The sequence below is a fragment of the Brassica rapa genome, chromosome A06, assembly GCF_000309985.2.
Source record: "Brassica rapa cultivar Chiifu-401-42 chromosome A06, CAAS_Brap_v3.01, whole genome shotgun sequence".
Lineage (NCBI taxonomy): Eukaryota > Viridiplantae > Streptophyta > Magnoliopsida > Brassicales > Brassicaceae > Brassica > Brassica rapa.
Window position 1 is genome coordinate 10,193,513 of NC_024800.2, and position 66,984 is coordinate 10,260,496.

The 66,984-nt window shown below is 35.8% G+C and overlaps 5 protein-coding genes across 5 annotated transcripts in view; 3 read left to right on the plus strand and 2 right to left on the minus strand.

Moving 5' to 3' along the window:
- Positions 1-1,019: 1,019 nt before the first annotated feature.
- Positions 1,020-14,287, plus strand: LOC103873349. Its single transcript, XM_009151763.2, has 3 exons — positions 1,020-5,538; positions 5,616-6,226; positions 13,996-14,287. The coding sequence occupies exons 1-3, from the start codon at positions 4,348-4,350 to the stop codon at positions 14,285-14,287; spliced, it is 2,094 nt and encodes a 697-aa protein (XP_009150011.2). The 5' UTR covers positions 1,020-4,347.
- Positions 14,288-22,278: 7,991 nt separating this feature from the next.
- Positions 22,279-25,283, plus strand: LOC103873117 (cyclin-dependent kinase A-1). Its single transcript, XM_009151549.3, has 9 exons — positions 22,279-22,495; positions 22,760-22,803; positions 22,879-23,063; positions 23,153-23,273; positions 23,438-23,611; positions 23,885-24,048; positions 24,249-24,336; positions 24,442-24,495; positions 24,920-25,283. Exons 2-9 carry the CDS (start codon positions 22,795-22,797, stop codon positions 25,007-25,009), a joined length of 885 nt encoding a protein of 294 aa, XP_009149797.1. The 5' UTR covers positions 22,279-22,495; positions 22,760-22,794; the 3' UTR covers positions 25,010-25,283.
- Positions 25,284-25,894: 611 nt separating this feature from the next.
- Positions 25,895-29,989, minus strand: LOC103873118 (protein SUPPRESSOR OF npr1-1, CONSTITUTIVE 1). The gene is made up of 3 exons (XM_009151550.3): positions 29,454-29,989; positions 27,863-29,282; positions 25,895-26,980 (listed from the first exon to the last, which is right to left on the minus strand). The coding sequence occupies exons 1-3, from the start codon at positions 29,936-29,938 to the stop codon at positions 26,132-26,134; spliced, it is 2,754 nt and encodes a 917-aa protein (XP_009149798.1). The 5' UTR covers positions 29,939-29,989; the 3' UTR covers positions 25,895-26,131.
- Positions 29,990-61,307: 31,318 nt separating this feature from the next.
- LOC103873119 (bidirectional sugar transporter SWEET11) lies at positions 61,308-63,896 on the plus strand. Its single transcript, XM_009151552.3, has 6 exons — positions 61,308-61,551; positions 61,679-61,715; positions 61,858-62,068; positions 62,151-62,312; positions 62,412-62,531; positions 63,283-63,896. The coding sequence occupies exons 1-6, from the start codon at positions 61,500-61,502 to the stop codon at positions 63,568-63,570; spliced, it is 870 nt and encodes a 289-aa protein (XP_009149800.1). The 5' UTR covers positions 61,308-61,499; the 3' UTR covers positions 63,571-63,896.
- A 1,459-nt stretch (positions 63,897-65,355) lies between these two features.
- Positions 65,356-66,984, minus strand: part of LOC103873120 (fatty alcohol:caffeoyl-CoA acyltransferase) — a 2,530-nt gene continuing 901 nt past the window's right edge. The window contains exon 2 of the mRNA XM_009151553.3: positions 65,356-66,473. Within this exon, the coding sequence (XP_009149801.1) occupies positions 65,607-66,473 (867 nt within the window). The 3' untranslated portion in view covers positions 65,356-65,606. The remainder of the gene's footprint in view (positions 66,474-66,984) is intronic.

Consider the following 66,984-nt stretch of genomic DNA (forward strand, 5'->3'; position numbering starts at 1 on the left):
CTTTTATATCTACAACTATATATTATCTTTTATTTATTTTGAAACTCTTGACAATATTTTTTTAAAATGTTTATATACAATGATATAATATTATATAATAACTTTTAATTCATATACTATTTAAAAAAGAAAACTATGAAATTTTAATAGTTCAAATCAAATTTTAATTATAATTTTTTCTTAATTATAACAAAATCTGTTGAGAAAATTTAGAAAATATCACCAAAATTTAAATATTTTTTATTATAAAATAATGTATTAATATAGTAACAAAAACAAATTCAAAATGTATTCTTCCAAACTCAAATATAGTACTGTAATTTTTCAAAGTTTACTTGACAAAATATAAATTTTGAAAATAAATATTCAAACTCGACATGATAATATTTCAAATTTTACAAAATATTAAATCACAGATAATAAATAATAACTTTTTGAAATGCACCACGGAAAAAAACAAATTATATATGTTGTAAAAATTAAAGCAACCGAATATTTTGAAAATATAATTTAAAAATAAAACTTAATATCATAGCATCCAAAAAATATCTTATATCAATAAAATTTAGTAAAATAATATCATAGATGCTACTATGTATAAAATTTATTAAAATAACAGGCTATAATATTTAAACAATTTTTTTTACTTAAATTCTGTAATATACTAAAACAATATACATTAAAGTATATTTTTTAAACGGAGCAGGCAAATATAAATTATCTTGAACATATTTATTTTCTATAATATAAATTTTAAAATTTTAAAATGTATTTTAACAAAATGTATAAATTAAAAAAAAAGAAATATTTTGAAGAAGGTTTTCTATTTGATTATTTTATATTGTTATTTTATTGTATCTAACTCAAAAAATATATTAGTAAGAAATAAACATTAATAACAAAGTAAAATGTATTAAAAATCACTATATATGAATAATTCTGAATAAAAAATATAAACAATAATATTATTGAGTTACATAATATATAATACTAAAATGAAAATTTTATATTTAAAACATTTGTAATAATATCTAATGCATTTATAAAATAAAAAAATATCCGCACGAACGTGCGGGTTAAAATCTAGTTTCAGTTTTAATAATATAGATTAACCATCAAATGACACATTCACTCACTCTTTCTTTTCAGCCAAAATTTGAAGGTCTCTATCCCATTGCATATGGTTACGCCGGTAAAGGCGGAAGCGGCAGTAGAGGAGGTGGAGGATTGGTTACGGTGGTTGAGGTCAAGCTAGTGGTAGGGGCGGGCAGTCATGGAGGTAGTGAAGGATCAGGAGGTGGAGGGTTTTATAGTGGTGGTTCTTACGGAAGTAGTGAAGGAGGAGGAGCTGGAGCTGGATGAGGAGATGATAAATCACGAGGAGAGGAGTAGACTCTTACAAGTCATGGATGGTTGCAGTTATAAGGCGGCAGCTCAAAGGCCATTTTTTTAACACTTGTTGCTTTGGTTGGGCGTGAAAAAAGGTCTTTTGACTTGGATTGGGAGCTTAAGAACATGATGGTAAAAAACCGTCGACAACCTAATGTGGTTAATTTTATTACTTTCATCCATGAGATTTGTAAAGGTGTGAAGTTACAAGAGGCTAATAATTTTTTTGACGAGATCAAAGCAAGAGACATGGCTCCCAATAATGTCACTTATAAGACTTTGATTAATGGGTAGCCAACTATTCTAAACTCAGCACACCCTCTGCAGTTCATCTCTTCTATCATCAATTGATAGTTTACGAATAACTAATTTTAAAAAACAATAATCCATAATCTCCAACACAGATTTTATATCGTTTTTAATATGTAGCATTACGTACAGACTAATATTTTCGCAAATGACTTACTCTCTATTATTATGTGTTTTGTGAATATTAAGAAAGTATATTATAATTTAATTATGAACGTTATTTATATTAATTATTTTGAATAAATTTAAAATAATATTAATCAATAAATTTGAATAACTTTTCGTTTAAATCTATTAATAATAAATAATAAAAATATTTAACCTATTTTTTAAAAATATTTATCTTTTTAAATAGGAGATAGTCCAGAGCAGATGAATTCATTTTCTTGTAATTATCAAGAGCATTAAGTTTAATACTTTAAGGAATTTTTCTTTCTCAATGGTTGGTGCTCGAAAAGTTTGATAGTGCTGTGAAGTTTGATAGTCAAGCTTGGCATCAGGTCTTCCCTTTTGAAACAAATTATAGGTGACTAGTTTTGTTTATGTCGTAATTTGTGGTTTTTGGTGTGTTCTTTTGGTTTGCTTTGTGGATTTGAGACTTTGACGGTTTGAGATTTTTGGAGTTTCTGTTTTCTAGTGTGCGGTGCAGGATAGCTCTGATGTGGGTACCTACTTCTTCTGTCAGATTTGGTGAAGCGGGTTCAGGTGGGTTTGCGATTATTCTGTATTTTTGGCTCTTTTTTCTTTGTTCAATGGTCGTCTTTGTCGAAGGTCATATAAACTATGGCTAGTGGTTAAGCTCTAGTTTGTAAATATTTTTTTGTTAATTTATGGAGTTTGATGGTCTTGAGGCAGTATTGTATGGTGGCTTCTTAGTGTGTTGGGTTTGGGTCTCCAAACTTTACTCTAAGGACCGACAAACGTCTAATCTTTTCCATGTTTGTCTTTAGTAAGGTTTTGGTATTCAAACCTTGGGTTTACTGATGAATGATTGAGTGTGAAGCTTTGATTTTGTGATGTCGTGCCGTTCATTGAGTTTAAATCGATAGGTTTCTTTGGATCTCTGATAAGGAAATGTGGAGCTTTATTTACCTCAATTTTATTTGATCTATGAATAGTTCAATTGTCAACCGTGTTCTCCGTCAGCTGCTCGAGAGGAAATTTGTTTTCTCATTTTTTTTTTTGTTCTTAAGTGGCATTTACTTGTGGTTCTCTGTCGAATCATATCTTGGACCTTTTTACACTACAAGAAAAATGGGTTTTAATAGCATACCAGAATAGCGTTTTTTCGATTGTGCTATGGTAGGTATACTCGTGTTTTAAAGATAGCGGTTGTATATTTCCAAACGTTATGTTATAGTTTCGAGTTGAAAAATCATAATTTAAGCGTATGTTTGAAAGAAGACGCTTAATTAATATAGCAGATTAAAAAAAAAAAAGTGTTATGCTTGATTACGCGGTAATGACCGCGACACTTAGAAATAATTTGGCTCCTAAAACCCAATTAGAATCCAAAATTAATCCCAAATTAGTAGGGTTTTGTTCTTCCCTCTCTCTCTTTGTTCTTCACTCTCCATCGAACACTTTGCCTCCATTTGCTCGATAGACTCGACCTCAATCTCTTTCACTCGAATTTTCATTCTCAATTCCTCAGCTCCAATGATTACTCAATGTGGATTAACTCTTATTGAAATCCCCTTTGATTGAAATCCTTTCTGATTCCATCGAAGGTGAACTCGGGTTTCATCTCTTTTCTATCCTAATCGATTGAAAATCGATTTATCTCTTCTCTATAACTGATTTAGGGTTATTGCATGTTTAATTGAATCGGTTTTGCATGCTCGTTTGCAGGAACCTTTATTTTCCGACAGCTTTGGCTTAAGGTATTTGTTCTTTTCAATTTCTGGGTTTCTCTTTTACTTGTTCATTTCTGTAAAATCTTGTATCTTACTTAACGACATTGTCTTTTTTTGTAGGAGACTCTAATTTAAATCCGAAGAGATTATTTTAAGGTGAGAAATCTCGTTCTGTTTTGCTGTTAAATCCCTTATTTTTTTGTTGTTCTGGCTTGATAAAGTGAGACTCTTGTATGTTCATTTCGTCGGAGCTGTATCATGGATAAATCTTGGGTCTGGTTACCAAGGTATTAACTTCACTTGTTCTTTTAAAAATTTTTAAGTCTCAGTGTTTAGTTCTCACTTGTTTTAACCATACAGGAATAGCCTTGAGTATGAGAAAGGAGCTAGTGAGTTCGTGTCTTCTTCATCAAAACGTTTAGGTGATCCAGATGAAATGTTCTGCCCTTGTGTTGATTGTCGCAATGTCTGCCACCAATCTAGTGAGAAAGTTTTCGAGCACCTGGTGATTAGAGGAATGGATGAGAAGTACAAGAGCTGTAAGTTTTGGTCTAAACACGGGGAAACAAGACCTGATAAGTCAGCTAATGTGATCTGGTCTGAAAATGAGGCTTACGACTTGTTCAGAACAACCTTCATGCGAAGTCAAGGCAGCTAAGGATACGCAGAGGAGAATGCTGGAGTGTTTGAGGGCACTGATACGCCAGAAGAAGTTGAGTTTAGAAAGAAGTTAAAGGATGCAGAAACTCCGTTGTACCCAAACTGTCTGAAATTTACAAAGGTTGCTGCAATCATGGGACTTTACAGGATAAAGGTGAAGAGTGGGATGTCTGAGAACTATTTCGATCAGCTTCTGTCCCTAGTTCATGATCTGCTTCCCAGTGAAAATGTTCTACCTAAGTCTACAGATGAGATGAAGAAGTTTCTGAAACAGTTTGGTTTTGGGTATGATGTCATCCACGTCTGCAAGAATGACTGTATTTTGTATAGAAAAGAGTTTGAGGATGCAGTCAGCTATCCAAGATGTAGTGAATCAAGATGGGAGAAGGATAATCAGACTGGTGAGGAGAAGAAAGGGATTCCTGTTAAGGTGCTTAGGTATTTTCCGATTAAAGACAGGTTCAGGAGAATGTTTAGATCAAAGCGGTTGGCAGAGGACTTGTGTTGGCACTCAACTAATGCTTCTGAAGATGGAATTATGCGTCATCCAGTAGATTCATTGACTTGGGCTCAGATAAACAACAAATGGCAAGAGTTCGCTGCTGAAGCAAGAAACCTAAGACTAGGAATTTCAACAGATGGCATGAATCCGTTCTCTATCCAGAACACGAAGCATAGCACATGGCCTGTTCTATTAGTCAAATACAATATGGCTCCGACAAAGTATATGAGGTTCGAGAACATCATGTTGACAATGTTGATACCTGGTCCAACCGCACCTAGCAACAACATTGATGTATATCTACAGCCATTGATAGAGGACTTGCATGATTTGTGGACAGAAGGTATGGAAGTTTATGATTCGTTTAAGAAGGAGAGTTTTACACTTAGAGCTATGTTGATGTGGAGTATCACCGACTATCCTGGTTTAGGCACATTAGCTGGGTGTAAAGTGAAAGGGAAGCAAGCGTGTAATGTCTGCGGGAAGGGTACACCTCATAGGTGGCTAAAGTTTAGTCGCAAACATGTTTACATGGAGAACAGGAAGCGGCTCAGGCCTAGTCATCCTTATAGAAGAAGGAAAGGATGGTTTGACAATACAGTGGAGGTTGGTACTGCAAAGAGGCTTCAGAGTGGCTGCGATATATTTGACAGTCTTAAGGACTTTAAAAACGATTTTGGGAAACCTTTACCTAAGAAGAGTAAGCAGAAGAGGATAGAAGGAGGTGAAGATGATGTTCTTGCAGCTGACGACCGTGAGGAAGATGATGATCTGTGGCGGTGGAAGAAAAAATCTATTTTCTTTGACTTACCTTATTGGAAGGTATGTTTTATTTTACAAGTTACAAATACTGTATTAGATTTCTGCAGATGCTAATGTTATATTCTGAAAAATTGCAGGATATGCCTGTGAGGCATAACATCGACGTCATGCACGTCGAGAAGAACGTGTCTGATGCGTTGTTGTCTATACTGATGCATAGTGCGAAATCTAAGGATGGACTGAAAGCAAGAAAGGATTTAGAAGAGATGGGTATTAGAAGCAACTTACATACACAAGCTAGGGGGAAGAAAACTTACTTGCCTCCAGCTGCGTATTGGCTTTCAAAGGAAGAGAAAAGAAAGTTCTGCCGAAGGTTATCCAACTTCAGAGGCCCTGATGGATACTGTGCCAATATAGCTAACTGTGTCTCACTGGATCCTCCTTCTATTGGCGGCATGAAGTCACATGATCATCATGTTCTTATGCAGAATCTCTTACCAGTAGCGTTGAGAGGTTTACTTCCAAAAGGACCTCGGATAGCAGTGACTCGCATATGCAATTTCTTCAACAGACTCTGCCAACGCATTTTTGATCCAGAGATGCTACTTGCACTAGAAACAGAGATCGTGGAGACAATGTGCCAGCTAGAGAGATTCTTCCCACCTGCATTATTTGATATCATGTTTCACCTTCCACTGCATCTGGCAAGAGAAGCACGCTTGGGTGGCCCTGTTCTCTTCAGGTGGATGTACCTGTGGGAACCAAAATTCGCACTGTCGATTTCCGTTTAAATAAGGAAACTAGGAAAACCCTAATTTCCCAGAGGTCCCGGATCTCTGCGAGAGCCAACGACAAGTGATCGAATATATGCGGAAATCATGAAAAGATAACAAACGAGTTTAGAGAAAACAGTAGATCTTATTTCGAGTCCGCGTAAGAGCGTTGCGATCATTACAAGAGAATACAAAGGCTTTGGCCGCATGGGCCGTCAGCGAGTTACCTAGTTCTAGCAACATAAAACCCTAATCCTAGTTGAGTCGCAGCTCGATAACAAAGGACGAAAAAGATATCTAAAAGGCTTAGATTGATTTCGGACTGAACCTTGTTAAAGGCTGCCTACGTACCCCTTTCGAGGATCAAGCCGAACGTAGTTCAATTGATAGAGCTGGACAAGAGATCGAACTGCCTGGGCGAGTTCGTCTAGTAATTGAGTGCCAGTCATAGAAACCGAACTTGTCGAGAATAAGCCTAAAGTTTCTAAGTGCAGAGAATTCCGAATATAAAAAGTTCTCCCCCTTGCTCCTCGCCTAGGACTCCTTATATACTAGCTCCAAGGTCGGTTTACGCTTTTACTCTTCTGCCCTTAAGCCGTCATAGCATAAAAATGGAGATATTCCATTTTTCCCGATCTTCACAATTATCTTCAAAACTTCCGTATTTATCCGCGGAAACTTGACATTTATCCTTCCTTGTGGACCAAGCGTAAACCAGGCTGTGGTTTACGGGCTTTTGATTAGGAAAATCGTAGGATGGGCCTCGAGTCGTGTTTTAGGTCCCTTTGGGCCGTCTTCCGACTCGACACGTTTACTACGAGTTTTCCGCGGTTTCTAATCCGCGAAGTTTGATCGATGAATTAGAATGGCGGGAAACATAGACTGAGCTTGCTACGGTCTTCGGGAGATAGCATTCGAAGGTTTTGACGAGAATGCAAGAACTGGTGTCGTATTGACGTTCGGAAAGGTTCAATCGCTACACAGCGACCGAACTTTGGCTCGAGCCCGGTCGCTACGTAGCGACCGAGCTTTGGCTCGAGCTCGGTCGCTACGTAGCGACCGAGCGGGACGATCGCTCGGTCGCTACGTAGCGACCGAGCTTTGGCTCGAGCTCGGTCGCTACGTAGCGACCGAGCAGGACGTTCGCTCGGTCGCTACGTAGCGACCGAGCTTGGCTGAGCTCGGTCGCTACGTAGCGACCGAGCGGGACGATCGCTCGGTCGCTACGTAGCGACCGAGCTTTGGCTCGAGCTCGGTCGCTACGTAGCGACCGAGCGGGACGATCGCTCGGTCGCTACGTAGCGACCGAGCTTTGGCTCGAGCTCGGTCGCTACGTAGCGACCGAGCTGTGTGCATGCTTGGTCGCCGCGTATCGATCGAGCTTGGCTTGTCCGCGGTCTGATTTCCATACTCGAGCTTGTCCGTGGCCGATTTGGATACATGTCCGTTGCCTTCGGACAATCGGTATTTAGTGGTTCGATTGAGATTTGGACGATATTTTACTGCAAGGCTGTTCGTAAAGATATCTTTACGAAGATTACTTTTCGTAAAAACGGTTATGCTGATTTTTACGGACTTTCAGACATTGATTCCGTCGTGACCGATTTTGACCCCAACAGTTAGCCCCCCAGCTCGTTAGAATCATGAGCTTCTAGCGTGAGGTTCTAGCGAGTGGCTTGGCAAGTTAGGCAAGTTAGGTGAGTTAGGCGGAATTAATGGTTGAAAAGGTCTGTGGTAAGTGATCTTCTCGCTCTCCTAAAAGTAGAAAACGCGATAAGATTGGGGCTGCGCCTTATGACGGCTGCCTACGTACCCTTGTTGAAGGGATCAAGCCTTTCGTAGTTCATCTTGGAGTTAAGGTTCTTATGACTAGTTTTCCAGTAGGACCTTTATGGTCTAGTTTTTATGTAGCGGTTATAAGGCGTGTTGCTGCCGATGGCATTTTGTATGGGTGTAGAGGGAAGACTACGAGTTGTCGTCTCGTAATCTAACTCTGTGTGAATTGCCATATCCATAATCTGTTTCGAGAGTTTTCCGCAGTGTGTAAACTTGCGGGATTTTCTGAAGACGTTCGAATATTGGCAAAGAGACAAATTTTGGGATCTCGTATCAGGGTGTTTGATACTATGCCTAGAGATGTTAGAGACCAGTGCGCTGGGTTTAGGGCAAGACCTAGGTTTACTCCTGGTTTTAGAGGGTGCGATGACTAATTCGACTTACGTATCCCGTTTCAGTTTCATCCTGATTCCATACCGATTTAAAGTCCGCGATAGGTTCTCGGCTTATACGACTTGTATGGTTGGAATCGAGCATCTCTCCGGAGACCGGAAGTGCTGGACCAAAATTTCGGATTTCTTTTATAGCGCTATTATCCTTGTGTCGGATGTAAGAGAGTCATCTTCTACGAGATGGCTAAGTCTGTTTAGGACGTTAAGAGTTTGTTGTGATCAGCAACAAACTTAATGGTAAAAATTATTATTTTGAATCTTCGCGAAGAATATGTTTTGAGAAGATGTTAGTGCGTATGACTGTCTGGTCTTCCATGAAGGTGTTTTTATCGAGGAAGGAAATTTCGTCGAAGAACTAATCTTCAGGCGTCCGCGACGTCTCGCGATGCTGAAGATTTGTTATTCTTTCGTATGCCACGTTTCGTGCTTGAAATGTTCGCGGGCTTTGAAGATATTTCGCGATGTTGCGAGGGTTTAGTATTAGCCCTGTGTTTGAGAAACATTCTGGTTTGACTAAGAATGTTCGCAGCCAAAAATTGTTGTTCCTGTTCGGATGCTAATAGTTTTGTTTGCGATCGAGGAATTATGACTGAGGTGTCGTGTAAATTTGTCCATGGGAACAAGTGTTTTCCTTCATGGTGCTTTGTGAAGAGTTGGCCTTCTGAGATATATTTCGTGCATTTTTTAGGATGTTTCGTATAGCTCTAGAAGCTTTGTTATGAATTTTTCCTTACATGCCGCGTATTGTGGTTAAAACGTTGCGGGCTTAAAGTGAATTGTGGAGCGTATTGAACTTGGTCAATTTTCGAAAAGTTTAGATTTTCCGTTAACCGTTTGGTTGTTAGGACTTAGTTTCGTTATGAAGAATTTATCATATGATTTCCGATTGTGGGCTATACGATAATTTATCATATCATATAACCGAATTTACGAAGGTCGTAAATCAGTGATATGTATACATATGTCAAAGTAGAATTGTTTCTGCGGGTTCTACGAGAAACGTTCCCGCTGTGATTTTGATCTTAGGTGAAGGTTGCTTGGCGTTACCCATGGAGTATTACAGAAGTTTATTTCAATACGATCTAGTCGCGGAACGTTTTTCATAGGTTTTTCGAGAGGATTCTCATGACACATTTGTTTCTTGAAAGAATTGGTCAACCAGAAGTGGATCTAGCTAGCCATCGGGAGGAAAGTGCTTCTTTTAATGTGCACGATGCTGCATATATTCTCGAGTTTTCTTCGTCGCAAATGTTTTCGATACTTTTCCGTGACTTACTTGGTACAACGGAAACTGAAAGAAATGCTTTGGTGATTGAAGATTTCTCGCCGCTAAGTTTAAAACGAAACTGGCTTTCTGAAGCCGGAAAAGGCTTCAATACTTTGGCTAATCGTCGAGTTTCAGTTTGATATTGGTACAAGTTTTCTGTACGCATGATTGCGACAAGAAATGATGTATAGTTTTTGAGATTATGTTCATGATCGTCTGGATATGTTGCTAGCGTTTAGACGAATATTAAGATTGTCGTTTGCCTATTCTTGACGATTTGCAGAAGTTTTTTGAAGTTTGGGAGTATATGAGTATAGTATACGTACCTACTCCCCCTTTTTTTTTTACGAAAGAAAAACGGTTGAACCGATACTTTGAAGGGTTGTGTACGTTTCCTCTCCTGATGTTTGGAATGATCGATAATTCGGGACGATTTATAGACGACGCTTGGACTGTGATTTGGTTGTTTCCACGTTGACGACTTGGGATATGTCGGTTCCAAGAAAATTGCCAGAAACGAATCGGTTTTAAGACGACGTTCATGTCTCTAACTTTTTCTCTCTTTAGGAAGCGAGCTTGATATGCGTGGCGATCATTTCTCGACTTTCGGAGAGTTTAGATCGGTTTGCAAGATTTGGATGAACAATTATGGGACAATATATCGAGACAGGAAAAATCGCTTAAAACTTAGTTCGCTAGACTATCCGCCTAGGTTTTACGTTCCCTAAAGTTCTATGGCAGCCTCAAAGTAATTTCCTACGAAAATTCCAAGTCTGATTTCAAAAATTTCAAGTCGGAAATACCTTAGTTCTCTCGAAGATGCAGTTTTGTCCCTTCTCAGTTTTGCGTGCTCATTTCCGTTTCCTATTCTCGTGTATGTTCGCCATTTCCGATATTGGTGTTTACCCTTTGAAACTTGACATTTATCTTCCGAACTTGACTGTTATCTTCTCCTTAGATAAGACGTCGATTTTTGTAAAAAGGTCCAACGTAATCGTATAGTTAAGGCGGCTAAGGTGTTAAGCTAACCATTTGCCGTTTTATACGATTAATCTGAATCCATGCGAGAAAATAGGTCTTTGCGGTTTTTTTTTTTTTTTTTTTTTTTTTTTTTTTTTTTTATATCGTAAAGTCTCAATGGTAACTTCAATCGAGGCGAAACAAGAGACGTTTCGATCGAGATTCGAAAGTGAACGCAAAGATGGAGGTAGGGTGAGCAGAAACAAGCCAAGGAGTTTTGGATGAGGTTTACTTGTTTTTGTCGTAAAATCTCAACGGAAACTCCGATTGAGACGAAACCAAAAGCGTTTCGATGAGAATTCAAAGGAGAACGCAAAGGAGGAGCCCTTTGAGGCCTGACAGGTTGCTATAGCGAGTGAGGATGTCATCTCGGTCGCTATAGCGAGTGGAAGGGAGCCGAGACGAGTCCCACTTGTTTTCGTCGTAAAATCTCAACGGAAACTCCGATTGAAACGAAACGAAAAGCATTTTGAACAGGATTCAAAGGAGAACGCAAAGGAAGAACCCTTTGAGGACTTACAGGTCGCTACGTAGCGACTGACAGTCTGACAGGTCGCTACGTAGCGAATGGAAGCAAGCCAAGAAGCGTCCTACTTGTTTTCATCGTAAAATCTCAACGGAAATTCCGATTGAGACGAAACGAAAAGCGTTTCGACGAGGATTCAAAAGAGAACCCAAAGAAGGACCTTTCTGAGGCCTTACAGGTCGCTACGTAGCGACTGACAGTCTGACAGGTCGCTACGTAGCGAGTGGAAGCAAGCCGAGACGAGTCCCACTTGTTTTCGTCGTAAAATCTCAACGGAAACTCCGATTGAGACGAAACGAAAAGCGTTTCGACGAGGATTCAAAAGAGAACCCAAAGAAGGACCTTTCTGAGGCCTTACAGGTCGCTACGTAGCGACTGACAGTCTGACAGGTCGCTACGTAGCGAGTGGAAGCAAGCCGAGACGAGTCCCACTTGTTTTCGTCGTAAAATCTCAACGGAAACTCCGATTGAGACGAAACGAAAAGCGTTTCGACGAGGATTCAAAAGAGAACCCAAAGAAGGACCTTTCTGAGGCCTTACAGGTCGCTACGTAGCGACTGACAGTCTGACAGGTCGCTACGTAGCGAGTGGAAGCAAGCCGAGACGAGTCCCACTTGTTTTCGTCGTAAAATCTCAACGGAAACTCCGATTGAGACGAAACGAAAAGCGTTTCGACGAGGATTCAAAAGAGAACCCAAAGAAGGACCTTTCTGAGGCCTTACAGGTCGCTACGTAGCGACTGACAGTCTGACAGGTCGCTACGTAGCGAGTGGAAGCAAGCCGAGACGAGTCCCACTTGTTTTCGTCGTAAAATCTCAACGGAAACTCCGATTGAGACGAAACGAAAAGCGTTTCGACGAGGATTCAAAAGAGAACCCAAAGAAGGACCTTTCTGAGGCCTTACAGGTCGCTACATAGCGACTGACAGTCTGACAGGTCGCTACGTAGCGAGTGGAAGCAAGCCGAGAAGATTCCCACTTGTGTTCGTCGTAAAATCTCAACGGAAACTCCGATTGAGACGAAACAAAAAGCGTTTCGACGAGGATTCAAAAGAGAACCCAAAGGAGGACCTTTCTGAGGCCTTACAGGTCGCTATGTAGCGAGTGGAGAGTTGGCTTGAGCTCGGTCACTACGTAGCGACCGAGCAGTGTGTGTGCTCGATCGCTACGTAGCGACCGAGCAGCGTGTGCGTGCTCGGTCGCTACGTAGTGACCTGTAAGAGTGTTGCGATCATTACAAGAGAATACAAAGGCTTTGGCCGCATGGGCCGTCAGTGAGTTACCTAGTTCTAGCAACATAAAACCCTAATCCTAGTTGAGTCGCAGCTCGATAACAAAGGACGAAAAAGATATCTAAAAGGCTTAGATTGATTTCGGACTGAACCTTGTTAAAGGCTGCCTACGTACCCCTTTCGAGGATCAAGCCGAACGTAGTTCAATTGATAGAGCTGGACAAGAGATCGAACTGCCTGGGCGAGTTCGTCTAGTAATTGAGTGCCAGTCATAGAAACCGAACTTGTCGAGAATAAGCCTAAAGTTTCTAAGTGCAGAGAATTCCGAATCTAAAAAGTTCTCCCCCTTGCTCCTCGCCTAGGACTCCTTATATACTAGCTCCAAGGTCGGTTTACGCTTTTACTCTTCTGCCCTTAAGCCGTCATAGCATAAAAATGGAGATATTCCATTTTTCCCGATCTTCACAATTATCTTCAAAACTTCCGTATTTATCCGCGGAAACTTGACATTTATCCTTCCTTGTGGACCAAGCGTAAACCAGGCTGTGGTTTACGGGCTTTTGATTAGGAAAATCGTAGGATGGGCCTCGAGTCGTGTTTTAGATCCCTTTGGGCCGTCTTCCGACTCGACACGTTTACTACAAGTTTTCCGCGGTTTCTAATCCGCGAAGTTTGATCGATGAATTAGAATGGCGGGAAACATAGACTGAGCTTGCTACGGTCTTCGGGAGATAGCATTCGAAGGTTTTGACGAGAATGCAAGAACTGGTGTCGTATTGACGTTCGGAAAGGTTCAATCGCTACACAGCGACCGAACTTTGGCTCGAGCCCGGTCGCTACGTAGCGACCGAGCTTTGGCTCGAGCTCGGTCGCTACGTAGCGACCGAGCGGGACGATCGCTCGGTCGCTACGTAGCGACCGAGCTTTGGCTCGAGCTCGGTCGCTACGTAGCGACCGAGCGGGACGATCGCTCGGTCGCTACGTAGCGACCGAGCTTTGGTCGAGCTCGGTCGCTACGTAGCGACCGAGCGGGACGATCGCTCGGTCGCTACGTAGCGACCGAGCTTTGGCTCGAGCTCGGTCGCTACGCAGCGACCGAGCTGTGTGCATGCTTGGTCGCCGCGTATCGATCGAGCTTGGCTTGTCCGCGGTCTGATTTCCATACTCGAGCTTGTCCGCGGCCGATTTGGATACATGTCCGTTGCCTTCGGACAATCGGTATTTAGTGGTTCGATTGAGATTTGGACGATATTTTACTGCAAGGCTGTTCGTAAAGATATCTTTACGAAGATTACTTTTCGTAAAAACGGTTATGCTGATTTTTACGGACTTTTTCAGACATTGATTCCGTCGTGACCGATTTTGACCCCAACAGTACCCATTCGAGAGGTAATATTCTTATTGTTTCACTAACGGCTTACAAGTAAAAAATAATAACTATGTCAATAATATTTTTTTATATTGTTTTGTAGGTATATGAAGACACTTAAGGCATATGTGAAGAATTTCGCAAGACCTGAAGCTTGTATGGCTGAGGGATATCTTGCTGGTGAATGCCTTGCATTTTGTATGGAGTTCTTGCAAAAATCAGTTCCAGTAGAAGAAGCAACTACAAGAAATGATGATGTAGAGGCGACTCAAAATGTACTAGAAGGCCGTCCACTGCAAAAAGCTACAGAAGTCACACTTACTGATAAGGAGAGAGATATAGCTCATCGGTACATCCTCATGAATACTGCAGTCTTGGATCCTTATGTTCAGTAAGTTACGATTCACTTTAATTTTGTAAGATTGATTGTTCAATAATTTACTAAAGTAATGGATGTTTACATGATGCACTTAGAAGAACTACAAGCTACTGATGCAAAATGCGCAAGAAATGGAACTTTCTTATGGAAATGCCATACAGATAGGTTTTCAAACTGGATAAAAGAGAAGGTATGATTTACTTATTTAAGTCTCATAACTTACCTACATAATCAACAATATTGATATGTGATTATTTACTGTTAGATCCCTAATAACTCAAAGGAGCATTCACAAAGGCTCAGATGGCTTGCTTTTGGACCTAGAAATGTTGCACACACGTACAAGGGATTTATAATTAATGGACATCGTTACCAGACGGAAGATGTTAAGCGGAAGACTCAGAACAGTGGGGTTACAAATGAAGCATTCTCCATGTGCAGAGCTAGTGCCAAAGATGCGAACCAACATGCAGATATGGTAGCATACTTTGGAGTCATTCAGGAGATCATATTGCTTGACTACCACATGTTTGAGGTACCTCTGTTTAAGTGTAGTTGGGCTCATAAAGGGAGAGGAGTGAAAGAGGAAGACGGTTTCACACTGGTCAATCTCCATATGAACCAGTCGTCATTTGTTAATGATCCTTACATTCTGCCTTCTCAAGCTAAACAAGTCTTCTACTCTAGAGAAGATGACAACTCACCCTGGTATGTTGTTATGAGAGCACCACCTAGAGGATACCATGAGTTAGAGACTGAAGAGGAAGTTAGTTCTGCACCCGTAACAGTTGAGCATGAAGAAGATACTGGAGATCAAGCATCTGATGATGAGAGTTTTTGTGTCAGGAATGATTGTGAGGGTGTTTTTATATATGAGTAATGATAGTTTGTTGTTGTTTCAGGTAAGCTGGACAATGACTTCCAAAGCTGTTACTGAGAAGGCGCGTCGCAGTAAGCGCCAAGCCGGCCTTGATGTTAGTCCACAGCTGTCTTTAACTGCGAAGAAACCTAAGAAGAATGCTCCAAAGGTTAATGCCGAATTACAGTCACCAGCTGCAGAAATGGAAGATGTCGAGCTTACCGGTTCTGAAGAAGTCGAACAAGATGCAGAACCAGAAGAAGAAGAAGAAGAAGAAGAAGAAGATAAAGACGATGAGACTGAACCACCAGAAGAAGAAGAAGATAAAGACGATGACACTGAACCACCAGAAGAAGAAGAAGATAAAGACGATGAGACTGAACCACCAGAAGAAGAAGATAAAGACGATGAGACTGAACCACCAATAAACGGAGTCAGCACTCCATCGGAGACACAGAATCAACAGTCAGATAACCAAGTGAAGAAGACAAGAGGTCCAACAAAAATGCGGAAAGTCGCAAAACATATAGAGGACAAGGTAGAGGTCGAGTTTAATGCTCTAGGAGAGCATGTTGGTCGTGGATCAGTGACATTGTCCTCCTTCCTTGGTCCTCTTGTCAGAGAGCATGTGTCTGTACTGCTAGATGACTGGAGACATCTAGAAGAGAAAACAAAAGATGCTTTGTGGGAGGAAATACATGTGATTTTGTCAACTCTAGCTTACAGTTTTATAAATGAATACGCATTGAATTTTGATATTTGTTGCAGGGAAGATTCAACTTGACTGAAGAATGGCAAAAGGATGTAGTGTTCAAGCAGATGGGTTGTTTGTGGAGGGCCTCTAAATCTAGACTTTCTTTCATGGTTAGAGCTACAAAAAACAAGGCTCAACTACAGAAGATGAAACCCAACAACATACAATCTGCTACATCTTGGAACAATTGGGTGAAAGGAAGATGTACTTCAGCTTTTCAGGTAATATCATTTGTGTCTTACGTAGAATAAATTTGGATATGTAAGTAGGATTAATTTGTAATTGTTCTTGGTTATCGGTAGGAACAAAGTGATAAGTACAGGGAACTCATGAAGGGTCAAATTCCTCATACCACTAGCCGTAAAGGCATGATTCGGCTTGCAGATGATATGGTATGTTTTTCGTATTCAAACGCAAGATATGTGTTAATTAGAAACAAATCTCTTGACATGATTTTTATTTAACTTGTAGAAAAAAAACACTTCAGATCCTAAGCAAGTAACTAGAACTAAGGTTTGGGTTGCTGGTCATACACATTCTGATTGAAGACCAGTGCGTGAAGAATTCGCAGATACCATAGTAAGATTAAATGTCAACAGTCATATTATGATGCCTTCTAAAGTTAATTTTACATATATTGTTGAATTTATGATTGTAGGAGAAGATAAAGAGAATTGACAGTGAAATGGACTCAAGTTCAGCAGATAATATTGGTGAAGATGCTGTCTCCCAGGTTCTAGGAAAAGATAAACCATGAAGAGTTAGGGGGATGGGACGAGGAGTTACTGCCACCAAGTTGGCATTCTTACATGCTAGAGATTCACATGTCCATAAACTTGAAGCTACTCAAGCAGAACTAATCAACAAGGTTGAAGATTTGCAAAATGTGGTTAAGGACTTAGTTGGTAAAAAGGTAACTCCTTATTGCTGTTGATAATTATTATAGATTTTGTGGTCTTTAAGATTTTAAAAGTTTTGTTTCTTTATTGGGTTAGCAAAAAAGCGGATATGATTCTACTTCTGAGTTAAGCGATGTGAGCAAGGGAGGAATAAGGTGCCAGATACTTGATTGGATCTCGAATGATGATTTGGTTGTTGCTGAAGGAGAATTCTACTCTGATGAACCCACATATAAGATTGGTCGAATTCCACTGGGTCCCAATGCGGCTGCTGTTGTAGTGAAGTCTGTTTCAGTCGTAACAGCACCTATATGGAGACCAACTACAACTTGTGTATCGCTTAGTCAGGCTGTTGGAGTCAAAATTGCATGGCCATCAGAGAAGCTCATCTTGGACGATGCTATTGACTTATCAAAAAAGAGTAACACCGACGGACCAGAGGTAAACATTATCAGTTTTCTGTTCTTTGATAATAACTTTATATACTGATGAAATTTGTATATATACTATGCATGATTCAGGCTATAGCTGCATCTTTAGAGAAAGTTCAAATATTTGATTACTGGAAAATAGAAGAAGAGTTGATTGCTGAGGGTGTATTGTTGACTACTGAACCTAGTGAACTGGTCAACAAAATTCCCCTGGGCCCGAATGCTGGAGTTCTTAGAGTGGAAATGGTTTTTAAGCCTGATGCATTTTTATGGAGACCAACGCCTGAAATGATAAAGATGGGTGATGCAGTACATGGGACAATTGCTTGGCCTCTAGATAAGCTAAAACTTCCTCAACCACAATCACCTGCTGAATCAAACAGGAAATCCAATCAGGTTAGTTTGTGAAATCTGAGAATTTAGATATTGTAATGTCGTCAAATTGGTAGGTTGCCGGTGATGATAATGTGATTAAATTGTTTGTCATTTTTGGTTTTAGAGTGGTAGTCAAAGCACTGGTAGCAGCAACAAAGGTGGTAAACAGAAGTGCGCTCTCTTGGACTGTCATGGCTTAGGACAAAGGATTGCTTTAGGTCGGGTGTTCTCAACTGCTCCAGCAGAGAAGGTGCATTTCGTCCCATTAGGTCCCAATGCTACGAAGGTCTGGGTAGAGGTTTCCGAGTTCGATGCGGCACGAGTGTGGAGGCCAAACTCTGAAATCGAATATATAGGTGATGCAGTAGGAAGCACTGTGGCTTGGCCAAATGATAAGATAGTTTATATCTAAGACCTTTCTTTAGCTTTTGTGTAAAGTATGTAGTATGAAACTTATGTAGAGTTTGGATGTTTGTGGAATCTTTGAAGGTTAAATGAAATTTATTTTCTGTTTTAAAGTTCAGTAAATTTGAGCATATAAAAATAAATATATATATATATATATATATATATATATATATATGAAAATGTAAAATAATAATATTTAAAAATATAAATAATATATATAGCAAATTTGTAACTGCTATAGTAATTTTAACAATAATAAACGGAAAATGCTATTAATATAAACAGATATATAAAATATATAACACCTATCTAACTGCTATAATAGGTTTAACCATAACAATAGGAAAACGCTGTTAATAAAAGAAGTAATAGCATTAATGACTCGCTATTAAAACATATTTAATTGCAGAATAAAAAGCGCTATCTTAATGGACAAAAAGATAGCACCGCTAAATTCCGCTATGTAAAGTCCTTTACCTACTATGACGGGCGATGATACAGCGCTTCAAAAACCGCTATACTATCGTTATATAGCGTTTTTTGTCCGCTAATAAAACCCATTTTTCTTGTAGTGTTATCTTTATATATAAAGAAGAGTTTTATTCTCTCTTGGTGAAGCCATTAGCTGCCAGCACATAAATTCATTGCATGATGTGCTGACACGTGTAAAAACACCATAGAATGCGGCACTTCTCCGTTTGTGTATCGCATGGGCTTTTGTTATTATGTGTCTGTACAATAATATTGGGCTAATGTTCAGACCGTGATTTTGGCCCAGCCAACCCTTTTCCGCGCTAACCCTAATTAGTTTACGTGAAAAAAAATATTGTTCTTCGCAGCTCTTCCTTACGCGGCAACAGTGACCATCGAGCTTCTTTCTCGAAGATGATGTTCTTAAATGTTCTCTGAAACCAACAATGGAGTCATCCTGTTCGTTGACATCTGAGTAATCTCCAACAATGGAGTTTTTGGGAGAGCTATTTGAGACGGATCGTCATGACGTTCGATCTGTCTTCGTGCCATCGTTTCGTCTCCGTTGCTTTACCCGAAACCGTTACTTGATGAATTGATTCACTGCCATTAACAATCTCTTAACTCCATCAAGCTAATGCAACCACGTTTTCTCATTCAATGCACCTCTCTGCAAAGGCGGTGCATTTTAAGCTATAAAAAGGTGAGTTTTCATCCCATGAATCTCACAAATCCTAATAACTCTTGCAAGTTATCTGCTTTTAAAAATTCGATATTGATGTTTGTTGTTTGTGCTTGAACCAGCAATGCGCTAGGATAAAAACTAGAAAGACTCTTGCTTTTGGGATCAGTCTCTGCAAGTGGCGAATATGCTCGCTGAGGTTTAGGAGCAGAAAAGCTTGACTAGAACTTGCGAAATCACAAAAAGTAGCATAGAAGCCATCGAGAATTGATTCGTGGACGATGAATCTCGAGAAGAACTCGGCGTCCGACAACTCTCTGGAGAACAAACTCACTGTGAGTGGATCAGTATCTATGTTCGATAACATCCTGTTTTGAACTTGCATTTAAGCCACTTTATTCAGATTATAGGTTTTACTTCAAGATCCGTACGGACCTTAGTCAACCATGGTGAAGACATGAAATGAGCGATCTGGAAACCCCATGCCGCCTCTTCGTAATCGTTCACATCCACTGAACAGTGTCTTTTTCTGCAGTGGTAATGTGTCTGAAAACGTGCGGCTTAATGAACGAATCTTTCTGATTGTCAGGTATGCTTTTTTTTTTGTACTAGAGAGCTTTTGTCTGGATCCAATGGATCCAAAAGTTGTTGTGTCCATGTCGTGAACATATTTCTGTCTCTGAAGAGCATGATCAATATGCTAAAGCAAGACACGATATGCTAAAGTTGTTGTGGTTTTCATAACTGACAAACCAGCCAGGGAATCAATAAGAAAGCGTGGGATGCATCCGGTGAGCATTGTTTGTTTCAGTCAAAGGAGGTGATGATAATTACAAAGGATTACTTGCAACTACGACACTCTTCCAAGTACATTTATTGTATCATATCTGTGCTATGTCTTAACCTGAAGAATAGTCTATGCTTTTATGTTTATAGTGGGTTCACCCAAATTTTTTGTTCTATCCACTAGACTGGTCACTCTTTGTAATGGTTTTATGACAACTATTTTCATGTGAATATCAATTTTATATAGATTGAACAACATTTTTATTGTATAGTAACAAGACCATCTTAAATTATTGAGTAACGGAAACATACCCTGTTGCTTAAAATCATCTATTTAACCGATTTTTTTAAACCTGAAGGATTATATAAACTTGACAAAGTAGCTAACTGGATGCTGGAATGGCACCTCAATCTCGATCTTTAATCCATTAAAATTAAAATAATAGAGGGTTTTTTTAAAAATGGACGTGAGGTCCATGCTTATGCAATAATTTTAATTCAATAAATCAACAGAAAAAGATTATCATGAAAAAAAATTAGTAAAGATCGAATAATTTTTATATGTAAAGAAGAATAATCTTTTACCTCATAGCTAGCTAAGCAAAATCTATGTAAAGAAGAATAATCTTTTCCTCATAACTGTTTCGTGGTGTAACAAAAATTTACATCTTATTATAACTTTAAAAATGTTTAAACTGTTTTTACATTTCATGAAAAGAAATTAGCAAAGATAAAAAAAAATATAAATTTGAAATAATCTTTAAAAGTAATGTATTTAGAAAAACTGAATAATTGATTTATCTAACCTAATAATTAATGATATAAACACCTAAGATTTTTAATTATATATGAAAATATATAAATTGAGCTAAAACTTATTATTTATAAATTTACATCCCGCCCGTAGGGCGGGCTGATCCTAGTATCCTAATAAGTTTGACAGTCAATTCATTACAGCTGCTTCTTTATCAATTTGCTTCTTTTTTTTTCTTTTTCTGATATCTGTGGGGATCCCAGACGGTAAGCCCAGACTAATCCACATGAGACCTTTCATCTGAACACGCACGGTTATAAACGGGAAGGTGGCCAAACGACTTGAACCCATGAATGACACTCAACTGGATTTTCATTACTACTGGACCAAGAGCTCTTGGTTTTTATCAATTTGCTTTGCACTATTGATTATTGTTTAATTTCCATAAATTCTCTCTGATCTTATTCCTTCCTAGTTTTACGTATTTACTTTCTAGAATTTCATCTTTGGCTTCGAGTAGTAATATTTACTATTATGTTAAGATCCGCGCAAGACGCGGAATAAACATTATATATTATTTTATATATTATATATATTTTTAACATATTATGAAATTACAAATATATATTTAATAATAAAAAGTCAGTAACTATTATTTATATAATTAAATTAGTGCGAACATATAAATAAATTTTATAATCTAAAAAAATAATTTTTCTTATTTGATATGGTATATAATTAAATTTAAATGATAGTAACATATATATATAGTATATTTTAATATTAACATCTATTAAATGATGCTTTTTATTCATATGTTTTTTGATCATTTGTATCCGTTATAGCAAAAACGTTAAATTACTGATAATAAAATTTCATTGTGGGATTAATAGTTTACATAATTTATAATATTAAAAATAAATTGTTATATTTTTCAAAAAAATATGTTCAAAGTAAATTTCAAAATTAAAATATTTATGTATTTTATATGACATATAGTTTAATTTAAAATGATATATATATATATATCTTTTAGTTTTAATACTTATTAAATGAGACTTTCGACTTATATGATTTTGTAATCATTTGTATCATGTAATAAACAAAATTTTAAATCATGGATCACAAAATTTGAATGTGAGACTTTTAACAGTTTTAGTAATTTATACTCGTTTTTAAAAATTCAAAATATAACATATACAATTTTTTTTGTATTATATGGTTAATATGGTTGTTTAATTTATTTTAATAGTTTAAAACTAAACAAATATATTATAAGATACCCTTATTTTTATCAAATCTTTATTATTCAAAATCATTAATTGTCATATATATTTTAGCCATATTAGGCAATTCCGTAATTTTATTTAAGGAAAAAATAATGAAAGCCATTAATAATGTATTTATGGTTAATTTAATAAAAAACTTATTATATATTTAGATGAACCAACATATTTCTCTAAAGATTCTAAAAATCATTTTAGTGATGACACATGGTTACAAAAAAATGTTATAATGCTTTTTAATTAATAATATAAGAGATATACTGGCTATATTGACTCCGGAAATAAAATTTAACTAAACCGTAATGGACGATTAAATTTGAATATTAATCCAACCGATAACAAAAAAGAAAAAAAAAAGAAAAAAAAAAGGGGCAACCCTTATTCTATTAGTCAAATCGCCTTCCCTAGTCCTCACTTGAAGCTGCACAGTAACCACCCGTCTCTCTCTCTCGCTCTATAAACTGCCTTTTCATCCAGAGAGTGAGGATCCGTCGGTGTCACTACATCCGATCGTCGCCGGTAAGTTGATTTACTTATCGTCGGATGAATTTCTGACTATAACTTGTTTACAATCCCAAACAATTTCTCTTCTCTCTCTATCTCGCATCATCTCTATGCTTCGGTGCTGATCTATATAGTTTGTTTTCCGATTCGTTCATATCATCTCCATCTTAACGATTTAAGCCGTCTTGTTTTGAGATATGTGTGTTCTTAGATTATCTGTGGAAATAGCTTGGATTGGATCTAATATATAGCTGCGTTTGCTTCATCGTCGATCTGCAGGTGACGTGTTTCAGCCTAGTTTAATCTTGGAAGTGATGGATCAGGTTGGTGGAATCATCTTTTCTTTACTTGTTAGGTAGTCATTGATTGGTTGACGAATTCTAAGCTAATAATTGCAGTACGAGAAAGTTGAGAAGATCGGCGAAGGAACTTACGGTGTTGTGTACAAGGCACGAGACAAGGTCACCAATGAGACTATTGCTTTGAAGAAGATCCGCCTCGAGCAGGAGGATGAAGGTGTTCCTAGCACTGCCATTAGAGAAATCTCTCTTTTGAAGGAAATGCAGCACAGCAACATTGTCAAGTATAATGATGATGATGTTAACTATATACCATTTTCGAATAATATTGGTGAACTCACACTACTTTTTGATGTTTCTTTCTTTTTATCAGGCTGCAGGATGTAGTGCACAGCGAGAAGCGTTTGTATCTTGTTTTCGAGTATCTTGACTTGGATCTCAAAAAGCACATGGACTCTTCTCCTGATTTCTCCAAGGATCTTCATATGATCAAAGTGAGTTTTTTAGCCATATTGCTTTATTTGTGTGCTTATTGAGGTTTTTGCCTGGTCACAAACTTCCCTTTGACATGTCTATCTGTTTAGTTTCGCTGAATATTGTTGAATTCTAAGTTATGTAATGTCTTCTTCTCGTTGTGTCTTTCATCTACTGTTTGCAGAGGTATGTTTACCAGATTCTCCGTGGAATCGCGTATTGCCACTCTCACAGGGTTCTCCATCGTGACCTCAAGCCGCAGAATTTGTTGATTGATCGCCGCACCAACTCACTAAAGCTTGCTGATTTTGGACTGGCCAGAGCATTCGGTATCCCTGTCAGGACTTTTACTCATGAGGTGCCAAAAGCGCTTAATTCTTGTTTATATATGCTTCGTTATGAAATGTTTTGGTATGGCTTCACATTCGCTTCATTCCTTATTCGTATTAGAGGAAAAGAGTAAATCACCACCAAGTAAACATTTCAGTTAGATTTCAATTTTTTTGTTTGTTTGCTTAAAGGACATTTCTCTTGACTGTTAAACTATGTTAGATTTAAACTTAGTGCTACATTCATATTTCATATCTCGCCATTGTATTCACACATGTTTTTTTCAAATTGTTTCTTCTAGGTGGTTACTCTCTGGTACCGAGCACCAGAGATACTTCTAGGGTCTCATCACTACTCTACACCGGTTGATATTTGGTCTGTGGGATGCATATTTGCCGAGATGATCAGCCAAAAGCCCTTGTTTCCTGGAGACTCCGAGATTGATCAACTCTTCAAGATATTCAGGTAACTAACTTCTTAATCTACTTTACGTCTTTTATATATTTAAAGTGGAAAGAACTTGTCTGCAATGATATTACAAATGTTTCTGAACACATTCTTAACTTGCAATCTTATTTTCAGAGAGAAGTACTAAAGAACGCAGATGTTGAAATGTTAACTGATTATAAACTCTTACTGCCATGTTTTTCTGTGTCTTCTTTCAGAATCATGGGAACTCCAACGGAGGATACATGGCCTGGGGTAACTTCGCTGCCGGATTATAAATCTGCTTTCCCAAAATGGAAACCAACGGTACTTCAAATTTCTCCATTAACTTTTACATCTTGTTCTCTGTAGACAAGAGGTCGCACAGCACAAGATGAATCTTGCCCATGATTTGTTTTTCTTATACCTCAGGACTTGGAATCTTTTGTCCCAAACCTGGATCCTAATGGCATAGATCTCCTTTCTGTAAGTTCACTGGCCATGCATATATATTATACAAACACACATCTATACATTCTACTTCTGATACATTAAATACCTGGAAGCTTGATTTGGATGGATCTGGTTTTATATATGATACCTCTCCTGAACTTATAACCATCCTGTCTTAGCATCTTAGGACTAGAAACCCTTGACACAGTTGAGCTGTTTGACTAAACTAAAAATCAGAGACATTGATGTTGGGGCCTTGTGTAGTGGTCAACTTTAACTTCCTGGCGCCCAAAACCAATGAAACCTGATCAAAGTTCAATAACCCGCGGTATTCATGTTAATGTCCTAAACCGAAAACGGGAAAGAGCATACGGAACTTTTGGATATATCTTACGGTTTATGAGTTTGTCATGCGCAAGTAAAGATGGATAAGACGTCTCTATTTTATTTGTATCAGAAAATGCTGTTGATGGATCCAACCAAAAGAATCAACGCAAGAGCCGCCCTGGAGCATGATTACTTCAAGGATATTGGCGTCATGCCGTAGAGAATGCTTCAAAACCAGTAGTCTCCTACATTCTCTCTATATATATAAGTAATTCGATATCTTCCATCCTAAGAAAACGAGGTTAAATACATCAATGGTTTTTGTTTATTCTTTTGATTTCTTTTAAGTTTGTTATTCTCTGATACGAAAAATGGAAAAGATTTAGAGTGTGCTTTGTTTATTTCTTCTAAGCTTTTGAGATCATTTTCTTGTGTATCTTTTTACCAAGTTCAGTAATGTATGGTATTTATTTTGCAGAACATCGTATTTATGCCAAATTTTTCATGTAAATAATCATATATGGGTAAATCTATAATCGATCTTATTTATGTTAATGCACCATATAAGGAGAGATTTCCTCTTTCATGCCAATTCCCTGTTAAGAATTACAACCATTTTGAACTTAGTATCTTCAAATTTCTGCTCATCTTAACGGGGTAGCAAACGAGCTGAATGATGCGTACATGGGTGGGGGAGACGCTTAAGGTTTCTTACACGACCGTGTGGTCATCGTAAGAAGCATAGCGCACCTCTTGGCAACGATGGATGACCATTGACCAGACATTCATGCAATATACTTAGGTTAATAAGCTACAATAGGTCGTCTTGGGCTAACCAATGTAGAGCTCCGTTAAAGTTCAAGGCTTGGTATTGTGCCGGAAACCATCGAAATTGTGACCAAGGCGGTCTCTCCATTGACTGCTTGACAAGATAGTACATATCCTTTTAGCCATTCAATGATAATGCAATAGGAGATATTGAGATCTTACAGTTGTATAAAATTTGAAGTAACCAAATATTATAATTGATGAGATCGAGACCCCAATTTTAGATACTAGTCATACTTTCCTCGAAGAGAGTCTCTCTTTTCTTTTTTACTCCAAGTATCCAATCTGCCTATTCGCTTGCCATTAAGATCTTTAAATACAAAAGGAATTAAAGGCCTCCTTTGCCAATCCTACATACTATGAAACAGGGAGAAACGAGAATGTGGCAATCTCCATCCCCTATAACTTAGGAAATGATGAAACGTGATTCTTCTTTTCTCACGTCTTCTTTAAGCTGTCACAGCAACCAACTTAGTCTTCTTGAAACCTTAAGAGTACATGAGAAGTCAATCAACTATCTAGAGTTGCGTTTTCTCTTGTACATGCGGACATAGCGAGTGAGAAACCCTTTCAAGAAGTCCATATCACGATTGTGCAACACAAGTGCTTCCTCTTCAGAGAGAATTCCATATTTCTCTATTGACGTCCCATATAAATCCAATCTTCTCATTTCCCCTGCAACCTGTGGGATCTCAGTGATATTAATGCATCCTCGGAGATAGAGCAGCTTCAGGTTTCTCAGGTTTCTCAGCGAGTGAGGCAGATTATGGAGCTTCTTGCACTCTGACATGTCAAGACACGTCAGATTCACCTTATCCCCTATCCATGAGGGAACTTCCTCGATCGGTGTTCCGTTCAAGGACAAAGTTTCTACTGCATTACCAAGCATTGGAAACACTGTGATGTTGGGGCAGCAAGTCAGCGTGAGATGCTTGAGTGAAGTCAAATTCCCAAAGGTGTCAGGGAGATTCTTCAGTCTCTTGCAATGTGATAGCCGAAGCTCTGTGAGCTTCGAGAGACGGCTGATCGAATCTGGCACTAGTTCAATTGATGTGCAGCGCAGTCCCAACTCTTCAATAACGTCGGAAACAAATGGAAAGTCTTCTATGTTGATGCATCCGTCTAGAGAAAGAGTTTTGAGAGACTTCAATTTGATGTTACACGGGAGACTCTTGAGTTTCTTGCAGTTTAGCATGGACAGCTTAACTAACTTATCAAGATGACCAAGAGAAGAAGGGAGTTCAACCAAGCTTTCGCAATCACAAAGGCATAAACACTCGAGGCTCCTTGCCTTTGAAAGGTCTGGAATTTCAATCAGATTCCTGCATCTGTTAAGGTTCATGTGTCTTAGACTTCCAAGGTCCTGCCATCGAAAAGAAGCAAAACATTTATTACCAGAGGGCTGAGGATAACATAAACCAACAGGCCACAAGAAACATTTAAATGCTAGTTCATGTAAGAGATAACACCTATGTTACATGGAAATGGAAGCGGGTACGTGGAAGCGGAAGCGTAAAGAAGCGCAGAAGCGAGATTTTTTAAAATATTAGGAAGCGGATACGTGTTGGAAGCGTATATCCATATATAAATAAATTAATATATATATATATATATATATATATATATATATATATATATATATATATATATATATATTTTAAAAAAAAAAAATTAGGACTAAAAATTATATGATTTAAATTTGAAATAATGCATTTATTCATTTATAATAATATTAAAATGATTTTATATTAAAACTGTAAAAATACACATAAATGAAGTTTACAAAAAATATTATATTAATTATTTTTAATACTTCATAAATAATTGACACAATATATTTCAATATGTGCTATATCTTTAATAAAAAATCTCAATGCATAAAGATAATTATAGTTTTATTTTTAATATTTGTATATTTATAACTCAATATTCATTACTACTAATTTTTTTTATTTTATATAGATTAGAACTATGGTTTTATATTTTATTGATATACATTGCATTTTTTTTAAAAACGGAAGCATGATTCCAGTAAGCTTCCAACAAGTTTTTAAAGAGAATATTTTAGAAACGTTTTGGAAGCGAGATTCCGCAAGCTTCCACAAGGTTCCGATTCCGATTCCGGTTCCGAAGCGGGAAGCGGACGTCCGATGAAGCTTCCGTGCAATGTAGGATAACACCACCATGTTATATAATATTTTCTTTTTAAAAAAAAACATCAACGACAAACACATAAAAGTAGTACCTGACTTCCGCTCCATAGTGTTTCAATTGAGCTATCAGGGAGGTTGAGCTCAACTAGAACGTTAGTCGCAAACTTTGCAGGCAGTGACTTTAAATTGTAAGCCTCCCAGAGAAGATATCTTAGTGGAGGGAGGTAGTCAAAATCTTCGACGTTGACGATACACACTTTGCTCCCCGCAGCAGTTGAATTATTATGAATTTTAAGAAATTTGAGTTCGCGCATCCTCTTAAACGTTTCAGGGTTAATGGAAAGCCCTGTTTCTTCAGCCATGTTGAGCATTATACTTTCAACCTCGATGTCTTTACTCCCCCCAGCCATAGTTTCAGTCAACAAGCCTTTGATATCCAAAAAGTTCCACATCATCTTACGCTTCTTCATTTTTCCTTCGCAAGTGATATCCTTAGCCATGTCTTGAAGTAAATCATGAACCCATAGCCTCGTATTGTTTGACATACTAATCAGAGACTTCTCCATCAGAGTTACCAACCTCGGTTTGGATCTGATCACAAAGGGATCTAGTACCATAATCGCTCGATCCATATATTCCCCGTTGAAGCAACCAGCGACATAAAGAAACACAGTCTTTTCATGCTCGTCCAATGCATCATAACTTACTTTTAACGGCGTTGATATAGATTTATCAAGACTGTTTCTCAGTATACACAGCTTATCTTCCCAAAATGCTATATTCCGACCATACAGAGACGCACCAATGACCCGAAGCGCTAAAGGAAGACCACAAAGCTGCTCCACAATATCTAAACAGAGTTGTCTGAACTCTGCTTGTGGACGATTCGTTTTGAAGGCATGCTTGCTGAGAAGCTGAAGCGCTTGTGTGGTCCTAAGAGGCTTCACTTCATAAATGTGTTTGACAGAGTGCTCATCTAACACGCGCTTGTCACGCGTCGTTATAATGACCCTGCTTCCTGGTCCGAACCACTTGCAGTCTCCAGCCAATTCTTGGAGTTGCTGAATGTCGTCAACATCATCGAGGATGAGAAGAACCTTCTTGCCGCGTAGCCTCCGCTTCATTGCCTCGGGGCTGACGCAGCGTGCATTCAGGGGGCTCTTGGGGAAAATTTCAGACATGATTTGCTTCCGCAGATGGGATGATGATGATTCACCATGTTTATGGAAATCATCTTTCACGTTTCCGAGAAAGCAACGACTGGGAAAATGAGTGGAGAGGGATTCGTAGACACATTTAGCGATGGTTGTTTTCCCTCTTCCCCCCATACCCCAGACTCCTACCATTTTGACATCATCATCATCATCAGAGTCGTCCTTTGATAAAAGAGATTCTATTCGTTTCTTATGCAGACTCATCCCTACAAATTCACTTGTTTCGTCTGATGGCTCTGAGTATAACCTCTCACAAAGATCTCCAACAACTTCTTGTATAAGCTTTGAGTCATCGCTCCTGCATCAAATACCGTTTTTACGGTTTTGTATATTGATTATGTGAATAAATAAATTTACAATTCCTTAAACAATATTTATAGTAGTCTCAAAACCGATTTTGTTTTCCTAACTGAACTATGTCCTACCTAACCAATGCTAGTCTTTTTACAGGGTGCTAATAAAAAGGAACCTGGTTTTGGAATCCCAGCCTGATATGTTTGCAACTATATCCACAGCCCTTCTCCACTTTCTCACTGTCTCAGCATCAAATCTCTTCTCATGATCCTCAAAAGCTTTGTTAAAACAACCGGTTCGGCTCTTCAAGGCTGAAGGATCGATTTCATAGAATATAGGGATCAAGTCGAAGCGTTTCTTCTCAGCTAACTCGACCATAAACGCAAGCTCTCTCAAGCACCATTGAGATGTAGCATAGTCCTCGGAGACAACGACGATAGCGAATCTTGACTGATTCATCGCTTCCTCGAGTCCTTTCAAGATTGGATTGCCTCTCTCAAGGTCTCTGTCGTCGTGGAAGGTTATGATTCCTTCCTCAGTGAGCGCATCGTTGAGATGGCTGATGAATTTTTTCCGAACATCTGTCCCTCTGAAACTCAGAAAGGCATCGTACTTCCACACAGATCGAGACTGCGAATCCTCCGATGAAGAATTTGCCATCGCACAATAAAGGGGAGTTTGATGTACACTATGAAGCTTTAACGCATGGTCAACGCTCGTCCTGGGTATTCGGTTCGGTTCCGGGTAAGAACCGATCGGTTCCGGATATTTCGGTTCTAAAATTTAGGATCCAATAGGTCTTTTAATTTTTTTGGTTTGGTTCCGGTTCGGTTCTTGTCGGTTCCGGTTCGGTTTGGATACATAATTAAAAAACCATTAATTATCCGAAATGCAAAAGTTTCAAAAAAAAGTTACCCGAAATAAAAAAAACAACACAATCTTAACGCTTAAAGTCTAATCCGATTACATAACACAATCAAAGACACTAAAACAAGTTCTTGATGACTTGTGATCCGATGAAATACTTCAAAAACTATAGAAACTAATTCAAAAACTTATCATGCGTATATCACAATTTCACAAGTCACAGCTCAGAAATGGAAAATTGAAATAGAACTTAAACAAGGTAAGTATCAACTTACATGTTACCAAATACCAATAATGCAGAGTTGCAGACTCATTCTTCTTCCAAATTGATTTCTCCAAATTCTGCAGTTAAATGATTAGAAGTTTTAAATTATAAACATGAACTCAAACATATTAACAGACGTAAACAAAAACTCAAAGATAGTTAGAAGTTAGAGTTACCTCTTTCGAGTTCATCTTGGTCTTCAATGTCTTCGAGAAGTTGTTCAATGGTAATTGATCCTCGGTTATTCATTCGTATCTCACACTTCAACCATTGCTCTGTACACATTAACACTTCAATAGTGTAATGTGTTAAACAACTCCGAGTTGAATCCAAAATGCGACCACTTGTGCTGAATGCAGACTCGGACGCAACACTTGAAATTTGCATTGCTAGCACATCCTTCGCTACTTGTGAAAGAACAGGATATTTCTGAGCATTAACCTTCCACCATGACAGAACATCATACTCTGTGCCTGAAAAAACTTTCGGACTCTCCACATTTTCTGCCAAGTATAGCTCTAGCTCTGTTGCTGATTCTTGAAATCCTGTTTCTTGTACCATCTCTTTGTAGACTGCATCCATTTTTTGAAAGCATAAACGAGCAGAGAAGTCCATTCTACATGAGTGTCGAGGTTGTGGCTGAGACTGAGAGGAAGAGGATGATCCAACTTCATGTGACTGAGAAGTACTCGACGATGCAGTAGCTGATCTGTTTAGAGAACTTGTAAGCCTAGTGTTGTATTGATCAAACAACTTCTTCAGAATGCTCATGATTGAATCATGCATCTGCTTAGCCTTGAAACTATCTTTTCCATATAACTGATCAAAACAAAGCTGAGCAAACTTCATCTTGTTCCTCGGATCGAACACACTAGCCACTATCACCATCCTATTCATCTCAGTTCCTTCACCAAAAGGATCCCAATACTTTCCTAACTTGGTCATCATCGCTGTGGCTTTCTTCTTCAACTCTTCATCATGTCCTTGGCACGTCATTGCAATGAGGGCTGACTGAATGCTGACTATCTCATTGTAACACTTGTATGAGCAACATGAATTGGTAGCTGATAGAACAAGAGTTGACTGGTAGAATATGACAAGGAAGTTAATAAACCTGAAACAAGTATAGTAAATAAATTTAGCAAGAGAGTATTAAGAATGTGACAATGAAGTTAATAAACACAACTGACGAGTCTGTTACCTGTCTATTACTTCCCAGTCATCTTTGGCAGGTGGTCCGTGCCTTTTCTTTCCATCAACTCTCTCTTGGAAGTAGTCATTATACGGCTTGTCCTCAGCCATCATCTTATCAAACGCCAGCTTGAAGTCCATAGCTCTATTCAACATAAGAAATGTTGAATTCCACCTTGTTTTGCAATCCAGGGGTAGGCTTCCTCTTGTTATCTTCCCTATGTCAACACGAAGCTGGAATGACTTTAGCCTTGGCGTAGAAGACCTCACAAACTGAATCCCATTCCGAATAGCGGCAACACTCTTGTCAACTTCTTGCAATCCATTTCTCACAATTAGATTTATAATGTGAGTTGCACACCTTACATGTAGATAATCCCCATTAAGCACCACTGATTCTTCTCCATTAACTTCAATGAAATCTGCTTTAAAGATTTCCATGGCATTGCTGTTTGCGGTTGCATTATCTACTGTGATGCAGAAGACCCTTTTGATGTCCCACTCCTCCAAGCATTCCTTAAGAACAGCCGCTATAGTCACACCTTTGTGATCACTGACATTCTTGAATCCAATAATCAGTTTCTTCAACTGCCAATTAGTGTCAACGAAGTGTGCAGTTATCACCATGTAGCTTGCTCCAGTATTGGGAGCTACCCAAATGTCAGTCGTAAGTGATAACCTCTGCCTCTTCCCACCAAGAATCTTCTTCATAAGTGTTTTCCTTCTGACATACATCTCCACGATGTCCCTCGTTGCTGTTCTTCGAGAATGAGGCTTCTGAAGCTTACATTTGTTGCAGAAATGCCTGAACGCCAAACTGTCTATAAAAGACAAGGGAAGCTCACCAATAACTAGCATTTCATTTGCAGCTTCTCTGAAGACACTTTCAGAAACCTTCCCTAAATGGAGACCATCAGCTTCTTCGTTTAGAACATGTTGGCTAGCACTCGTAGTAGCCTTCCACGCCAAATACTTTTTGCAAGCCAGGATATGCTTCCTCAGATTTGATGTCCCTGATGATGATGCACAAGACATCTTCTTCCCACAATAAATACAGCAGCACTTGTTATGATTATTCTTCAATCTTGTATAGTGCTCCCAAACGAATGATCTTGTTTTCTTCGTGATCTTCTTTGCAGCTTTCATTTTCCCTTTCCCTTTCCCTTTAGCAGCAGTTGTATCAGGAGCCGGACTAGTCTCTAAACTCTCTACTTCATCATCTGTCTCCTCAATTATATCTTCAGCATCAATGTCTTCTCCATCTTCTGGTATGTTAACTGGATCCTGAGTAGAAGCCATCTGCAGAAAAATGTATAGCAATACGATTGATTCAGAAATGATAGCAAACCATATATGTTCTTAGCCATTCTAGAAAAACTGTGTACAAAACTACAAATCCCTATTGTGTTCTTAAGTAACAATAGAAAACCCCTAAATAAATTTCAAGCTCACAAATTACCACAACAAAAAACATTAAATCGAATCATACGTTCATTTACAGGTTTTACACCCAAAAAGAAACCCAAAATCAAATCATAGATTAATCTTGGAAGATCCATGGAGAATAAACATACCTCTGATTGAATCCTTGATGCAGCGGATGGAGCCGGCGAAGACACTCGACGGCGGCTATGGTGGGAGTGAGATTCCAGGTTTGCGATTTCAGTTATGCTAGAAGAAAATATATAGAAGAAGAAGTATCGAGGATCGAAGAGTCTGTCTCCCTCGAGTCTCGAAAGAAAAATCAAGGAGGTAGAGAAGTGGAATCGCCCCGACACAAGTCACGCGTAGTACTTTAGTCTTTAGTAGTCTAGTTAGTAGTTAGGGATTTATTAGAGTAGCTTAGGAGAATCGGGTATTCGGGTCGGGTATTTGGTTTTCGGGTAAAAACCAGAACCGAACCATTACCCATGGACCCTAGATTAATGATCCAATAGGTATTTCAGCTGATACCGAAACCAAACCAAACCGGAGATTTCGGATCGGTTCCGGTTCGGTTTTTCGGTTCCGGTTTATATGCCCAGGACGAGTCAACGCTGTTCCATCGTAATAGTAAGTAAAAACACTTCTGGATTATTATATCGTCCGTGTGTGATATTGAGAGAATGTGATATTTAAAGTCTCGGCCCAGTTCGAACCTCAGTTTTTTATATGGGCTGGATATATTTTTTATTTTTAATCAATTTTAAGTATTCGCTCCCTAACAAAAAAGAAGCTAAAGGCCGCTGGACCAAAGTAGAGTGCTTAACCACGACACCGTAAAACCGAGTTATTGTTACTTGTTATAGTTAACTTTGCTTCTCTTTTTGTTCTATTGTCAACTGCCCATTTAATCTAACATTAAGTGGTGGTCAGACGAGCCAAATTTTTGAAAAACACTTTCCGTCTGTCCGGATCTGATCTATATGAGAGAAAATATAGCCTATGGTTCTTGCTTCTCTCGCTAGCGAGTCCGTCCGACCAGTCCTACTCCGAGGAATATAAATCAGATTCACATCTTCGAAATCCTCATGTAATCTCTGGAACATCTCGATCTCTGTCGCGAATATCGACCAGTCTCTCGGGTTTGTAGTCATGTCCACTAGGTCCGAGCAGTCCGTCTCGAAATAGATCATAGTTATCCTCCTGTCTTTCATACATGAGGCTGCCCAAAATAAGCTTTCTATCTCAGCATGTAAAGCTGAGAGGCTCCTGTCGCACGCCAGTAATACAAAAAAAAAATCAAAGCCCATTTGATTTTTAAGACTATATGAGGCTATCCAAACTTTTCTTATATTAGCTAGAGTCTACAGTTTCATAACACACTCTACTTATTTTTTTCCAAGTTCCAACATTATTTTAACTAATTTCACGGTTGTGCGAGATACCATATAAAAAAAATTAACAGATGATATATATATGTATTCCACCTATTAGAGAAAATAAAATATCAAATACTGAAAATGTAGACATAACTTTAACATTTAAGAACCATTCAAAACTAATTCCCATTTTTTTGCAGTTTGTATGACTCCTTTCAAAAATCATATAGATATTTTCATATTCCACCTGAATTTTCATCATCTTTTATCATATGTTTTATTTTATTTCCATTTATGAGAAACCAAAAATTATTATAAACGAAAAGACAAATTTGTCAAAAAGAATTTAAAATATTTTTTTGACAAAAAAACACACGATGAATAAAATGACCATATAAGTTTCGAGATAAATTATTATTATATGCTTATTCTATGTATATATAAATAAATATTAAAAATAATTTTTTATTTCCTAAATATTCCAGACTTTTTTTGAAAATATTTATTTTATATTTTATATTCTAAATCTTAAATTCTAAACCGTTAACCGTAAACCCTAACCTACCCCTTCCAAAATCTAAACTTTAAATTTAGTTAATTATCTCTAAGGGTACAAATATTGTTTATCTCTTTGATAAAATAAATTTTATTTTGGTCAATTTAAGTTTTACAAATGACTTTTGTTATAATTTGTTTTTAGTTTTATCATAAGATTTTAGCCAAAAACAGCAGATATGCAATCTCCAGAACTACGAGCCCCCACAACAAACATAGCCGATTAAACACCTCTGGAGTCAACTATCAATACCAAATACAAAGAACTGATCCTAAAACATGAAAACGAAGCGTACATCCATCGCCGAAGCTAGACTAGCAACCAATATTTCATCAGGAAGAACATACTTTTGCTCTCTCTCTCTCTCTCTCTCTCTCTCTCTCTCTCTCTCTCTCTCTCTCTCTCTCTCTCTCTCTCTCTCTCTCTCTCTCTCTCTTCTTTTACCTTTCTCTCGGTTCTCTCTAGATAAGGTTTTCGCATATTACGGTTTCGTGATTCCCGGCGGCCGTCGTGTCCTTTTAGGCGGTCGCCCGAGCTTCATTTCCGTTCGATTCTTCTTCTCTGTTTCTTCTGTTCATCTTTGTGGTCTCCGCTCCTATCTCTTCTCCATTTTCTTAGCGGAGGATGAGGTCATCCGAGATCTCTCCAGGTCAGATCCGGCGGTTCCATAGGCAGATCTGAGCTGTGTTTGGCGACACGGGGGCGGTTTGAGGACAGCTTCTCCCTTGTTGGCTCAGTTGTTCAGTTTGCCTAAGAATCTCTGTCTGGAGGTTTTTCTCTTCTCGGCTCGGCTTTTCGAGCGTGGCGGCGCTGAGTCGTCGAACAACTCCTTTAGGGTTGGCCTCTGCGGTCTGGAGATGGCTGCTCTGTCGGGGTTGGATCTTGTGGGTCTTCGATCTCAGGCTTCTTCCGCTTCTCTTCGGGTTCTCTGGTGGTCTACAGAGTATGCGCGTGGGGCTTGCTCGGGGTTGCTTTGTCTGCCTTGTAGCTCTATCCTGTGGCGGCGCGTTGGTGGTCGTGACCTCTTTCCGTGTCGAGCCAGTCTTGGCGCGTGAGGTTCATTGCTCATCCTTGAAGTCGAAGTGGGTTCGTCGGTGTGGCGCCCTTCGCCTCGGGCTCTTTCTCCTCTGTCTACATCTTTTCAGTGGTAGCAGTTGTTGTGGAAGCAGTTCAGATCTGTTGCTCTAGGCTTGGTGTCAGTTAGGCTATCAGCCTTATTGTTTGTCCGACGTCATCTATTTCGGAGGAGGTATACCCTTCCGGCCCCATTGCTCTATACGGGCCTTGGGTTAAACATGTGTAAATGGTCCCGGTTTGGTGGGTTAAAGGCAGCAATCTTCAGCTACGTTTCCGAACAACGGCATCGTCGGATGCGGACTCCTTCTCGTGCTGCCGGTTAGGTGATCTTGGAGAAGCTTGCGGGTTTGAGATTGTGATTCCTTTGAGAGTGCGTAGATGTGTGGATTGATCGGAAGCTGTAAATGTGCCGTGAGTTTCAAGGTTTGAGGGCGCCTTTCTCTCTGGTGGCTCGTGGCAACTTAATCCCCACTCCACTCTTGCTTCTCCTCGGCTCCTTCTTTGTTTTGTTGATATCCGGATTATATCGTGGTTTTGATTCTCCTGCTTAGGCAAATACTATTGTTAGATGCTCTGTTTAGTTTTATTATTGCATTCTGCTACTAGTTTTCTATGTATCTTTTGTAAAAAATTGAAAATTTTGATATAATATTTAATATTTTACGGAAAAAAAAACAATATTTCATCATTTCTTTTATAAATAGATTTTTTTTGAAAATTAACTTTACTTAAATGATAAAGTGGAACACAAGAAAAAAGAAAAGATCGATATTTTATCTCTAGTTGCCAAGTAAGCCCCCCCTAGGAATTGGGATATATATGTTATTTTGACACCGAAAAGAGACCCTCCTTTAGAAAAAGTGAATTTAATCTTTCAAATAAATACAATGTGAAGTCGTTTTTAGTATGATAAATGAGCAACAACCAACAACCAGCAAAAAGGAAATCATAGAGTAAATTGCACTTTAACGGATACTTCATCAGACTGTGAAGTATTACCTCATGTAAATACGTATATAAAATAATACATTAGTAATTGTGGACTATAAGCGACATATACGAGGTTTCTCTAAGTTTTAATGGATTAATTACTATCATACATTCTAATTTCGAGTCCAAACAAAGCGATAAGGAACTAAAAACATAGATAAGTTAATCATGTAACCAACTTAAACGTTCGAAACCCCAACTTCTGCAACGTTTTTGTCCTTGGATATTAAATAAAGATTAGTGTACGAGTAGATAACTTTTTTGTTTGTCTGTCCACACACCTAGAAAGGTATCGTAGATTCATAATGCTATCAGGAAGTACACTCTTGATTTTATAATACTTTAGGAGATAAACATAATAAACAGTATGATTTTATAAAATTTAGGAGATAAACATAATAAAATGCTAAAAATAACAATTATATGGGTAGATGGACAAAAACTGGTGCACCAAAGCTGCCGGCCAACTGTACACAAGACGAGAAATCTTTTAAACGTTTTCCCTTGATGGATGACGAGTGTGTTTTTATTTTATTTAATACATATGATCAATAAAATTTCCTAACCATTAATTAAACGAAATATGATTTTTTTCTCTAGAAAGAGTTTTCAAATTTAAGGTAATATGATATCTGGATAATGCATAAAAATCAAAAACAATTGTGTGAAATATATATATGTTGTCCATCATTATTATTATGAGGATTAAAAGTTTAAAACTATAAAAGTTATATATTCTCCTACTCAATTATATTGTAAGAAATATATTTATCATTGTCACGCCTCCAATCCTGAGAAGGATTGTCGGGACGGCCATGGTTCGAAGAAACGTACCAGCCAGTCTTAGGACATCAAGGCAAGCGTTTCATGGTCGAGAAAGAAAGTTAAGAACATAAGGAAACTTAGACTTAGTCTTATATAAGCTAAGAGACAGCTAGGACGAGTAAGATGGTAACTGGACGAAGTAGACGAGTAGCTCGACCAGCTCAACGAAGCTAGGTTTAGTTCACTCCAGCTCAGTCCCTACTAAGTCAGCTCCACTAGCTGGACTACTAGCTCACTCAGCTGAGGCAGCTGAGAGTCAGCTCACCTCAGCTAGACGGACTGTTCGGGTTATAGGCCGATGGTCCGGGTCCGGGTTAGTGGTGGGCTGTGAGGTCCGGCCATGAGGCCATGGGCTGTTGGGTCTTTGGACAAGGCTGTGGGCTAAGTCCAGGAGGCATGGGGCGTAGGTTGGGCTTATGATCGACCCCAAACCCAATCAGAAAGGGCGATGGGATGCAAGTGGCCGAGAGGGCACAACCCTTGGCCGATGGTGCCCGTTCGCTAGCAAGTCGTACCTGTTCGTGGGGCAAGACTTACCCCCTCGTTTTCTATAAATATGGGGCCTCTCCTGTTGGTTTCATTATCCAATTCCAGAGTAAAAATACTCAGAGAAAAACGTAGAGGGAAAGAGAGAGAGAGTCCCGGCCTAGAGATCGGCCGGAAAAGGGCCGGTCGTGGTGGTTTTGTATCTCCGGCAAGGAGAACGGTTTAGGAGAGAGGAGGCCGTGTGGTTATGAATACCCAAGGCATAGAGAAAGGTCTGGAGAAGGACTCCAAAGCCGTGGTTCAGTCAGATAGGGTCAGTGGGGTAACCACCGACTCATCGGCTAAGAAAATCGGACAGTCCGAACCGGTCTAGCCATGGGCGTTTGGATTGTGTCCTATTCTTCTCATTCTTTTCATCCAATTCTTCTTCTACTCCTTCTGTACATTGGCGGGGCCTTGTGGATAGGTTGGGATTGGTTATAACCGTGGTTCTGGTTGAGTAATGCGGTCGCGGTCCATAACCGTCGAGTTAGACGTGCACATGGTCTAAACCGGCCTCAGGTGATCCGATTGGATAGGGGCAGTTCTGTTCTGTTCTGAACGGTTGCAACCCTTCCCTGAACAGTCACAATGGTTCATGACTTGTGTAGGTTAAGGCGTGGTCCTTTGGCCATAGGCCGGACACACGCACGGACCAGACAGTCCCTACGGATGTTTAGGTGGAACGGTTGGAACATCTGAATGGGTGCGAGTTGCCAAGGGTCATGAGTTGCCAAGAGGCACGTGTGTCCAAATGGTACTAGTTCCCAAAGGGTGTGAGTTCCAAACGGTGCCATTGGTTCAAGGCTTAGGCCGAACCAAGTGGACAGTCCGCGGCTGCATAGTCGAACGGACGGACGGTTAGTTTAACCAGAGTGTTGTGTCGCAAGGTCTGATTGGTTGCAAGGCAATCCGGTTTGGTCTTGGGCCTTACTCTATGGTAGGATCAAGGCTTTGGGTTGGATCAGATGAGAAGGACCGTGAGCCATTGGGCCGGACTTATAACTGGCCGATCGCACCTAGATCTTAACAAGACGGTTAGACGAGACAATGGACGATCCGGCTTTGGTTGGATGGTTCTAGCCGCAAAGGCTAAGTAGGATATCTTACAATCAACATTAGGTTGGTGAGTAGGATAGGCGCCATATGCCTTATGTAGGGCGTAGACCCACATGATGGCAATGGAAGGCCGGTTATATCAGTACATGCTAAGTGGATGATGGCTTATCAAGTCTAGTAGTCGGATCATGTTTCATGACGATGGTTCGATGGCCGAGCACAAGTATGGATAGTCACGTTGCTGGAGTAAGAGTATTGATGCGATGCTTCTAGATATCAACCTTGGTGTTGATAGCTTCGGGATTGTCTAAGAGCCATGACGAAGTGTATGGCTAGTACCATGTGTCGTAGACCATAAGTACTAAGCCTAAGTATGGTTGTTCAAGGAAGACCGTGTAAGATCTGATCATGGTTGAGTATGGATGACCTGACCTCTGAATGATGGTCAAAGGTGTCAGTACGAACCTGATTAATGAATGCATCGGTTGGTATGAACAAGTCATATCTGTTGTCTGGGTTAAGTCCCAAGGCCGATCAGGCCAGATGATGACTCATCAGTTCCAAGTCATGTGAGGATGGTTGGTTGATTGACTTAGGATCTCATGAGCTTTTTCAGTCCAGAAGATGGACTTGGTACTATTGCCTATAAGGCAAAAGGATTTCGGATTGTGCTTGAGTCGAGATAGGCCAAATACATATCCTTATCCTTTCGAAGACTTCTCAAAGGTTACTTATGTCTGTGGGGATGGTTGGTTGAATGACTAAGTACCTAGGGGAGTTGTTTGATGCAGGAGTCAAGATAAGGACCTTAAGTAAGATCATTGAGTGATCGTGGTCCAGCTGTTAAGCAAGAGCAATTCGAGTCGATGGAGGACCGATGAGCTAATAAGCTCCATAGATGTGGCAAAGGTACGATCTAGCAGTTACTTATGTAGATCTAGATAGAATGGTTTAGGAGAATGAAACCTCAGAATCGTATGGCTTGGTTTGGGTTTAGGATTTACCTTTAAGCTAATTGGTAGTTGAGTAAACTGACCAAGGCTAAGGTTATTCAACCAGACAAGTGTTAGATTAGTTTTAGACCAATGGTTAATTAGAGAATAATCCGCTGCGTATCTGTTGAAAGGATCTAGGCTATTAATGACTAGGAAAGTCTTTAGCTAAGATCTAAGTTCGCCTTCGCCTTTAGGCGATATTATAAATAAAGGGGCAAAAATTAAGTGGTTCGGCCAGGAAGTGGACCGAGCGACGTAAGCCTTTGACCACGGCCTAGTCGGCCGGATCGGGGTGTTACAATCATCACTCAAGGTTAGTATTCAAAAAATAAAAGGTCTGAAAATAAGAAAGAATAGAAATGTATATATTCAACGACCTAAGTTGCTAAGTGTTATGTCAAAACCTTTTTTTTTTTTTTGCTAAAATATTAAAAAGAGAATTACAAGTTATGTCAAAACTTGGGACAAAAATCATATGCATTCTATGCACAACAAGAAAAAGGAGAAGATAAACTAAAAAGAGATTAAAAATATTAAAAAAATGAATGGAAGGAAGAAAACAAAGTTGTGATATTATCTTGTTCTCTTTCAAGAAGAGTGGAATGTTCACTCATATAAAAGCTAATAAAGCATTCAATAATTAGTATATCATGCAAATAATATAAGAAAAATATCAAGTTGGTACGCTATATGCGAAGTCTTATCCCTAATGATAATTCATGATATTTTAGTTTGGCTAATATACTTTTTTTTTTTCGATAAGCCCTATTGGCTGATCTGGTCGGTCTCGGAAGGAAGCACTTAATGCTACAAAGTGGACTACCCCGAAAGCGTACCACACTGCCTGATCCGAGTTTGGAATACCTTCCGACTAATGTCATCAGGGAGTGGACCAATCATCTGTTATGGCCCACCAAGTAAACCACTTGGACCAAATCCCAAGTCCAGATTGGCCAAGTAATGATAATTTAGTTCTCAGGAGAAATCGAACCCATAACTGATGTTAATATACACTAAGCCCGAAGAGATTGTCACTTGGCTACCATCATTTGGTTGGCTAATATACTTTTTTCTATAATTATACTTCGGAATCTCAGAAAAATAATTCTTACAGTACTAAACAGTAGCGAGTAGCAAATAAGTCATGAGTTTGTTTTTTATCCATCGGTTTTTATATCACATATGATTGTAATCGATTTGGATTCTGCAAATCGAATCAACCATTTTTTTGTGAGATAGAAAGAAAAGATTACTTATTGTCTATTGATAAAGAGTATGTAAAAACACATAAGAGAATCAAAATGTGTATTCAAATAAAATATATAACTATTTAAAATAGTTTCCAATAATAATAATTTTACTTAAAAATAATAGAAAGTTCCGAAACATAAGAAACCATAATCGTAAAAAAAAAATCAAAAACTTATTTGTATACGGTATCGGAGCATCACTAATGTATCTAAACGTAGCATAGTACAAATTCGGAAAATAAAAGGTGAACAAGTTTAGTTACTAGTATTCAAAAAGGCTTTCGCCTAGGGCCCCCAAAATATATGATTTTTTCAGGGCCCCAAATTTCAGAAAATAATTAGTAGTAGAGTGGTTTAAGTTTGCCATTTATTTGATAAACTGAAATCAGCAAGTGAAGATAGTTTGATTGCATATTGTACCAATATTCAAGCAGCTTTAAGGCATGTAAATCATTCTGATGTTATTAGGGATTATTTGTGTTTGAACTGATGGTTTTAAAAGAGTCGTTGCCATTAGATTACAAGAGACCTCTTGAAGTTCTAAATTTTTTTGAAAGAAAAGGAAGAGTGTTATCCAGACTCATGAATTTCTTATGAAATATTATTGACGATTTCAGTTTTAGTCACTGCTGAAAAAAACTTTTCCAAATAGAAACTCGTAAAGTTTTATATGCAATCAACCATATCACAAAAAAAGATAAATGGTTTAGTAATTATATTTATAGAAAGAAAATTAGTTAGGAATCTAGATTATTAGATTTTAGTTAAAAAGGTTATTGGAAAAGAGGGAAAAAAAATTTGTCTTAGTTTTTTAAAGTATTATTTTTCTTCTTAATATTTTTTCAAATATATATTATGCTCTAATTAAAAAAATTATAAGGAAAGTTTATTTTTATATTCGCTTCAGGCCCCACTAAACCTCCACGCGGCACTGACTATAGTGGTTCTAGTAATGTGGTTTCTTCACGAAGCTTGGATCCTTAAATAAGTGCGAATTCGTTCAACGCCATGTTCAGTTCTGTTGGAGTTTAATAATAGTTTCCTTATGTACGGACAACAGTCAACAGTCATGCCACTGGTCTACGCCGTTATAAAAAAGTACGATTTAGTAAAAGTTAGGGAAGTTAATGGTTAATTTTTTTTTGGGTAAAAGTTAACGGTTAATTAATTGGGAAAATTATTTTTTTAGCAAAAAAAAAAAGATAACTATGTTTTATTAGGCTAATTTCCTTTTTGTACCACTTTTTTTCTCTAATACCCTTTAATATTTTCTAAAATATATCAAATAAATAGTTTATAAAAAAAAACAAATTCAAAAAATAGTAAATAAAATACCTATATCAACTTATTGGTATTTTTTCCAGTTCTAAAAATGTTTAAATTATAATTTCATATTTTATTCTACAAAAAATAGAATTGAAATTCTATACAGTAGAAAATGTAATCCACTTTTTTCATTGAATCTAATATGTTAAAAATATGTGATTTACGCAAATAATAGTAATCCCTTATATATTAATTAAGAAACATTACAACATTGTTTTATAGCCACGTGTCACCATGATAATGAAATTCAGAATTCTTAGAGAAATATGTTGGTCCATCTTATTATTAAAATATATTAAGCAATCACATTAATCATATAATAATTTTTTTCTTATATGTTATATTTTGAATTTTTAAAACGACTATAAATTGCTAAAAGCGTTAAACATCTCACACTAAAATTTTGTGATCAATGGTTTAACTTTTTTTTTGGATATAACAAAATGCAAATGATCATAAATCGTATGAATATGAAGTTTCATTTACTAGACATTCATATTATATATTAATATAGTTTAAAATTAAACTATATAACATAGAAAAATACTTAAATATGATAATTTCTAAATTTTTATTGAAAAAGTATTGAAACCTTAATACTTTAATTTTGAATTAGCATTAAAAAAATTGCACATTAGAAATTTTGTGTTTATCATATAAGTATGAATTCTCAATAACAAATATTTATACTAAAATTTACTATATATCTATGTTCATGTCATTGAAATCTAGTTATATACCATATAAAATAAATAAAATGATTGTTTTGATTTATTTACCAAAAAAAGTATCATAAATAAACAAGATGTATTGTTTTGATTTATGTCTTTAATCTAATTTAATTCTATACATAATACATAATTAATACAAATAAATAATAATAGATAAAATTAGTTTTATATATAACATTCATCCCGCGCAATCGCGCGGGTCTTATGCTAGTCTAAAAATATTTAAAAAACACATTCCGCGCTTAAGCTATCGTTCTAAAATTAGTAGAATCCGGAATCTACACATTACTATAAATCTAAAACCTGTAGAAATCGAAATCTACACATTACTATAAATCTAAAACTAGTAAAACTCGATTTCAAAAATGTTTAATGTGTTCTACGTATAATAGAATACAAATTCTACGGATAAGGATAATCAGTTCCAAAAATATGGGAAAAGTATATTTGAAAATATTTAGTTTCCTTATATTTATTAAATCGATTTAAAAAAATCGTGATTTATAAAATCGATTTTTAAATTAAAAAAATAAAGCATCGATTTGGAAATTTCTTCTCACGCCATCTTCTTCTCCCCCTTTGTTCTTCAAGGAGAAGAGAAAAATGGTTTTGACTGATTAGAAATCAAGTTTTAATAGTTCAGATCGTGTTTGTTCGGTTCAAATCAAGTTGGGAATCAAACCGGATTTAACCGACGAAAACCAAGAAATCGATTTGGAAATCTTATCTGAGCACGGGATCGATCGATCCTGAAGACGCGACTGATCGATCAAAGTGGGATCAAGCTTCTGCGATCGACTGACCTGAGCTTGGCCGATCAGCATATGCTCCACATGTTTTCGTTGCTATTCTCTCAAATAGCTATTTTAAAGTTTTTGTCACCAAAATAGTCTTCAAAAAAGAAAATTACCAAAATAGTCTTTTTATTTTAAATTTTTTATTTTTTTCTTTTGTGAAATTCGAAACTCCACCCTCAAAACCCAAACACTTAACTCTAAACCATAAGTCTAGATTAGTTAACTGTAGGGTATAAGTGTATATTTAACTTTTAATAAAACTTTTTTAGTCATTTTCTTAGAGCTATTTTTATGAGAAAAAAAAAGCTATTCGATAAAACAATTTCATAAATAATTATGGAAATAACATCTACAAGATGATCTAACACCAGATAACTGTTGTATTAGGTGACGTAAAAAAAACTGTTGTATTAAGTTAAATTTGAGTTTATGATGAGGTTTTAACGCAAACCTTGAAGTTTGTTGAAGTGAACTTGCAGCCTTGAAGTCAACAAGTGCAATTTGAGTTAGCGTATGCAGTGATGGCTGGTCAGATCCTCGTAGAAGACCTATCTTGAATTTGATTGCTGCAAATGAGAGTGGTCCAATGATGTTAAGAGCAATCAATACTCAAGGTGAAACAAAAACTGGTGAGGTGATTGCAGAAATGATTATAGAATGCATTAAAGCGGTTGGACATGAGAATGTGGTTCATGTACTCACAGACAATGCTTCAAATTGTGTAAAAGCTGGTGCACTTATTTCAGCTAAGTTTCCTACTATTTTCTGGACACCATGTATGGTTCATACTTTGAATCTTGCACTCAAGAATATATGTGCACCAGTTTATAATACAAGAAGCAATGAAGATTTGTATGATGCTTGTTATTAGATAAAGTCTATCAGTGAGGATGTTACTTAGATCAAGAACTTCATTATGAACCATAGAATTAGGCTTGTCATGTTCACATAGCATTGTGATCTTAAGCTCCTTACAACTGCTTTTACAAGGTTTGTGTTCTCTCTTGTTAAGTTCAATCTTAATTATATATATATATATATATATATTTTTTTTTTTTTTATAGAAAATAAGATTATTAAGTTTGTTTTTACAGGTTTGCTTCAACAATTTTGATGCTTAAGAGATTCAAAAATAAAAACCGGGTTACAACAAATGGTGATCAGTCCTAAGTGGGATGATTATAAAGATGATGGTGTAGAAGAGCATCAACATTGAAGAAAAAGATATTAGATGAGATGTTCTGGGATGAGATTGAATATTCTTTGTCTTTCACTTTGCTGATATATAATGTGATTAGAGCTGCTGATACTGATAAGCCTTCACTGCATCTGGTTTATGAATGGTGGGAAAGCATGATTCAGACTGTGAAAAAGGCTATCATTAGAAAGGAAAGGAAATAACTTGAAGATGACTCGATTTTTTGGAATGATGTGCAAATGTGCAGTCTATTTTGACATCTCGTTGGAATAAGAGTAACACTCCTCTCCATTGTATAGCACATTCTCTAAATCCCAAGTAAGTTATAAATTTAATCTACTTCATGTAATTTATTATCTTACAAACTAAAATTCAAACTGTTTTGATAGTTATTTAAGTAAAATTATTGTTTTTTATTTTGATGGATGCAGATATTATAGCCCAGAGTGGTTTGGAGAAGAGAACAACAGAAAAGCTCCACATCAAGATTTGGAGATTACTAAAGAAAGAAAAAATTGCATCATGAAGTATTTTCCAAATCAAGATGAAAGGAGAGAGGTTAACATTGAATATTCTAATTTCTCTTTGATCTTGGAAGATTTTGGAAGTGTTGATGCAATCTATGATATATTTATCTTAGAACCCCTAAGATGGTGGGCAGTTCATGGATCTTCAGCTCCAAAGCTAAGCCTTAGCATTTAAATTGCTTGGACAGCCTTCTTCATCCTCATGTTGTGAAAAGAACTGGAGCACATACAAGTTCATCCATTCTGCAGCAAAAAACAAGATTATGCCACAAAGAGCTGGAGATTTGGTATTTGTTCATACTAATCTTCGTCTCTTATCTAGAAGAAGTTCTACTTACAAAGAAGGTCCTAACAAGATGTGGGATGTCGGAGGTGACCAGTTTGATTCTTTGGATGAGCTTAATATAGGAAGACTTGAGTTTGAAGATCTTTCCCTTGATGAACCAGAACTAGAAGCTGTTGTGTTTGATGGAGAAGACGAATATGAGTGAAACAATTGATCTTTGACATTACGTTTTTATTTTTAGTTAAGTTGCTTAATATTTAAGATTTTGTTGGATTTGTGTGGTTTAGACACTTTTAATTTTCAGAAATTTTATTTATGTGAGTTTACAATAACACGAATCACTTCCTAATTTTTTTTTTAAAACTCACTTCTACGCTTTCATACGATTCTGCTTATGCTTACTCGCTTCCGTTTCCATGTAATGTAGGAACTTTCATTCATTCAGCTTCCATTTTAAACTGACGTAGTAAAATAATTGGATAAGAAACAAACAAAATGTCTGTCATTTTGACTGGGTAGCCATATTTCGAAATCCTAGATATGAAATTAATTAAATATTTTTATATGACCTTATTATATATAAGGTTAGAGGCGGCATGAAAAGAAGAAAGTCGACATAAATAATTTTTTTTTAAATAAATAAATGTACGTTTTACTAAGTGGCAAATAAATCCGGCCAATCATATCATATCGTCGTCTCCAACATATCTTTTAATCTTTCTCTTTTTATAAGATCCCAAGATAAAGCCGACGTGATCGATATCTTCATGTGTATTTATTGACCTTTTCCTTTTCGTTATCTTGGACACAATTTTGCACGAAATGAACGGACACGAACCTCACGAGTCACGATGTACATGGTTAGCCATAATTTGCCGAAAAGTTTGGAGTAAACAACAATCATGGCATGGTCATAATAAGTTTAATGGAATTTCACTGCTTCTTGCGAGTTGCGAGTCTTTCCATTATATGATATTGTGATAAGAATTGCATGATTTACGTTGGGTCAATGTCTACTTTTCTATTCCATCTACACGAGGCCAAGTGTTCGACTCCTTCTGTATACGTAGTAACTCGAAAGTAATATATCAAAACAATATACTGCAGGATTTGTTAAATGAAACTGATATCCCATCCGAAAAAATTAAACAAAAATCAAGAATCGGATTTAGAAACCGAAGATATCGATTCAGATTTGAAACGCCAAATACTTTTACCTATTAATTTTATAAACACAGACAACATCGGCGCAGCTTATGTGTATCCGACTAGTGTAATTGTAGTGGTTGCGGATGCAGATGGTTGCGGTTTTAAACATTATTAAGATATTTATACGACTGGTATAGCAGTTAGAAACTAGTGCGCATACGAGATACTTATGACTGGTTAACTAGCAAACGCAGTAGTGATTAAATAATAAATTAACAATATTTACATTTTATATAATTATAAAAATATTGAAAATCATATTATTATATTAAATATAAAAAGTATATTTATAAAATTATACTATTAAATTTTAAAAAGATTATAGAAAATGTTACTGTTTAAAGTTGTTTAATATAAATTAAAATAATATATATATTAGTATTTCTATTATTTTAATATTAAATTTTAACTGAATATTTTAATTTTATATTTATATAGTTTAAAAATAATTATTTTACCTTCCGCAACCGTCTTTTAAATAATTTAGAGGTGCAGAACGGTTTGTAACGAGTTAAATCGTTTTCTATAATTATTGCAAAACGCCGATAATCGGTAATAACTACAAAAACTGCGTTTTCGAGTGATATCTGAAAAACCAGTCATGTCCATATCTATCTTCATGCGATGCAAGTTGGTTGATAACACAAAAAAAAAAATTTATTAGAAGATATCTACCAAAAAGGAAAACAATATGGAGACAGTGATTTTGGATGGAGAGGCTAAGAGCAACTACGTAAGAGCCACACTTTATTGTTGTGCCTCCGATCTCTTCTTCTTTTGCTTTTAACTTAATTTATATTGTTTTCTTTGATTGATATATTTTTCCATTAGATTTTTTTTTTTTAATGAGAGAGGGCTTTTGCCATTCGAATTCTTCTGTCTTTGTTAGAGGAAAAGTGATAAAAGGACATGATATCGTAGAAAACCTTAAAAAAGCAACTATTATAACGAGCTGGAAATATCTTGTGTGAAAAATTCCTTTTGTATCTTTTATATCAAATTTCTTCTGTTAGAATTTACGAAATGTCTAATTTAAGTTAACATTGAATGTAATAACAATTGAAAATATTTTAGTTTAAAAAAAAATATAACAGCTTTCAATAAATATTATAATTTAATATAATAAATCTACGAAACTATTATAGCTTTTTAATTTTTTGGTACTTCTAAAATGCTCAAATATTTTAAATTATTAAATTTAGAATCATCCATACTATTTTATGTCATCTTATTACATTTCAAGAAATTTGTTAAAGATATATTTGTAAACTAATCTTCAATAAACTTCTTGAAATCAAATTTGTAAAGTAGTACTTATAAGTCTTTTTTAAATACAATTTTAATAGGTAATAACCCGCGCCTTGCGCGGAATGTGATTATTAGTTTCGTTATTTTTAATAAAAAGACACTAAATCTGTTTAATCTCGATATTGGTTCGGTTTTAAGTATTTTTTTTGTTTTTAATCTTCTGAAATATAACTACTATTATAAATTAATATTCCTTTTAGTTTATTTGGTTAAAATGTTTGATTTTTGGGTTTTTTGCAGAATTGACCTACAACTTAAAGTCAAACACAAAACTAACCTCCTTTTTTTTGGAAATTGGTTTTGCCCTATTCATCCCACAAGTTCATATAATTCACGAAAATGCCATCAACTTTTTTTTTTATTTTTTTTTCGAAAATGACATTTTTACTCTCTCACCCTCGTCATCTTCAAGTAATTACAAGATTACCATTGTCATCAATACCCTAACCACCATGAACAACCAATTTGAAGCTCTTAATGCTCCCAAAATCGAGTTACCCTTCTTTTTTTCATTCTTATGAACTAAACACAACATATCTCTCACTTTCTTTCCACATTGAGCTAAAAAAACACAAGATTTTGATTTTACATTTTTTATGGTTCATAAAGTCATAGAAGCTAACGATTATGGGTGGGTCACTATCGTTTGAGATTCTGTGTGCTTGGAGAAGCCTTATGTGTGCTAAGGAAGTTATCTCACCAATTTAAGGTATGAAATCGAATTTTTTTCCAGATCTGTTCGTCAGACGACTTACATGGGAAGTCGTCTGGCAGTAGACGACTTACCTGGAAGTCGTCTGGTCAACGCAAAGGTTATTTTTGCAATTGACTTTGAAATCTGTTTTCTGAGACGACTGAAAGTTAAGTCGTCTAATTTTGTTTGGTTACAAAAAAATCTCCAAAGAACCTAGATGACTTACATTTCAGTGGTCATAGGGTAGTTTTGCATTTGACTGGATTATTTCAGAAGTTTGACTTTCCCGGACGACTTACATTTCAGTCGTCTGGTAAAAATTGAAATATCAATATTTTATTAACACTAAACGACTTACAACTAAGTCGTTATAGGTTAGTTTTGCAATTGAAAAAAAAAACTTCAATATATAATTATACCCAGACGACTTACAATTCAGTCATCCGCCCGACGACTTACATGTAAGTCGTCCATGATTTTATTCTAAGATTCTGGTCAAACCTCGTAAATCCTGGACAACTTACAAGTAAGTCGTCTGACGGACGACTGAATTGTAAGTCGTCTATATATAAATAAATATTGAAGTTTTTTTTTTCAATTGCAAAACTAACCTATGACGACTTAATTGTAAGTCGTCTAGTTTTAAAAAAATATTGATATTTTAATTTTCACGAGACGACTGAAATGTAAGTCGTCCAAGTAAGTCAAACTTCTGAAATAATCCAGTCAAATGCAAAACTAACCTATGACGACTGAAATGTAAGTCGTCTAGCTTTTTTGGAGTTTTTTTTTTAACCAAACAAAATTAGACGACTTATTTTTCAGTCGTCTCAAATAACAGATTTCAAAGTCAATTGCAAAAATAACATTTGCGTTGACCAGACGACTTATATTTTAGTCATCTGGAATACTTAGATTGAAGTCGTCCGCGTCGACCAAAATGGACGACTTCTCTGGAAGTCTACTAGATGACCTCCATGGATGTCGTCTGCGTCAATGTTTAATAAACTTGCATTTTCTCTAAAACTATAAACACTTTTTAACATTTTCTTGTTAATTCATGTTTATTAATGAATATTTGGGCTACTGAATGAAATTTATAACTTAATTGGTGATATTTATGAGGTTACCAACATTCACGTTAATTAAAGTTTCTAACTGATCCGAGAAGACTTTTTCTCCGCTAGTTTTTAAGTCTTCTACATTTGTTTTTGAATAACTTGTATTTTTAAGAGTGATAAGTAACTTCAAGATATGTAAAACTCATATTTATAAAATATGTTCTCTCCCTTAGTTTTACTAAATTTGACTAAGTTTTTCAATGCAAATTTATAAAAAATATGATATGCTTTGACTAGTTACTATTGTTTGTTTCCATCTCTTAAGTATTATTGTTATAGACAATAATGATGATTATTGTTATGAGTTAGAAGAAGGGTTAAAATGCTTCTTAAAATGTTGTATCAATATGAAGCTACCAACATTCTTGGTTATTAAGATGAGAAAAAAAGTCATTGGAGTTTATTAATGCATATGAGAGATCCAAAGATAAGAAAAAGGATACTGAAGTCTATTATTTCATTGATTTGTAAATGTGTAAACACATTGTTAGCACATGTATTACATGTTGGGAAACATTATTACTGATTTTACAAAAAATTCACAACTAAAAGAGTAGACATGCAATTCACAAAACAGACCACAAACAAAACAATTATAGATCATTCCTCTACAAAGACAAGCTTGGACTCCATTTGATATGGAAGAAGACTTTGTCAGAAGACTTCCAGGAAGTCCAGACGACTTTTAGGAAGTCCAGACGACTTTTAGGAAGTCCAGACGACTTCCAGACGACTTCCAGGAAGTCCAGACGACTTTTTCAGAAGACTTTTAGGAAGTCCAGACGACTTCCAGGAAGTCCAGACGACTTTGTCAGAAGACTTTGTCAGAAGACTTCCAGAAAGTCCAGACGACTTCCAGACAACTAACAGGTAAGTCGTCCCAGAAGTCTTCCAGATCTGAAAAACCTGCATATCAAATCCAGATCTGAAAAACCTGCATATCAAAAAACGTTCAAGTGACTTAAAAATAGAGAAAATGAGTTAAAGATTAGATAAAACTATCTTTATAGAACACACAAAAATACATATCTAAAATTAATAGATCTACCTTTAAATTAGTGGAAGATGAGTACCATATGATTAAAAACCTGCAAAATAGATAAGATTAGTAAGAAATATATGAGACAAAACTGAAAAATTCATATAAAGTTTGGTGTTTTCAAGTCAAAGAGATTAGAGAGAGGTTGAAGAGTTTTAGAATGATGAACATTACATTTTTGTTGCAGCCATTTGAGAGGAGGAGAGAAAATGTGTAAATTTTTCTTTATATAGGGAGACAAAAAATCCAATTAGGTTAAATATTTTTGATTCAGACGACTTTCTAGACGACTTACTTGTAAATCGTCCACAAGAGTTTACTATTTTTAGCGGGAAATTAAAATATTTTTAGCGGGAAACTAAAATAGAAGACTTTCCAGACGACTTACAAGTCAGTCGTCTGGTTTAAATTATTTAAGCGGGAAAATAATTTTTTAAAAAATTTTAGGCGGGAATATTTGGACGACTTACATGTAAGTCGTCTGTTTTAATTTCTTCACCAGACGACTGAAATGTAAGTCGTCTAGACCCTAAACATAACCCCTAAACTTAATTAACTAACTAAAACCTTCATAAAATCAAATTAAACTTCAAAAGTGTTTACTATACACAAAAATAAACACGTATAGGTAAAAATTTAATTTTTCAAAAAAATATTCAAGCTTTCCAAAATCTAACCCTAAGAATACATACAATACTACAACATATGTTGCCAAACCCTAGACCAAAAAATGCCATGATTCACTACCTACACTCATCTATGTTGAAAACAATTCAATGTTGTTATATTTTAATTTATATCACTTAAAACTGTTTATAATTACATGATTTTAATTTTTCCCTTATAAAAATATTTTTAAAAAAATTTATAAATTATTTTTAAGATCAGCTACACCAGAAGACTTACTTTGAAGTTGTCCAGACGACTTTCAACATCTCAGACGACTCAGACGACTTACTAGGGCTAAATTCGTAAAAATAGCTTCTGTTTTTTTGTTTGGTCACAAGGGGCTAGACTATAATTTCACAAGGCTTTTAGGTTAGTTTTGCATTTGATTCATGTTTGGGTATATGTTTGAGGTTAAAATCAAGTTGTGGGTTAGTTTTGGCAAATTCCCCTTGATTTTTTTTGGTTTTTTCGGTAAAAACCAAAACTTAATATTATTTGCTTATTTTCATGTTATGAATTTTAGATAGCCGTCATGTCGAACCAATAGTTTCTAAACAGATAATAGTTTAAGAAAAAGAAAAGAAAATTATCAGGACAAATCATTTCACTACAATTTGGTATGTAGTGAAAGAAACATTAAGAAAAAATATTTCAACTTTCAAAAAAAATAAGATACTTCAGTTGTGGTGAATACTTAGTTACAAAGTGTTCACATCAAGGTGCACATTTATGTGTATGTAAAAAGTATTTAAAAATAGTTGATAAATATATAAAGATATTGTTAAATAATATTAAATGACATTTTTGTTCAAAATAATACATGAAAGATAAAATTAAAATTAATTTAAAATAAAAAAGGCCTTGACATTAGTCATTTTTTACATATAAAAAAATAAAATTGTATTCGTAAATAGGGGTGGGCACAGATCGAATATCTGGGTATTTGGAAATATTGGTGTCGATTCGATTTTTAGCCACCTAGATATTCGGTGACTCGAATATCCGAAATATTTTAGAATTTTAAAGAATATCCGATTTGATCCGTATATAAATTAAAATTTGAAATTAAATTTTTTAAGAATAACATTATTTAACCTTTTAAATTCTAGTACCTAATATAATAAATTTAATTCATAAAAATATTATAAAACTGATATAAAGTATAATATATATATAATTCTTTACATATATGTATATATATATACATATAACATATCGAATTAGATATATGTTCCTAGAAATATTGGTTTTTGTGATTTGCTTCTTTTTTGGATATTGTATTTTTGTGTTTGATTTGTTTCGTAGAGTTACGGATATCCAGATTTTTTTGGTTCAAATCCAAACGGATAACAAATCGAATCAAAGTTTATGAATATTTTACTCAACTTTATCCGAAACAATAAAAAATGTATATATAGTTTGGCTTTTGATTCGTTATCTATTTTTATTAAAACAAAAAAATCCAGAGTTTTATTGGAATCATGTATGTGGGTTTTATATTAAACAAATCGCAAAGTACATAGTGTGAACGCATTTATGAATATAGTGTGAATGCATTAACATATTTATTATGAAATCATTGTGAAGCTACCACGTGTCTATTATAGTGTGAATGCATTTATTACAATGCTTCTCTTTTAATATATAAGGAATATTAAATCTTTCCAAAATTGAAACGTCAAAACAGTACAAACGTCGGTAAAAATTAAGAGAAACAACCTAGCTAGGTTACAATACGAAATCATCTTAAGATCTAACAACAACAACTTAATCTAACTAGTAGATTAGAGCAAAGAGGTTTAAAGGTGATGGGAAGAAGACATGGAAGCTACGTTTCCGCCTCCGGTTGAACCCCAAATCCCACGACCGGAGCAACTCGCGGCCAGGGAGTCCAATACCAGCACAAGAGTCACCACCAGTCGCCGTCAGAGATGTCACCCACGGAGGTGTTCTGCAGCCACCACGCATCAACTTCTAATCAAAAGTGTTAATTCCTTAACCCTAGCCGCCACAAACTATAGCAGATCCACTGCCTCGCAAGTCTGGGACATGGCGTACTTCTCCACCCTTATGGCGAGGAAGAAGAAGATCCCAGACCAGAGAGAAAAAGAAGGTCAGGAACTGCCATCCAATCAAAGATCCTCCAACACTGAGATCATCTCTTCCATTGGAGAAAAAACTCCAGCCCTGATAACTGACAGCGCAGTTTTCAGCGATTCCTCGCCGTCCTCTAACAAGGAGCGGATGCCATACTCTCGAAGAGTTACCAGAGCGGCATAGTTCACGAAGGGTCGCGCACCAAGACCCAACCAATTTGGACAGGGGAGAGAGATATACCTCTAGGGGACACCGGATTGAGAATATTCCATCTTGATGTGCATTGTCCGAGAGGATGAAGACTCGACGAGCAGCCCGTTTTGTCTCCATCCTTGTGTGAATAGCGATTAGGATTTTAAAAAAAAAATTGGATGAGCGTGTGGAGTGTTTGTTACAAATATTAGTTAGTTTTTCTTTTTCTTTTGAAATTTTTTTCGTTTGATTTCTGATTGTCTTTATTTTATCAATCAGAAAACAGCTCACAGGCTTTTTTTCTTTCTGTAATGTACTTTTATAAGTTTTTATCTAAAAAACTAGTTATTAATTAGTTAATGCTAAGAGTAAGCAACAAAAAATTAATGCTACGTATGATATTGAAATGTTAAGCTAAGAGCAAATTACACTATTAGAAAATTTCAATATAGCCATGGTATAGTCACGGAAAAATCGTTCCTACGTGAGATATATACTTTTGAAATGTTAAACTAAGAAAAAATATTGCTACGTATTTCGTGGCTATATCGAGGTTATGTATGAAACACACAAAAATGCATCATTTTGAAACTGAAGAAATACATAATTGGAAAATTTTGAAATAAAATTTATATTTATATTTTATGAACTTGCTGAAAAACAAATATCACTATTTTATAACATATTTCCTTTTTATTCATATTCTTCCCAAAACTGGGCATCTTTTGACTATTTTCTATATTTTTTCTGAAACTAACTATTTTCTATTTGTTGTAATGGATTTTTCTTTTTACCATCGGTATTTTCGTGTAATTTTTGTTGTAATATAGACGTGGCTGGGAAAATCTGAAAGATATTATTAGATGAGGACTAGTCCACTTCTACATCTAACCAATGTAGTATCTACCATCACAAATATTAAAATTCTAAATATCGCCCTGAATTAATTTTCAAAAAAAAAAATATCGCCCTGAATTATCTTTGATTATAAAAGGAGCTTAAAGGAAATGTGGTGTATGACCTTTGCTTAAAGCAAAGGCTCAAGTTGTATGAACTTTCCAAGTGGTGCTTAGATGGTGGAGGAGGTTGGAATTTGGAAACGTAACCAATTATGGGACTACTATTTTTTACATCATTTTTACATATAAAAATTCATATATCCAATATATATGAATATATATGTGATATACTCAAATTAAATTTGAATTTACTATTTCAAATAAAATGTTCACTATATCATTTAAAACCGAATCCAAAAAAAAACTTTATATTTCACGCAATATACTTAAGTTTCAGATTAATGAGGTCGAAAATTAAAAAAAAACATTAAATAACAAGAAACTAAGATGTGGTTGTAAACAATTGGAAAAAACCGATCAATCTAAGGAAATCAAAGAAATGATTCAAGACTGCAAATCGGTAGGTGCCAAAGGTTTTTAATACTTGATTCTAGAAATCGAATTTCAATAGTAAGTTACCCAGCTCCCTCTACAAAAAACTATCTGGTGCCTAATTTTATTTAAAACCAACTCTCGTTGCAAATTCAATGATTCAGACAAGCCTTAGATAAGATTCGAATATGTTCAACTAATGTCCTTGACCAACTCTTGTTGCAAATAAGTATCTAGTCTAACAAAATTAAGTTTAGATAATTGATTATACTCTTGTGTCATAATTACCCTATGATTCTAAATTCTCGTTAATTACTCTATAAACTAGTACTAATACACAATCATAGTATAGAATTCTATGACTAACCCGCACAATCTATCAACATCAATTTGACATTACGCCCTAGAAATCTCTAAATCTAACAAGTGATTTACTCAGATATAATCAAACAAGAATAAGATATATTCTAAATAGATTTCATAAAGAGGATTTTGCAAAAAAAAATTCTAAAGGAGTGTGCTTTTCTTTTTTTTTACAAAACTAAAACAAAGCTTAATTAGTAGTCAAGAATGGCTTAGCATCATTACAAATATGGTAAAATACGTCTAGGGACTTGTACAAATATAAGAAATTTTGGGATAAAGTTACAATTCTAAAAACTTGAATTAAGTCTTCGGTTTGTTTCTTTGGAAGGGGTGTCGTTTGACACTCATGTGGTGTCGTTTGACACCCATGTGGTGTCGTTCGACACTACACAAGAAGACCACTGTTCAGTAAAACACACATAATTTTTGATTAAGCTGAATCGAATTCAAACCGAGAGGCATTGGAGAACTAACTCAATTATATAGTTGTATCAAAATATGAGCTTTATCCATAATTGGAAAATCTTTTATCCATTTTTAAAATTCTAACGCATATGTAGAGTTCGGAATTTCAAATTGCTCGAGAATCTCTAAAGTTGCTAAAAACGTACATAAATCTGCGAAGATTCTGAAAAACATATAGTTCATCCGTTTCAATTTAGTTGTCGTTGTAGAGTAAAATTTTTGTTATAAAAAAGTGTCAATTTTAATTTTAATGCAAAATTTATTGACATTATATTCTAATATATTTTTATTGGTTAAAATGTAGTTCGGTGTATTGATAAAGCTGTTTTAGTAAATACATAAAAAAAAAAAATTTTAATCTGTTTGTTTAAGTATAAAACGACATCTGAAATGAAATGGAAAGAGTAATAAATCTAAATAAGATTTATACAATGGTCAAAACCCATAAAAAAATATTCTTATAGTACACGCGATACTAGTATTACAAATCAAATGTGGATACGCCTACTGGGAAAAAACACGAAAAGGTTAGTACGTATAATTGCCACTGTGAGTCTGTGCTAAAGCTCGCCACTTGTAACGCTAATAGAGCTTCCAATGCGCGTGTGACGTCCATACGCCTCGAGAGGCCTAAAAACGATTTTACTCTTATTTTTGTTTCCCGACAAAATATTTGATTAGCCGTAGGCGTGTTCGGATACCAGTTCGGATTCAGATCAGGTATTTCAGATTTTTGAATATTTCGTTATAGAAATATAGAACTCGTTCAGGTATTTCTGTACTTTGGGTCGGGTTTGGGTATTTTTATAGTTCGGATTTGGTTATTTCGGATCGGGTTCGAATATTTAGATTTTAAAAGAAAAAAAATTAAAATTTTCATTTCTCAAATTTCTTGTATTTAAAAATCTTTCACTTAACTAATTTTTATTTTTTAATAGAATGAATGGTTAATAGATTTAGACACAACATTTTGAAACTAAAAAGACATTAATTTGGTTATTGTTTTTACATTTTAGATGTAACTTTTTGTTAATTCTTGAAATAAAAAGTTTGACATGCATTTTAGGTGAGTAGAAAATTATTTTCTCTGTAATTGTATGTATATCATATGAACTTAAAGTATGTTAGTATCAATATAAATATTATATATAAAATGAGAGATGTAAATTAGAAATATAAAGTTAATTATACATATGTTTGGTTATCTTCGGATATCCATTCGGGTTTCCGTTCGGGTTCGGATATCTAATCTCTCCTAATTTAATATCCGCTCGGATATTTTACTATTTCAGTTCGGATTTTTCGGATCGGGTTCGGTTGCGGCTTCAGATATCGGGTAAAATGCCCACTCCTAATTAGCCGTATGAGAATAGGAAAATAAATAATTAAAAAGGGATTTATAAATGCTATAGTTACTTCTAATAAATCGTATATTTATTTGTTCTAATTACAAAAAGATTGTGATTCAAGTTCCAAATGCTCAAAAGATACATAAAGCTATTCATGTAACTACGGTAAATTTGTATGCACGATACAAGACTTCGAAATGGTGCCGAGCGCTAAACTGCTAATTGTGAAGTATACATCTTCTTAATGTCGAATTAGAAACTCTAGTTTAGGCAATACAGAGTCCACAAATATTCAATCATTTACCAAATTTTAAGTCAATTGCTCGGAGCTGATTTTATTATACAGTCTTCTACACAATGGTTTAAGTCAATTGCTCTGGTGATCAAACCATGTTAAACCATACACTATGAATATATCTGGGTTGAGTAAGATAGATATATGGGTCGAATAAAATTGAATTTATTTATAATCCATAAATTAAGTTTATTAATTATTTTTCTTCTTAAATGATTTTGAACTATTATAATAAGTTTCTAAAAACTGCTATAACTAATTTTGATATTTTTATTAAATTTATTTTTAATATTTATATTTCACAACTGTAGACATTTCATGTTTAGACATTAATTTTATATTTGTTTTATTTGATATTATTTAAATTTTATTTCATAATCATTTCTATGGAAAAATTTAATAATTAAACTCAACTAAATTTGATAAAATTTACTAGAAATTAAATAATAAATTGTATTTATTCTATGTTTAGATTCAATAAAATTAGGTAGAACCCAGTCATACTATATTAAACTATAAGTAAAAAAATTGAATTCAGTTTTCTATCCAATTTTTAAAAGCCTTATTTCTACAAAATGAGCTGGCTTCAGATTTTCAAGGTTTCTTATTTATTGGAGATATTTTTTTCTTTTTTCCCCTATTTCTCAACTTTTAAATTATATATGTTCCATACTTCTTTGTTTCGTATTAAGTGTCACAATGGGTTTGGGTACATATTAAAAAAAAACAATTAATTTTACATATTTTTTATTTAAAAACATCTTTACCTTTATACCTAACCATATTTCAACTAATAGATAAATAAACTGGAAAATAAAGTTAATAAATTTTGTATTAAAATGCTAAAACGACATTTATTTTGCAACAATTTTTTTTCCCACAACGACACTTGTTATGTAACGGATGGAGTATAATTCAGTGAGTAAAGATAGATTTAGAAGAAAAAAAATAAAAAAAGCATTAAAAAAAATTTGACTAAAAGACGATGCTTATGTAGAAAGCCTTTTTTTTTCTAGTATTTCATTGACTAGCTGTTCGTCCGAAATAGTGTAAAAATAAGTGCTTCGAATCATTGCTATTTGACCCGGACCTGTTCTAAAAAAAAAGAAATATGACCAACTGTGGAGTTCCATAGCTTTGAGTCCGCTATCCCGAGCAGGCTGTTTCCCTCTCGACGATGAAGCTTATCCCCCACCGTCTCACTGGCCGACTCATTAGATATCTTACAACAAAAATCCCTCTTTTTTCCGATCCAGTCAACTCGGACATAGTTCCTGACCTAAAAAACATGGAAATAAAGGTATCATTTCCAAAATTTTGCCTAGACAGGATATGCCTTATTTGCAAGACGGGAGACCCGTGGATATGGTCTTCAACCCATTAGGAGTACCCTCACGCGGATTAAGTGGAACGGAATTGACTGGGTGGTAAAGTTGTAGAAACACCTGTTTCTTCCACTTAGCTCCATTTGCATTATATTATTTGGTTTACGTACCGGAACTGATAACATTCGAGATTATGCAGATGCTTAGTTTCATTTATGTAAATTTTTTTCCCTCTGATTTGGGCTTTCAATTCAGATGTTTAATTTACATTTTACTTGAAAAAATAGTAAACACTGAATGATTTTTCATTTCTTAATTAAAGGAAAAATGTTATTTATTTCATTGGTACGGACAAAAGAATAATAGTATAATACTGTAATTGAAACGGCTACTTATTATTTGTTATATAAAGAAACATGAATATCAGGATTGAAAAGAGCTAAAAGTGAAAACGGCATGATATTTTGACATACATGTCACGGAAATTTTGTTTGGTAACGTAGGTTTAATTTTTATTAATTTCAGTGTACCTTTAAGAAGATAGCTAAAGCAATTTTCATATTTTCGTAATAACTTAATGATTCGAGAGAACTAGTGGAGACTATATAACATTGTAAGTATATTATATATTTATAAATATTGCCTGTAATGTTATTGTTTTTAAGGTTATTGTTTTTGTAAAGTATCTAATCGTTAATTTTGATTGTTTGTAATTACTACATGGTGATTTTAATTAGTAACACTACGAAATCATGTAAACGTAAGAGTAAGCAAAACGTGTATAGAATAAGATCAAATGAATCATAAACCAAAAAATAAAACCGCATAATCACCATATGGTATAAAAATATTATATCCCTTAAAGAAATAAGAGAATTGGTCAAAACCTCATAATCGTAATTATCATTCTAGGGTTTTCCAATCAGAATTATGTTGTGTATATATGGATGCATAGGAAGAATCTAGACATAATCCTTTCAAAGAACGTGCCTAAATTGAGATTGACAAGCATTAATATTGTAACTAATTAGTACTATTTATTTCTTAAGCCAAAATCCAAAGCATTTAGTTTGGTAAGTGATTTGTTTTTGTACGTCAACATGTATACAATTTGGTAATGCATTAGCGTGTGAATTATTGTTATATGTCTATAGTATTCTTTTTTTCGTAGTGCAACTACAATGACACTAATGCTTCTAAAGATACTTTCTTCAAAATATTATTGTTCACACAAACATTTCACTTTTCTATCTCTCCCACACAAATCCCATTCCTCTCTTTCGCCCTAACCCTCTATATATACGTGAAGTCCTGGAAATGCTATGTTCGTGCCATCAGCTTTTACATTACGAGAAACACTTACAAATCTAAGTGAGAGCTCTCACCTTCTTCCTCCTAAAAACCCTAACCAGTCTATTTAAACCAAAAGAAAACCATGCCTCTCTTCGACACTCACAACACATGGGCCTTTGTCTTTGGTTTGATGGGTATGATACTAACACTTCTGTTCATTTCGTATATATATTGTTCATCAACAAGTTCTTTTAAAAAAAAAAATCTAATTATAAAGATTATCGATTTTTAATACCATTTATGTTCTTTTATATTTTCCAGGGAATGTCATCTCCTTCTCCGTGTTCCTCTCTCCTGTGTAAGCTCTATTTACATCTTACCTCAACGTATATTTGATAAGCAAGACATAGTACTAATTTTCACGTGTTACTACTACATATGTCTATGTATAACGATATTCTCCACTTTAATAATATTGAGATTACATGAAATGGATGCAGGCCAACGTTCTATAGGGTTTGGAAGAAGAAGACAACCGAAGGGTTTCAGTCTCTTCCTTACGTTGTGGCGCTCTTCAGTGCAACACTTTGGCTTTACTACGCAACACAGAAGAAAGATGTCTTCCTCCTCGTCACCATCAACTCCTTTGGATGCTTCATAGAAACCATCTACATCTCTATCTTCCTTGCGTACGCCCCCAAGAAAGCCAGGGTACCTTACTTCATATATGAATATGCGTATACAAGATCAAACCAATTAACTAACTAAAACACTTATTAATTAATGGATGCAGATGCTGACAGTGAAGCTGCTACTTCTTATGAACTTTGGAGGATTCTGCCTGATTCTCCTTCTATGCCAATTCTTGGCAAAAGGAACCACACGTGCCAAGATCATCGGAGGAATTTGTGTTGGATTCTCTGTTTGTGTTTTCGCTGCTCCCCTAAGCATAATTGTAAGCAATTCGAAAGAGCTAATCAACTGTATATAAAAAGAGAAGCGACTAATTAATATTTAGTTTCAATAATTAACATATTTATTATTTGAAACACAGAGGACGGTAATAAAGACAAGGAGTGTGGAGTACATGCCCTTTAGCTTATCCTTAACCCTTACAATCAGTGCTGTCGTGTGGCTCCTTTATGGTCTTGCTCTCAAGGACATCTATGTTGCTGTAAGCCAATTCTTCTCTATTTATGTATTTGTATATTAATTTGTACCATATTAAATGTATACATTTTTGCATAGATATTTATGTATGTACCATCTAGACACACGTAGAAACACACATACTCAGTTTAGATATTTACTGACCACCGTATTCGGTATTCCCCATAGCAGATCACATATGCTGAAATGGAAACAGTCAATAAAACTTCTTTTTGGCTATGAGAAAATGAATATATATGTTTTAACAATATTATCATGACTTCACAATCATAATCATAGTGTATATTACATGAAAGTGGATGCTTTTGTTTCTAATGAACCTGAGACTTTGAGGTTCTAATCATAGATAAAAAGAGATACGGTTAGCAAAAGATAAACAATTATAGAAAGTAAAACCCTTTGTTTGATATTGTCCTTTACGATAAAAAACTACAAAACATATTATAAAGACTCGCTTTATATTCCAAAGAAACATTAAAGAATTTCGCTTTTGCAAAAGAAATTTTAAATAAATTAGAATTCTTTTATCTTAATTGCTACATAGAAATTATATTTTTTTTTTTTTTTTTGAAACTGTACATAGAAATTATATTTTGTACGTAACTTCTATCGGTGCCGCACAAGTTAGCCATAAACTTTACTTTTGTCATATATAACTTTGTTTTTACGTACTTTATTCATAAGTTATAAAGTGGAAAAGTGAGTGTATTAAATAATTATAATGTTATTGCCACTAAACAATTTTTTTTTTGCAGTTCCCTAATGTGATTGGTTTTGCCCTCGGTGCACTTCAAATGATACTCTACGTGGTTTACAAATACTGTAAAACGCCGCCGCATTTGGAAGAGAAAGAAGTGGAAGCTGCTAAGTTGCCGGAGGTGACCCTCGATATGCTGAAGCTAGGCACAGTGTCATCCCCTGAGACAATCACAGCCGTTCGTCAAGCGAACAAGTGTACCTGCGGAAATGATCGGAGGGCTGAAATTGAAGATGGAGAAAATGCTAAAAACGGCAAGCAGTCCTCTTCCGCAACAGCTACATGAACAATCGCGTTGACGACTATGCAATGTTGACTTTACCCCCAACTTGATATACCAACCACCACGTGTTCCCGTTATGCTGTCGTATTTTTCTGAGTTAATCAAGTGTGCGAAGTAGAGGATTAATTTCCCGGGATAATATATGCATTTTCGAATGTTATATATATTTTTCTGGAATTAAATTCTCTACTTCTTTTTAAAAATTTTATGTAATTACCTATTGGGGATATGTATATTTCCTATTTTCAGGTTTAACGAAAACTATCAAAATTATCTGTCGGCTGATTGTTTCAAGTAACATTATCATATATCATTATCTTGTGGTATTATTTTTTCTAGCCTCAATACTAACAAATGATATAAATGCTAGATGATTGCTCCCACAAGTACATATACTCAACATTGTCCAAGCGTCTCAGCTTTCAAATCCCAATGTTGTTACTCACAAAAGAGTAATTTAGCCCGGATGCAAGTATTCGTGGAATTAGATTTTGGACCTAAAACTTTTTTTGAGATACTCACGATTATAAAAAAAAAGAGAGGAGTAATTTAGCCCCAAACTAACAAACTTCTATAATATTTTTTCAATTAATGGTCTTTGTTATATATATATATACCAATGATCGTTTACACTTCTACACTCAGTAGTCAGCTAATTCAGCAAAGTCCTCATTTCTTATAGCTTCACTATGGCCTTCATATGCTCTCAACTTCTTCTATCTCCAGATCATATGCTCTTCAAAAAAAAAAAAAAAATATATATATATATATATATATCAAACTTTGGAGAATCATTTTTCGAGTAACAAACACTGTCCTTGGATAGTTTTTACACTATACAATGTACTCAAAGAGAGCCACTAGGTAAGCCAATATCATTCAATGCATTCTCCCTCACAATCCGTTGATCCACACTTCTCTATATAGTGCGAGTTTCGGAGATTTATATAGTTTGTAAGAGCTTCTCCATTATGCTTCCATTACGCTCAAATCCCCATTTCACAGAAACTATATAGTAATAGTGCAATAGGCTCATAAAAAAAAGAACGAACAAATAGAGAAGGAAAACGAAGCATATATCCTCATATTCACACAAAGATAACCAAATCCATATGTCCTGGAAACCATTAAAAACACGAAAGTGGGGATAGTGAGTTTTAATGAGATCCATCTCCATGGGACATCCACGCATCATTTAGCTTGTTTGTTATATTCCTTGAGTCCTTTCTAGCTGATACATTACCATCTTACTCTATGGAGTCGCAGATTACAAACAATCCATACAGAAACAAAAACAAGAGTATATATATCATCGACTGAACCTATGTCATGATAGTCATGGTTTGGTTTATCAAAACGATATAACTAATTTTGGTTTAGTCTCTGTAAACCAGAAACCTCTGCCTATACTAGAGGCTCCGGTGTAAACATTCTCTGATGATGGATAGCGAAATTCTTTTGGGTTGAATCTAATAATCCCGAAACTGAAACCTCAAGTCGAATTTTTATCTCTCTAACTTTGTATTGAATATAATTTTCCCAACTCAAAATAAATCTAGGAAAAATTGGGATTAATCAAACCGATCCGATCCAGACTAAACAAAAATAATCAATTTGAAAGACAAACCATACATTAATATGGTCTAAACATATATTTATGGTCTTTAACGAAACCTAACCGAGCCGAAATATAAAAAAATACTTAAATAAATAAAAGCATATTTTATTTTATGAAAATCAAATTTAAACCAAACCATCCATAATATTTTTGATTTTAACGTTAGAATGAATATTTATAAATGTAAAAATTTAAAAACTTATCCAAAATGACCTTAAAGCTGGAACAATACCATCTATATTAGTCATTACAACTGATTTCTTGTATTGACCAATCATTTTCTGAAATTACATAAAATTTAAATTGATATAAAGAACATGTATAAATAATAAATATGCATCACTTTTCTTCTTATGATTGTAGATAATTAATTCATATGATAAATCATAATTTGGCTGTGAAAGTTATCATATAAATCTTTTCAAATCTTCATAAGCTCTTCAAACACTTTCATGGCAGAGGCAGGAAGTCCAAGGAACACATTGATACTCTTCATATCTTCGAGACCAGGTAAAAACAGGATCACTTCTCTCCCTGGTAAACCAACCGGTCCAGAGAAAACGGGTTCTCCCCATCCAAAATCCAGTTTATGTAGTGACAATCTTGACCACGACGTAATCAGAAGTGTTCCTGTCATACTCGGCCTATTCCGGTTAACCTCCAAGTAATCAATAGCCGATCTCATGAAACTGTCTGTAACCAAATCAACCACACTCTTAACTAGACCAACCGAACGAGAAAGAGGGTTCCCAACCAATTCTCCTGATGACGTCACCAAACCTGTTAACACAATCCCGTTCCCGCAATATCCTTTTGGGAGAGGAGGGATGAATCTAGACCGTCCATCAGCCGCGAAAAGAAGTTTAACTCGTTGGTCCTGTTTAAATCGTAGCGCTTCGCACCGTGATTTCCAAAGAAATCCGGTTAAAGCTTGAAATGTTGTAACCTTATTGTTACTATTAATATCTTCCTCATTTGTCATAGTCTTGAGCTTCTCTAGTTTTCGCGGTTCGAAGAGAAACGATTTGTAGACGAGTTTCTCTTCGTCGTAGAGTCTTCCAGTGCCAGAAATGTCTTCGATTTCGTCAAACTCGTTGTGTGGGAACTCGATTTTTGGTGGCTTTCTTGGTTGGAGAATGGCACGGTCCAAGAAAGGTGGCAGAGATAAAGGGAGGCCCTTTGCCGTCTCGCACCACGAGTTCAAGAATTCTGCAGCCGCCACTCCATCGAACATGTTGTGGCTCATGCCTAGTCCTAGGATAAAACCGCCACATTTGAAGTTTGTCACCTGAGTAATGAAACGGAACAAAAAAAAAAGGTTTAACATGTTTTTATTTCATCCAACATTTTAGAATCAATAATAAACAAAACAAATTAGGGTGTGGGAATGAAACAAAAGAACCTACTTATTTATTCTCACCATTGCTTAGTTAATTATTACCCCTGATTCTAACTTAGCACATAATGAGAGTGAGTGCGCACTTTCTGGTCCTAGCTTAATTATTAATGGGTAGTTAACGTCAAACAGCTGATCATTTGTTACTATTTTAAGATATTTTAACAAAAGAAACATAGCTAGATGCATGTATATATGTTGTCACTTGTCAAAAAGGGTGTAATTTAACAATTTTGATAGCTGGTTTTCATATTGTTACACTATGTTATCTAATAAATTGAATTATCGAAAGCGACATATATATTCAAATCGCATTATTATACACTTTGGACAAAACCATTAAATACCATATGGCAAACTTATTCCTAACATTAAATATAAACATTGATTGATACTATAAAAT

Excerpts from the sequence above, each read along its gene's own strand:
- LOC103873118 (XM_009151550.3), bottom strand. The coding sequence starts at position 29,938 with ATGGCAAATTCTTCATCGGAGGATTCGCAGTCTCGATCTGTGTGGAAG. Across the intron at positions 29,283-29,453 it reads GGCTGGGATTCCAAAACCAG|GAGCGATGACTCAAAGCTTA; the intron begins GTTCCTTTTTAT and ends TATTTGATGCAG. Across the intron at positions 26,981-27,862 it reads CACTATGGAGCGGAAGTCAG|GACCTTGGAAGTCTAAGACA; the intron begins GTACTACTTTTA and ends TTTCGATGGCAG.
- LOC103873349 (XM_009151763.2), top strand. The coding sequence starts at position 4,348 with ATGGGACTTTACAGGATAAAGGTGAAGAGTGGGATGTCTGAGAACTAT. Across the intron at positions 5,539-5,615 it reads TTGACTTACCTTATTGGAAG|GATATGCCTGTGAGGCATAA; the intron begins GTATGTTTTATT and ends GAAAAATTGCAG. Across the intron at positions 6,227-13,995 it reads CCTGTTCTCTTCAGGTGGAT|GTATATGAAGACACTTAAGG; the intron begins GTACCTGTGGGA and ends ATTGTTTTGTAG.
- LOC103873119 (XM_009151552.3), top strand. The coding sequence starts at position 61,500 with ATGCCTCTCTTCGACACTCACAACACATGGGCCTTTGTCTTTGGTTTG. Across the intron at positions 62,069-62,150 it reads ACGCCCCCAAGAAAGCCAGG|ATGCTGACAGTGAAGCTGCT; the intron begins GTACCTTACTTC and ends TAATGGATGCAG. Across the intron at positions 62,532-63,282 it reads TCAAGGACATCTATGTTGCT|TTCCCTAATGTGATTGGTTT; the intron begins GTAAGCCAATTC and ends TTTTTTTTGCAG.
- LOC103873117 (XM_009151549.3), top strand. Across the intron at positions 23,274-23,437 it reads AGGATCTTCATATGATCAAA|AGGTATGTTTACCAGATTCT; the intron begins GTGAGTTTTTTA and ends TACTGTTTGCAG. Across the intron at positions 23,612-23,884 it reads TCAGGACTTTTACTCATGAG|GTGGTTACTCTCTGGTACCG; the intron begins GTGCCAAAAGCG and ends TGTTTCTTCTAG.